The sequence below is a fragment of the Chiloscyllium plagiosum genome, unplaced genomic scaffold (assembly GCF_037043375.1).
Source record: "Chiloscyllium plagiosum isolate Xiang-an unplaced genomic scaffold, Cpla_swu_hap1 HiC_scaffold_3, whole genome shotgun sequence".
NCBI lineage: Eukaryota > Metazoa > Chordata > Chondrichthyes > Orectolobiformes > Hemiscylliidae > Chiloscyllium > Chiloscyllium plagiosum.
In genome coordinates this window covers 105,424,696-105,496,784 of record NW_028270141.1, presented here as the reverse complement: position 1 = coordinate 105,496,784, position 72,089 = coordinate 105,424,696, and the positions used below count along the sequence as shown (strand labels likewise).

General features: G+C 41.6%; 1 protein-coding gene across 1 annotated transcript; it reads left to right on the top strand.

Annotated features, from left to right (window-relative positions):
• The first annotated feature begins 16,668 nt into the window (after nt 1–16,668).
• On the top strand, nt 16,669–56,264 carry LOC148150633 (uncharacterized). The gene is made up of 4 exons (XM_087976230.1): nt 16,669–16,732; nt 20,039–20,209; nt 40,181–40,310; nt 55,308–56,264. Exons 1-4 carry the CDS (start codon nt 16,681–16,683, stop codon nt 56,047–56,049), a joined length of 1,095 nt encoding a protein of 364 aa, XP_087832356.1. The 5' UTR covers nt 16,669–16,680; the 3' UTR covers nt 56,050–56,264.
• The last annotated feature ends 15,825 nt before the right edge of the window (nt 56,265–72,089 follow it).

Here is a 72,089-nt window from a genome sequence, read left to right as displayed (position 1 = left end):
CGCCTTCTCGCAAAGCACTTCAGAGAACAGCTTCAGGACACCAACACCAATCAGCCCCACCACCCCGTGGCCAAGCATTTCAACTCCCCCTCCCACTCTGCCAAGGACATGCAGGTCCTGGGCCTCCTCCACCACTGCTCCCTCACCACCTGACACCTGGAGGAAGAACGCCTCATCTTCTGCCTTGGGACCCTTCAACCCCATAGTATCAATGTGGGCTTCACCAGTTTCCTCATTTCCCCATCCCCACGTTACTCCAGTTCCAACCTTCCAGCTCAGCACCATCCTCATGACCTGCCCTACCTGCCAATCTTCCTTCCCACCTATCCACTCCACCCTCCTCTCTGACCTATCACCTTCATCCCCACCTACATCCACCTATTGCACTCTCAGCTACCTTCTCCCCAGCCCCACACCCCCTCCCATTTATCTCTCCATCCCCGAGGGTCCCAGCCTCGTTCCTGAAGAGTTTTTTGCCCGAAACGCTGATTTTTCCTGCTCCTCGGATGCTGCCTGACCTGCTGTGCTTTTCCAGCACCACTCTAATCCTGATCTCTGGTAGAGACGCATTGGGAAAAATTCTGAGGGACAGAATTAATCTCTATTTGGAGAGAGAAGTATTAATCAAAGATAGTCGGCACATCTCTGTTGGGAGAGATCATGTCTAACAAATTTCAAAGGACAACAATGTGACTAGTTATGTTGATGTGGTCTATATTGACTTCAGTAAGGCTTTTAACAAGGTTTCCCATGGCAGACATGTTAAAATGTCAAGACCCCATGGGATCCAAGGCAATTTGGCAAATTGGATCCAAAATTAGCTTAGTGGTAGAAAACAGAAGGTAATGGTCAAAGGAAGTTTTTGTGATTGGAACTCCGTATCATGTGACACACCACAAGTTTTCCTGTTTTACTAAAATAAGTAGAAAATTTAGAGGGGATTTGAGGAAATTTATTTCACCCAGAGAGAGAGGGTTTGTGGCTATCTGAACACTTAAAATGCCATTGCATAGAAGGCTACAGGCCAAGTGATCGAAAATGGGATTAGAACAGATGGACATATATGACTGGTAGGGGTATGATAGGCTGAAGGGCCTCTTTTCCTGCTCTATAAAGCTCTATTACTCCAGAGTCAAATCAGGTGCAGAAAGAGAAATAAAATGAGAGACAGAGATATAAAGTAAGAAGAACATGTAAAATGTTCAAATTTGACATGGTTAATATCTCTAACAATAATTTACTATCAGCAGGAATAAAACTGAATGGTTTAAATTATCTGGGTCAGAGCAGTTGGTAGGCAATGCCTGAACATGATCTTGCACTTAAAGACTACTTGTCCTGTTAACTTTAAGCTTGAACATGCTGCAACAATATTAAAAGGATATTTGTTTACAAATCTAAACTTTTTAAAATCTGACTGTAAGATTGAAGGCAAGATTTTGCCTACAGAAACCAAATGGTGGAATGGCATAATCCTTCCAGCCAGCCTATTTTTTTGGTTTGTGGATATTTTCCCTTCCTAGCTCTTGTTCATTCTTCATCCTTTTCTAAGTTCTATAGAATAAGACTAAGCCTGTGACAAATCATGGCACCCAAACTCTAAACCCAAAAAAATTCATTGTACAACCTACCAGCACTATTCTTTAATGGTTTAAGTGGCAGCAACAATTAAGGTGGTGTTATTTAAACAAATTCAAAATCGTAATTAATTTTAATGAAGGTGTGGTGAAGTAGGATCTTGAATGGACTGGCTCAATAATATCCTGAAATGATAGTGTGGCATATAAATCAGTCACTCACCATAATTTTCTGCCTTTACAATGCACAGTTTCAGTATGCCCACTGGATGAGCCAATGCAAGTTTTCAGCAAACTCATTTTATTATTTTGCCTTTTGTTGTGTCCCTCATTATAAACTAGCCACGTTTAGTCAATTTTGATGCACTGTACCTAATCATTTACAGCAATTTATACTGTTCCCTTGCTTTTTACTTAATGTCCATTGGGGTTAATGACCATGAATCCTATAATGTTATCCTTTTCATGTCACTTTAATACTACTTAAATCAGAAATATCTATAACCAGCCACCTACCTTCAAGCCTTTTGTCTACACTTCTGAAAAAGTCAAGGCTGCACCCTAGAGAGAGCAATTAGTTAACATCCACACGTTGCATTGTGAAGTGAAAAAAAACTAAGTGTCTTAACATCACATTCCAACTCCCAAGGATAATGGCTTTCAAATTAATAAAACTCATGGGAAATAAAATATGTCTAAAATGCAGATTGAAGCCCTTGAACATGATTTCTGCTCCCTTTTTATTAATGATATTAGTCAAACATGGCAGAGGGGGATGGGTGGAGAATGCATAGATTTTTTAAAACTGTCATAAAAATAAATACACAAGCATTTTTGCAAGTCATGAACAACTGATTCTTTTCCTTAACCTTACATTGTAAACATCCTTTCTTCATTTTTTACTATTTTAGACACTAAGTGTTGTATCTTCATTTCATTTATGTTGATTCTCATCTGCTCTATGTTTATAATTCCTTGGACTTTTTATTATAGCATCAAAGGGTCATAATTGACAGACTTTATGCCTCATACTGCAACAATCTTTGATCAATCAATCTTGGGAGCTAACTGCATGGGGCTCATTTTAAGTGGCAATCTGAGAGACATGATGCCAGTGACTTTCATCCTCATTGTTTGTGCTTAAATCATATCTTACTATACATACAGTTTCAACTGTAGAGTAATATTCTGCTTCTTGTTTGGACCAAGCTGAAAAGCTGAATCTAAGTTTCTCTTTCCGAGCTTACCTGCTGGAAACTTTCTTTAAAGTACAAAGGTGAGTTTGCCATTGGTTTTTATTTTACCTTGAAGTTTGCATGTATGTTTACATTCGATGTGGCATGCATTGGTTGGTTGTATTGGGTGGTGCTTCATACTGACATTTTGTTTTGTTGGCAACTCTTTTCTTCATTACTCTGGGTTGTTGCTGGCTGTGAGATCACACTTCACACAGATTTCAGGATGTGTATTTTCTTGAGAGTATTGACTCAGCTACCACAATAGGGAGTCAGCAGCGCACTTATTATCAGGGAAGTGACAACTACTAGATTTGCAAGGATAACACCTTCATCACGTTTCCTGTGGAAGCAGCTGGACAGATTGCACAACTTTCACAGTGTGTGTGAGCTGCTTTGACTAGAGTCACAAACGGTACCTATGGTGTCATCCTCAGCTCAGTTGTAGCACTCTCACCTCTGAATCAGAAGGTTTAAGCTTCACTCCAGAGACTTCAACAGAAAATCTAGGCCAACATTTGAGGGCAGTACTGGTCAATCTTTGCAATCAGCTGTGAAACTGAGCTCCAGTTCTTCTGTTCAACTGGATGAACTATTGGTGCTAGTCAAAGGAGTCAAGGGAGCTCTCCACAGTGTTGTGATCAATATTTATCCCTCAACCTCAAAACAGCATAGAGTCATAGAGTCATAGAGATGTACAGCACAGAATCAGACCCTTCGGTCCAACTAGTCCATGCCAACTAGATATCCCAACCCAGTCTAGTCCCACCTGCCAGCACCTGGCCCATATCCCTCCAAACCCTTCCTATTCATACAACTATCCAAATGCCTCTTAAATGTTGCAATTGAACCAGCCTCCACCATTTCCTCTGGCAGCTCATTCCATACACGTACCACCCTCTGCCTTAGCGATGCTGACACAAAGAAAGGTGGGAAAGCAAGTGATAAAGGTGGCACAGGGAGTCTACAGAGAGGTATAGATGGGTTATCTGAGCAGGGAAAAACCTCTTGGCAGACGAAATATAAAGTGGGAAAACATGAGATTATGCACTTTGGCAGGAAGAATACAAGAGGTGAATATTATTTAAATGGGAAGTCGGCAGAAGGCTGCAACACGGGTGGATTTGGGAGTCCTACCACATGAATAACAAAAGGCTAGTGTACAAGTTTAGTGGGCAATATGGAAGGCAAATAGAAACTTGGCTTTTATTTCAAAGGGAAAGAAGAATAAAAATAGGGAGATCTTGCTAAAATTATACAAGGTACAGTCAGACCATGGCTGGAATACTCTGCACAATTTTGTTGCCCTTATCCAAGGAAAGATATATAGATGTTGGAGACAGTCCAGATACTGTTCACTGGATTGTTTCCAGGTATGGAGGCATTTTCTTATGAGTTTGAGTAGATTGGAATTGTTAATTGGAGTTGAGAAGAATGAGAGGAGCTGTTATTGAAGAATATAACAACCTAAGAAGGCTTGACAGTGCAGACACGGAGGGGTTGTTTCACCTTGTGGAACAGTTTAGGTCCAGTGGGTATAAACTCAGGATAAGGTATAGCAAATTCAATACAGAGATGAGGAGGAATTTTTTCATTCAGTATATGGTGAATCTGTGGAATTCTTTGCCAAAAAGGGCTGTCAAGACTAAGTCATTAAGCATATTCAAGAGAATCAAGCATTTTGAGGATAAAGATGGATAGTGAAGTTGAGGATTATCAAAATGGCCATGATCTCGTTGAACAGGAGAGTGGACTCTGTGGGCTGAATGACCTACTTCTGCTTCTATGTCTTCGCAGGACTTACACACTTAATGGTAAGGTCCTGGGGAGTGTTGGTGAACAAAGAGACCTTGGAGTGCAGGTTCATAGTTCCTTGAAAGTGGAGTCGCAGGTAGATAGGATAGTGAAGAAGGTATTTGATATGCTATCATTTATTGGTCAGAGTATTGAGTACAGGAAATGGGAGGTCATGTTGCGGCTGGACAGGACATTGGTTAGGCCACTGTTGGAATATTGCATGCAATTCTGGTCTCCTTCCTATCAGAAAGATGTTGTGAAATGTGAAAGGGTTCAGAAAAGATTTACAAGGATGTTGCCAGAGTTGGAGGATTTGAGCTATAAGGAGAGGTTGGAGCATTGGAGGCTGAGGGGTGACCTTATAGAGGTTTATAAAATCATGAGGGGCATGGATAGGATAAATAGACAAAGTCTTTTCCCTGGGGTGGGGGAGTCCAGAACTAGAGGGCATAGGTTTAGGGTGAGAGGGGAAAGATATAAAAGAGACCTAAGGGGCAACTTTTTCACGCAGAGTTGGTACATGTATGGAATGAGCTGCCAGAGGATGTGGTAGAGGCTGGTACAATTAAAATATTTTAAAGGCATCTGGATTTGTATATGAAGAGGAAGGGGTTGGAGGAATATGGGCCAGGTGGTGGCAGGTGGGACTAGACTGGGTTGGATATCTGGTTGGCATGGACTGGTTGGACTGAAGGGTCTGTTTCCATGCTGTACATCTCTATGACAATACAGCACCATCTTGAGGTACAAAAGAATATTAGTCAGGGTCCCAAATATGGCTCCAGGACTTCTGCAAGGTCCTTGCTCTGGGCCTACAGCAGCCAGCAGTCCATCACTACAGCTGATATCCTGACACCATTCTAGGAGTCTACACATTGGGCTTACGAGCCAGGAGTCCCTGCTCCACCATCACTGCGGCCATCCTGTGACACCAGGAAAATAAGGGAAAGAAGAAGAAAAAGACAATTTACGAAGAGGAGAGAGAGAGAGAAAAATAATGCAGCCGGCCTGGAGCAGTTGGGCTCAGCCCAATCCCTATCTACTTTGCCAGTGCCACCATTTCGAGGGGGCTCACTCAGCCTAATAAGTTGGTGAGTGATTGTTAGAAGGTGTGTTCACCTCTGCATCCTGATCTACTGACCCTGCTGGAAAGTTTCAGTAAAGCGGAAGGGTACTTTGTCTCAGTATCTGCTAAAAAAAAAGTTCTCAAGAAAATAGAGATGTGATATTATCTGAGAACCTTGCTGCAACCCTTGGCTTACTCTATATCCAATGCAAACTTCACAAGTCATTGTGCCTCAAAAGTGCTTTGAGCCCTTGAAATCTCTGAATTCATTATTTACTAGGCTCATTAAAGACTCAGTTCAAATACAAGGTATGAATGGGTCCTCATAACACAACGTGAACGTGTTGAAAAGCACCAAATAGGCCAAGGACCCAAATAAAACAACTATTCTTTTGGTCTATTAATTTGTCACATAAATTTGTGTTGTTAATGTTAAAGGCATATTTTATTTTGCTGAATCATCATAGATGCTTCATAATTAGTCCTGTTAGACAAAGTAATATGAAGAAAACATCTTGCTGTCTAGCTCCTCTCGTGCGGCCCTCTGTGCACAGCCGACGTTGCTACTGTACTGATTTTCCCTTCGAATGAAAATTGGAAGGGAAGAAGGAAATTCACATGAATTTTCAGTTAGCTTGTTCCACTAGAATCTATACATGCATCACTGTTTGTGTGCTGAAAGCCAAGGTCTTTCTGATTTTGATATGTCCAAAGATAGGTGCATGAAGAAAAGAACTTCAGGTCACTGTATAGCATGCTCCATCAATTACTTAGAGGAGAAAGTGAGGACTGCAGATGCTGGTGATCAGAGCTGAAAATGTGTTGCTGGAAAAGCGCAGCAGGTCAGGCAGCATCCAAGGAACAGGAGAATCGACGTTTCGGGCATAAGCCTGAAGAAGGGCTTATGCCCGAAACGTCGATTCTCCTGTTCCCTGGATGCTGCCTGACCTGCTGCGCTTTTCCAGCAACACATTTTCAGCTCCATCAATTACTTACTATTGTGGAGTAGACACCAGTGTTTTATGGGCAATTTGTAAAGAGAAACTCCAACAAATTGCAATGAAATGAATGTGTTTTTGATGGTTATCAGGTAATTATTGGCTGAGGCAGTTTTTTTTTAAGTAGTTCTTTATATTCACTGATAGTGCAGACAGGTCTTTAGTTAAATCTTCATCCAAAGCACAACACTGCAGTACTCCTGAACACTCATGTAGATTATATGCTTCAAATCCAGAAAGAAAACTTGAATCCATAACATGTGAAGTGTGAAAATTCCCAATCAGCCAAGGCAAAGATAAAATAGCAGTGGGGAAAGATGCCATTTTTTGACTTCCTGTTTATTTCTCTATTCAAGATATTTTTGGCGTCCATGTTTCAGATTACATACATGAGCCCTACCTCTCAACATCCTCAAAAACTGACTATTTTGTCTTGATGCCTTGACAGCCAGGTCAAAGATCAGTTTCTGAAGAAGAGTCATTTTGGACTCAAAGCATAATTTCTGGATGGAAACTTGGAGAGGGATCTGAGTGATGTGAGCTACGGTGCAATGTGTAGTGTCCATCAAGGACCATCCAGCCATTGGGAGCACTCATTTTAATTTTCGAAAATTTTCAGAAGTGGCATGATATGGTAAAAGAAAATCCTCCAATTTACTTGATACGACTCAGACTTAGCTAAGAATACTGAAATTCAGTCCTAAGATTTTCTTTCTATACAGATGCAGCCAGACATTTAGAATTTGTCCAGCACTTTCTGCATTGAATAAAGAACAATGTTCTTTTTCAAATGATCACACCAATAGCTCCCTCCCATACCTTCAATGGACCCATTGTTCTAAAAATATAGCAGAATAACACTCAGAGTCAACCTTATTTTCATCTTTACTTACCAAATATTTAATTAAATATTAAAAGAACATGTGAACAATAGCAGAAACATAACATATATTTGAGGCAATTATATTTATGGCAATTATATTTTACTGCCTTCTTGAACTGCCACAAAGCTTTGGTTGAGCCGAAAATAATAAATAGTCCACAAACCTGACTTGTTACATTTTATATGGATGTTTTGTTAATCCTTTGCAATTATGAATGTTGTCTGGCTTACCTAATTCCCCTCAGAGATCGCAGTTAGATAATTTGTCAGAGTTGAAAATGCTAATTTAAAGTCTGACTTGAAAAACATAGGCTAATAACCACCTTCAGAAACAGTAACCAGAACCAATCAGTTATGTGAATAGCTATTTATTAAAGCTGTGCTGCCTATCAGGGATGCTACTGAGGCAATCATACAGCATATTTTTAATTGGATTGTGTTGCTTATCATTGTCTCAAGCATATTGCTTAGTAACCAACTGAACAGTTGCTATTAGATTACACTGACTTAAACTGGTTTACAATTACTGTAAGTGAAGCTGGGTTTCAATCACTTACCACAGAATTAAAAAAGTGAACAGTCCTGGACAAAACAACTTCATTCCTGTCACACCCTTAGCCCCAGCCACTTTCCAACAGCGAGACAGGCTCACAAGTTCATGACAGGGGCAGCTGTGAAAACAACAGTGTAATGGGCATCACCAGCCGCATTCCCAATGTGCAAGACCTGATCTTACTCCTTCCTCCGAACATTTTTCCCAAATACTCAATAGTTGGAGTGTGGTCCATGCCTACAGCCCTTACAATGCCTGGTTTTGATGGACCAAATCATTGGTAAGATTAAACCACACCATACCACAGGCCCAGGATTTCTGAAGCAGAGGTCTTCTGCTCATTACAAGGCCACCTCAGCTTCTCCCATTCACTAACTTACACTGATGTTTTATTAACTCATTTATTTTAAAATCCTCATTCTCTTTTTCAATTTCTTCCATTAACCACTTCCCTCCTTAATTATACAACATTCTTCAGTCTCACAACTGTCTAAATTATTGCTCACTCATCAAATTCTGGCCTTTCAAACATCCCCAAATTTAATTGCTGCACTCTTTAGCTGCCATAAAGTTGTTAGATCCATAAGTCTGTCCATAAGTCTCTCTATTTCTGTTGCTCCCTCAAAGACAAGCCTTAAAACTTTGTCTCCTTATCAGGTTCATTCTCAAAGTTTGTTTTTAATATTTCAGTGCAGGGCCTTTGGACAGTTGATTAAATTAAAGGCATTTTTAAAGTACTGTAGCAAATCAGAAGGCCCTGGGTTTAAAGATCCATTCGGTCCTAGAACAAATATGCAAGGCTTTGGGCCTTTGTTAATCTAGTTGCTTACTTCTAACAATTAACTTCCCACCCCTCCTACTCTGGCCTGAGGGGAATTCAGAGCAGAAGGCCTTCTGCCAAATTCTTCCAAAGCAATAATATGAGAGTTCTTCAGGAAGGGGCATGATGTGCAATTATAATTGGAAGCCCTGTCTCACCTCTCTCTGATATTCTGGGACAATGGAAAAGAGATTAATATAAATTATTAAACCTCCACTTTCTTACATAGCACCCTGGAAATGATCAATGCCTAAGCAATAAGGGTAACAGTGTCACAACTGAAGAATCCAGACAAGACAAACTGCAGTATATTTGAGCTTGACATGTCTAGAATATGAAGTTCATGCTACATTTATCATGGAATTCATACCTAAACTTGTGACAGCTACCAATGTGAGGTCTACTGCAAGGGGTCCTGCACTTCTCTCATGGCAGTCTGCAGCTCAATCAAGTGACCATGTAGCACTGCACAGATACAGATTGCCAACCTTTCCATTGACTTCCTAAACTGTACAGGTAATTTGTCATTCTGACAAATGACTGCACAAAGTGCTGATGTTGAGTTACTAAATTAATATATTGACCCAGTGAGGTCTGAATCATTGGGATCAAAAACTAACAAAGCCCTCAAGCTGGTTCTCCAGCTAACAGATTACATCTCTTGTATTTTTGTTGAAACTTGCTTTTTTTGAGTAATCACTTCCTCACCCTTTTTCAAATACGTTCTCCTGTAGCTCAGTAACTGAAGCACGACCGTAGGTTGAATAAATTTGTGATGGTTCTGGCCAGTCAACATGAGTGAGAGGCAATAAAGAACTAAGAACAAAGAGAATTACAGCACGGAACTGGCCCTTTGGCCCTCTAAGCCTGCGCTGATCCAGATCCTCTATCTAAACCAGTCACCTATTTTCTAAGGATCTGTATCCCTCTGCTCCCTGCCCATTCATGTATCTATCTAGATAGATCTTAAATGACGCTATTGTGCCCACTGCTATACTCCACTGGAAACACTCCAAGCACCCACCACCCTCTGCGTAAAGAACTTTCCACGCATATTTCCCTTAAACCTTTCCACTCTCATCTTGAACTCATGACCCCTAGTAAGTGAGTCCCCCACTCTGGGAAAAAGCTTCTTGCTATCCATCCTGTCTATACCTCTCATGATTTTGAAGACCTCAATCAGGTCCCACCTCGACCTCCATCTTTCTAATGAAAACAATCCTAATCTACTCAACCTCTCTTCATAGCTAGCGCTTTCCATAACAGGCAACATTCCTGGTGAACCTCCTCTGCACCCTCTCCAAAGCACTCACATTTTTTTTTTGGTACTGTGGCGACCAGAACTGTACACAGTATTCCAAATGTGGCCAAACCAAAGTTTTATACAACTGTAACATGACCTACCAATTCTTGTACTCAATACCTGTCCGATGAAGGAAAGCATGCCGTATGCCTTCTTGGCCACTCTATTTTCCTGCATTGCCTTCTTCAGGGTACAATGGACCTGAACACCCAGATCTCTCTGGACATCAATTTTCCACAGGGCTTTTCCATTTACTGTATAGTTCACTCTTGAATTGGATCTTCCAAAATGCATTACCTCGTATTTGCCCCGATTGAACTCCACCTGTTATTTCCCTGCCCAACTCTCCAATCTATCTATATTCTGCTGCATTTTCTGACAGTCCCCTTCACTATTTGCTACTCCACCAATCTTAATATCATCTGCAAACTTGCTAATCAGACCACATATACCTTTCTCCAGATCATTTGTGTATGTCACAAACAACAGTGGTCCCAGCACGGATCCCTGTGGAACACCACTGGTCACAGTTCTTCATTTTGAGAAACTCCCTGACACGATTACTCTCTGTCTCCTGTTGCCCAGCCAGTTCTCTATCCATCTAGCTAGTACTCTCTAGACCTCATGCAACTTCACTTTCACCATTAGCCTACCATGGGGAACCTTATCAAATGTCTTACTGAAGTCCTTGTATATGACATCTACAGCCCTTCCCTCATCGATCAACTTTGTCACTTCCTCAAAGAATTCTATTAAGTTGGAAAGACATGACCTTCCCTGCACAAAATCATGCTGCCTATCACTGATAAGCCTATTTTCTTCCAAATGTAAATAGATCCTATCCTATCTTCTCTTGCAGCTTCCCTACCACTGGCGTCAGGCTCATCGGTTTATAACTACCTGGATTATCCCTGCTACCCTTCGTAAACAAGGGGACAACATTAACAATTCTCCAGTCCTCTAGGACCTCAGCCATGTTCAAGGATGCTGCGAAGATATCTGTTAAGGCCCCAGCTATCTCCTTTCTCGCTTCCCTCAGTAACCTGGGATCGATCCCATCCAGGCCTGGGAACTTGACCACCTAAATGCCTTTTAAAATACCCAACACTTCTTCCCTCCTTATATCAACTTGACCTAGAGTAGTCAACCTTCTATCCCTAACCTCAACATCCATCATGTCCTTCTCCTTGATGAATACCAATGCAAAGTAGTCATTAGGAATCTCACCCATTTTCTCTGACTCCACACATAACTTTCCTCCTTTGTCCTTGAGTGGGCAACCCTTTCTCTTGTTACTTATATGAATAAAAGGCTTAGGGATTTTCCTTAACCCTATTTGCTAAAGATATTTCATGATCCGTTGTAGTTCCCTTAATTCCTTGTTTCAGATTGGTCCTACATTCCTGATATTCTTCCAAAGACTGTCTGTCTTCAGTCGCCTAGATCTTATGTATGCTTCTTTTTTCCTCTTAGCTAGTCTCACAATTTCACCCGTCATCCATAGTTCCCTAATCTTGCCATTTCTATCCCTCATTTTCACAGGGACATGTCTGTCCTGTACTCCAATCAACCTCTCTTTAAAAGTCTCCCATATATCAAATGTGGATTTCCCCTCAAACAGCTGCTCCCGATCCACATACCCCAGCTCCTGCTGAATTTTGGTATCGTTGGCCTTTAGTACTCTTCCTCTAGGACCACTCCCATCTTTGTCCATGAGTATTCTAAAACTTATGGAATTGGTGTCACTATTCCCAAAGTAATCCCCCACTGAAACCTCAACCACCAGGCCAGGCTCATTCCCCAACACCAGGTCCAGTATGGCCCCTTCCCAAGTTGGACTCTTTACATACTGCTCTAGAAAGCCCTCCTGGATGCTCCTTACAAATTCTGCTCCATTTAGACCTCTAACGCTAAGTGAATCCCAGTGAATGTTGGGCACCACCCTGTTGCTCCTACATCTTTCCATAATCTTGTTTACATATTTGTACCTCTATCTCACTTTTGTTGTTGGATGTTCAGCTGTGGCTAAACATCTGACTTGGCCATCTTAATTTCTTCAGCACCTTGAGGAGTAGAATAAGGGCATGATTTGCGATGCTTGATGTAGGGCACCCCTTGAAATACTGTTTCATATGGCAATACCCTGCAGAGCATTAATTGCACTTACTGTAGTGTGAGATGGTGAATGAGAAGCAAAGGATACCAATCATGACTGAGGTGAAATCCTGTGATAGTAACTTTTCTCACTCTTTCTATTGCCAAAAAAGACCTAGTGTCTCCATGGCACCCAAGTTATGAGCCGAAAGTCACAGGTTTGGTGACCTCACTACCATCAACTCATGTGGTCTGCTATTATATGCAGCCTCTATCTGCCAGTAGAGATAAAAGTGATATACATTGGAAAGTGGAAGGTGAGAAAAGATATATACCACACAATTCCTGACATAGCAGAAGCCTCATATGAGCATATGACCTGATAGCATTTGGGAATCTTGAGCTGTGCATTGAACCTGGTGCATATTATTTTCTACATTTGACATTAGCAGGGTTTGTGGTTTTTGGCTCATTGTCTTCTTAGAAAGCTACATTTTTTGCTGTGTTAAAAGTATTGGGGCAGAAGCTGAAACATAACAGTTAACTGATCAGCATGTCGACTGATTTTACAAGCGGGTTTTTTTTTTTAGGTAGATGACTGCTACTTCGCTTGCTGATAGATTCCTGGGAATCGCCCACAGCCTAACATTGAGACCCTGAGAAAGAGTCTCTGGACCAGTAGTGGAATCTATAAAGGTCAGTGTGTTCTTGCTGCTGGAGGATATGGGGAAGAAAAAAGGGGCATTTGATAGGTTCAAGTATTTTGTTTGCCTTTTTAGACTCCCTTTTTTGTCTTCACACGTGGTCTTTATCTATTGGCCCTTGTTGTTTCAACTAAATCCTCCAGCGTCCAACTGAGATCAATGAAATGATTATTTCATAAGCCAAGAAATTTTGCTCACAGCTAGGTGACCTGCTGTTGCCTCTCTCTTCTTAAATTTGGTTCCTCTGGAGAGGAAGTTAGTCTCTATCGGAGGAGACGGCTATGTGGTGGTGAGGTGGCCCATTATTCCATCCCAGATGACATCTCATCAGCTCTTAGGCTGTGAATTATGATTCTGTTTGTTGTTCGCAAAAGAACTGCACCCATTTACAATGAGTCCTAAATGCTCTGCATTTTCATGTATTGTAATAATTTAGTGCTTATTCATTTTACTAACTGGCTGAAAGGTTCTCTTGGATCTTGAGTGGTCGGTCTCCACCAATATTTCCTTTAAAATTTAGTTGTTATACATGGCCAGTTTTCTAACTGTGTACTCCCAGGTTGCAGCATGGTTGTGCACCCACACAGCTTAGTGGTAATGTTGTTCTCCCTACTGTCTTGAATTTTCTACCTGAGAAGCATTGTTGTGCACTGGATATGGTCCAATTACTGAGAGTATCAGCTACCTCTTAAAACCTTCTAACCTCTCAAGGTCTTTCCTTCCTTCGTGAATTGAAGAATTCCTCTTGTGGCTGCTATTATGCGAACCATTGGATTAGCTCTAGCATTCTCTCACTTCTTGCAGATTCCCTTTCACACCGAAGCTTAAATTTAGTTAGTTTGCTTTTGTTTTTGACTCGTCGGGTTTGATTTCAGGGTTATGCTCACTTCGCCATATACACCAAGACTAGTTAACTTATTTTAGAGGATGATATTCTTTTGTGGTGTAAATTGTCTCCGAATAAATAAATGTTTATCTTTGAAGATGTTCTTGCTCAAGATGTTCTTGCTCATCTGCACCTGAGACTTCCATGGCACAGTTGACACTTTAGTCCTGTATAAATGCTTATTTCATGAACTTGCATTTGCTAAGACAATATGCAGCATTACTGGTGTAGTTCATGACATGCTGCAGTGTAAAAATACATTTGAAATTTGAGGTTACAATAACAGATTACAGTATTGTGTACAGCAGTAACGCAAATAGCAAAAACGTCTAGTCCGTAATCAAGTCACAGTATTTCATTAAAAGGCAGATAAAGCAGGCACATTGATTATCATTGGTGGAGCATTCACTGTTTCTTGATTTACCTTCCTTTGTCTGTCCATCTTTGCTGGTGCCCTGCTGTACGTGCCTTGGCTCTTCACCTTATACTTTCTCAACTTTGTCAACAGAACAACTTTGTCAGCAGAAAGAATGGTGATAAAAGCAGTTTATTCGAAAAGCAGTAAATACCGTCAGTTCTATGCCCTTTTCAAAGTCGACAATATTGAAACTGTTTCAATGTGTCGCGTCTACTTTCCTGGATTGAAGAAAGCTCAACATGGAAGTTCATGGACTTCTTCCCATACCTTCAGGAGCTTGGAAAGAAAAGTGTTTAATCAAGCTCTTTTTGCTTTGGAAAGCAGAAACTTAATTTTCATCATAACGTGAAAGGGCAATGAATTCCAACATTAGTTGAGTCCAGGAGAAAAATTTGATTAACATCTTTTTGGATGAAAATTGACATGAATTTATGTATTGCAGATACATTTGAATAGAATATGCTGAAACCATAATAAATCATTAGGGATTTGAATTGAAGTTTACTTCCTTTTCTCTCAAACACAAAGTTACTGTTTGTGATCAGGCAGGTGACATGGAATTTCCCAGTTCATTATTTTAAGATGTTAACAGATTCAAAATGAGTCAACTCGTCCCTTAAAATAATGATTAATATCTGTGTGGGTGTGCAGGGATATGGTACTGAGTAGTGATTCAGTTATGCTGATGTGGACTGAGTTGTAGACAGGGATGAATTATCTTAGCATTTTATTTTAGAAAAGGGCTTTGCACATAATATTTGAAGATAACATAAAACAAAACATTGCAGCTGCTGGATATCGGAAACAAACAAATAAAATTCTTGGAGAATTTCAGCAGGTCTGGCAGCATTTGTGAAGTTGGAGTGGCATGGTGGCTCAGTGGTTAGCACTACTGCCTCACAGCACCAGCGACTCGGGTTCAATTCCTGCCTCGGGCAACTGTCTGGGTGGAGTGTCTGCATGGGTTTCCTCCGGGTGCTCCAGTTTCCTCCCACAGTCCAAAGATGTGCAGGACAGGTGAATTGGCCATGCTAAGTTGCCCGTAATGTCAGGTGCATTAGTCAGGGTGAATGTAGGGGAATGGGTCTGGGTGGGTTGCTCTTCGGAGGGTCGGTGTGGACTTGTTGGGCCGAAGGGCCTGTTTCCACACTGTAGTGAACCTAATCTAATCAGAAAACAGAGTTAACGTTTCAACTTCAGTGACCAGTTCTGAAGAAGGGTCACTGGACTTGAAACATTAATTCTCTTTTCCCTTCTCAGATGTTGCCAGGCCTGCTGAGTTTCTCCTAATACGGTATTTGAGGAAGTTTTTAAGGGCTGCTCCATAAGATGTATGTTGAACTCTGTTCTATGCATAAACAACCTGCATTTTTAATATATAGAAAAACATGCTAAAGTACTTCATTGATGGGGAAAGTAGATGATAAGTCAAAGAAAAAGATAATCGAAGGCATGACTAACAACTTTATGTCGTCTCTGAATGTCCTCGCTCTCTGTGAGAGAACATCGATTACCACTCACAACCAAAATCTGGAATGTTAGGCGTGGGATGTTGTCAGCATGATTTTGCATTACAACCTCCCATGATGTGACGATACATTATACAACCAATTTTTCATTCTCTCATGGGGAGAAATGGTTACTGCTAGCATGGCCATCATTTGTTACCCATCCTTCAGAGCTTTGCCATGACATTTCAGTTAAGAGTCAACTACATTGCTGCAAGTCTGAAGTCACATGTAGGCCAGACCAGTTAAAGATAGCATACCTCCTTTCTGAAATGATATTATTGAACCAGATGAGGTTTTATAGCAATTAATGATGGTTTCACAGTCATTATTATAGAGACCAACTTCTAATTACAGATTTTATAGTTAAATTCAAATTATACCAGCTGCATTGTTGAGCCTCTAACCTGTGTCCCCAGAACATTAGACTGGATTTCTGGGTTACTAGTGCAGTGATACTGCCACTATTCTACTGTCTTCCCATAACCTGCTATCTTCTGCCAATAATTAGACAATTTGAATGAAAATCTGCTACGCCACTAATAGTTGAGGTATATATTACAATGTAAAATTCTAATATTCAAAAATGAACAATTAAAGCTTAGTATTTGCAATGTGGAATCAAACAAAAATGAAAGCTCCTTTATTACTCTGCCATTAACAGAGTGCACTTTCATATCAATATGTGAGCACTGGGGACAAGAGTGATGGGATGGGTAAGAGTCATTGTCACTTTAATAAACTTATAAACATGCTAAATATAAATGGCACAGAACTTGGCAGATGGCCCACTCTCCAACTCTTTGTCTGGCCCACTAGGGAGAAATGCTTTTCCTCGATGGCTCCATGTCAATTGCACAATTGCCACTTGAGGAGCAGTGGGCAGGAAGGTACGTTGTGTGGCACTTCCCATTTGTTTGTTTGATCTATGACACAAGTTTCAACAATCAGCGGTCATGAGATATTTGACCCAAGCTGTGAGACCACCGTTCACTTGGTACTCTCATCTTGAGGTCATATGCTTGTTGGTTCAAGTTCCCACTCTAGGACTTGAGCACAAAACCCAGGCTAACACTCAAGTGCAGCACTGAGGGAAAGCTGCACTGTCAGAGGTGTTATCCTTTGGTTCCTACATTCAACCAATGCCCATCTGCCCTCTCTGATGGATACAAAAAATCAAAAGAGTGGCAAATTGTTCCCCTGTACATTTCCTAAGTTACAACCACCTTTTAAAAGTACCTCATTGGCTGTAAAGCACTTAGGGACTCCTCTGGTCACAAAGACATTGTAAGTCTTTCTTGCTTCCTTCAACTTTGAGGAATGTTTCTCAACACTTTATTCTAAGCAGACTGAACAAGGTCAAGCAGGAGAAGTTTCACTGGGGTAATTTGATAGCTTTATTTCAGCACACCTTTAGTATTAAGAAAAATCAGAGTTATAGCTTATCAAACATGTGTTTGTCCAATCCTGAAGTTTCCAGGTTATGTTTTGCATCCTTATATGACAAGATTGAAGTGTGATACCCAGACATACTGTGCAATTCTGCATGAATTGGTCTTGGAGATATGTCTGTGTCACATACATCTTTGATCAAAGATTTGGAATGGGAAAAGTAAAAGGAAAGTAGAGAAAAATAACCTGACTGTGTTCTATGAAATATGGAATAGACAGGGGGAGTTTGATCGAAACACATACCTTGTATCCTCCAACAATGATAAAACATGAAGTTGTCATCCACAGACTATTTGTTTCCAAAATCTTTCAAACTTTCAAAAATCTTTCTTCCCAAGGACGATCCCCATAGTCAAACAAGCTGTCAATAGAAATAGGCAAAAGAAGGGCTTTTCCTGCTTCTCAGATGCTGCCTGACCTGCTGTGCTTTTCCAGCACCACTCGAATCTAGACCCTGTCAAAGGAAATAGTTACTGCCCTAGTGCTTGAAATCTTCAATTATTTATTTTTAACAGTTTCATTATCAGGATTATCATCAAACAGGTAATGCCTGATTTAGGTAGTGCCACTCAGAAAGATGTTAGCACAATACAGTTATTAGTCTGTAATGCCAATATAAAAAAAGCAGAAGAAACAAACCAGTAGCTAGCAGAGTGAAAGTTTGAATGCATCAACCTGATGTAGAAAGATGCCAGATAAATAAACCAAGAAACTAACAGCTAAATTTAAGGTATCAGACCACATACAGAAAACTTCACTAATTTCCAGCAATGGAACATATTCTTCACTCTACAATGATCAGCAATTGTTAATGATGGGAAGCTTACAAGTGATTTAATGAACTCAGTATTCTGGTTGATTGTGTGCTTTCTGGAGCTCTTATGTAAAGCTTGTAAAATATCCATTGTTGCATGTTGTACATCAACCTATGTTTCCCTATCATTTAGAAGTTTCAGGGGCATATGATTGGACAATTAGCACAGACTCAGTTGAAAACAAATTTTAGTTTGTGATAAAATAGCGTTATGGTTTTTTTTTTCAAAAGAGTATTTACTTCCCATTGTGATTCAGCCTTCCCATTGATCGTACCTCTTCAATTTTCTCCACATATGTTGTCCTTTGTGCAGATGCTTGGACACTCAGCTCAAGGACAGCTTTGCTAAGACTGCACTCCAATGAATAGTGGAGGCAGTTATATAATCTTTCTTAGGCAGAACAACTAAAACTGGCCCTGAGAATGAGGCCGTGAGGATACAATAACCTATTAGTACAGCTGTAGATTCTAAACCAGCATGCCCCATCCCCCATTTGCTCATTGGGAAACAGATCTGGATTATGTTTTGGGAAAATCAGAAATCTACTGCCTTATTAATCACTGCATAAAAAGCACATAGTTTCATCTTTACCTATCATTGTAAAGAAAAGATCAAGTTCAATTTGGACCTTTTTGATTAGATTTGATTCCCTACAGTGTGGAAACAGGCCCTTCAGCCCAACAAGTCCACACCGACCCACCAAAGAGTAACCCATCCAGACCCATTCCCCTACATTGACCCCTGACTAATGCACCTAACAGTACAAACAATTTAGCAGAGCCAATTCACCTAATCTGCACATCTTTGGATTGTGGGAGGAAACCAGAGTACCCGGAGAAAATCCACACAGACATGGGGAGAATGTGCAAACTCCACACAGACAGTTGCCCGAGGCAGGAATCAAACCTGGGTCCCTGGCGCTGTGAGGCAACAGTGCTAACCACTGTGCCACTGTGCTGCCCAATTTTTGCCACTAATAGCCTTCTGAACGAAAGGAACATGTGGGAATGGGTTAACACGATTGCTGATTCGCCTCATTTCTTCAGCTATACCATAAAGATCTTTTAGGGGAGGCAGTGGTGTAATGATGATGTCACTGTACTAGTCATCCAGTAGCCCCAGGCTAATGATCTGTGGACATGGGTTTGAATCCCACAATGACAGGTAGTGAAATTTAAACTCACTAAAAATCTGAAAATGAAAGAAAGTAGCTACTTTAGTAGTGACAGTGGGATTGTTGTAAAAAAACATTTGGTTCATTCACATTCTTTAGGGAAGAAATCTGCCATCTTTACCTAGTCTGGCCTGTATGTGACCCCAGACCCACAGGTGATTCTTAACTGCCCTCTGGACAATTGGGGTGGGCAACAAATACTGGCCTAGCCAGTGATGCCCACATCCCATGAATGAATAAAAGAAAACATGAAAGTCTGGTGAGAACAGGAGAATTTGAGAATGTGACATTGCTCCTGATAGCAATGTAAATTGCAACCCCCTCCACCGCCTTCTCTGTTGCAACAAACATAATGTTTGAATGTAGATTATTTTTAGAATTGTTTACTGTCTTATTTGAAGATTAGTGTTGTCCTTTTTTGGCCTTGCAGGAACTGTTTATCGCATTCAGCTTCCTCTGGGCATCAAGCAGGGATTCTGACCCAATGTCCATCAGTGAGGTATTATAATTGGCCCAAATATTAATATTGGAAACCACCTAGATTTGTTTTTCACTGTGGGCTGCGATGGAATGTTTGACCATGGTATGACAGCCCATCTGACCACCAGTTGCAAATGTGCAACAGTCACTGCTTATGGTGACTATAGAATCTGATTGACAGAAAGTCCTGGGGCTGACATACAAAGCCATCTGGGTAGAAGGTAGGTGCCAGTGTGAGACATGTGTATTTTTATATCTTTGATTGTCTGTACCAGCTCTGTTTAAAGCTGACGGTTTCACCTCTGGCCAGGAGCCGATTATTCTCAAAGAAGATCAACCCACCATCCATGTTGAAAAAGAAGACCAACCAGTAGCTTACCAGTGTGACACACTACTTGAAGGTGATGTTGTGGCATCCATAAAGTACTCAGTATATACTAATACTGGTATGTATTAAGGAAAAACTACATTGGTCATACTGTTTAGCACATAGAGTACATTCTAGTGATTTACTGCCATACTGTAACTTGTTATACTACTTAGATGTCATATTTAGATATGTTGAGGGCAATTTTGACCCCATTTGACTTAGTGAGAATGGGAAAGGAAGAGTTAAAATTGGCCAAACTCAACTATGGGCCTGAGGCCACAACGTTCCCAATCTGCAGTATCTTGTCTCCAGCAACTTTGAAGTCAATTGCTGCAGGCAACTGAGGGGAATATTTCTTAACTACAGAATTCATGGATCAATAATCTCAAAATGTTGTGAGGTGACTTGACAAAGACTGGGAGGAAGACAACCGAGTGGAATGTAGCAGAGTGGCCAGCATCTACATCGACCTACCCCAGCTCTTGGTTTAAGCCTTAGTTAATTCCTTCATTTCTCACAAGCTGCCTATGACCCTATTTCCTGCTCCTGTCTGCTGGCCATGACAGAATGCCATCTTGATTATTCAAATGTGACCCTTACGTTTAAACCACTTCCTTCAGAATTGCTAAGTACACTGCCCCCAGTAGGTCTCTGACATAATATACTTGGCTTTCTGTACCCTGACACTTTCAAATTAGGGTGACCTTTTGCATGTTCTTGTGATGCATATTTGTTCCGTGTCAACAAGAGTGCTTCAATGTTTCAAATCATAAAACAAGCAATAAATTTTGAGTATTGCTGAAAGAAAGATATGTGTTGTCAAGTGTTTCACCTTGCACATATCAGGAGAGGTCCAAGAATCTCAAATTTCAAAGTGAGCCACAACAAAGTGAGCAGTTGAGTAATTTGCCAACGGATTGTCAAGTCAACTTAAAAGGCTCCTTTTTCAGCAGTGCTCAAGTAAAAAGATGACAGATTTGCAAAATAAGTATATACAGCAAATTTCTAGTAAGATCTTGAAAAGACTGAAACCTAATTTTAACTGTCTAAGTGAATGGTACAGAATGAGTTACAATCTTATCCTTTAGCCTCGTGGTTCTGGAATCATCACAGCTGCTTAAATGAATTCCTGTCTCATTACTCAGTTCCAAATGTCCTGTTATCTAACATCAAATTCTAAATGATTTCCAGGAAGAAGCAATTTTTTTTTTGTTTTGGTTTGTAACTACATTTTTACCATGATTTTTTTCCTCTTGGAGTAAGATTAATTCTTGTATTTACAGTAAACCAATGCACAGAGAAGCTGTTCTGCCTTTCTATTTTATTGTTTAAAATGTCATACTTAGTGTGTATTCTATTCAAGTTCACTGCGTATCATTGCTGCAGCAGTTGGTTAGTATTTAAAGGGGGAGTCCAGCTGTGAAAATTACCCTTTATAAACTTTGCTATGTTCAATGTTACTGTTTTCTTTTTTTTTAGATTCCCTTGCACTTTATAAAACAGTAATTCTCAGGATGTAGGAGTGGCTGGTAGGGTCAGCATTTAGAACTGAGTGACTTGCTAGATCACTTCAAGTGGCTGTTAGAGTCAACCTATTTTCCATTGGTGTGGAGTCACTTTTAGGTCAGCCTGAGTAAGGACAGCAGATTTCCTTCCCTAAAGGACAGCAGGAAATTGCTGTTTTTTTAAGCAGCAATCTAAAAGCTTCATCATCATTTATTTTGTTCATCCAATTTGGGGTTTGAACTCTAGACTCGTAGTCCGATCTTTAGAATTATAAATCTAAAAATATAACTACCATGTTACCGTAATCCAAGCCATAGTATTCACTGGACAAAAAGGAAGATATCGACATCAAGGAGCTCTACCAAAACTGGAGTCAATGGTAACCAGGAGAAGAACTTTCCACTGGCAGCAGTTCCTTAGGATAGTGTCCTAGCCCAATCATCTTAGAATCATAGAGTCATAGAGATGTACAGCACGGAAACAGACCACTCAGTCCAACTTGCCCATGCCGAACAGATACCCAAACCCAATTTAGTCCCACCTGCCAGCACCTGGCCCACATCCCTCCAAAACCTTCCTATTCATATACCCATCCAGATGCCTTTTGAATGTTGCAATCATACTAGTCTGCACCACTCCCTCTGGCAGCTCATTCCATACACATACCACCCTCTGCGTGAAAAAGTTGCCCCTTAGGTCTCTTTTATATCTTTCCCCTCTCACCCTAAATCTATGCCCTTTAGTTCTGGACTCCCCATCCCAGGAAAAAGACTTTGTCTACTTATCATTTCCATGCCCTTCATGATTTTATAAATCTCTGTAAGGTCACCCCTCAGCCTTCAACACTCCAAGGAAAACAGCCCTAGACTATTCAACATCTCCCTGTAGCTCAAATCCCCCAACCCTGGCAACATCCCTGTAAATCTTTTCTGAAGCCTTTCAAGTTTCACAATCTTCAGCTGCTTCATTAATGACCTTCACTCCATCATAAAATTAGAAGTGAGGATATTCTCCAGTGATTACACAATGTTCAGTCAGTCCTCAGATACTGATGCAGTACAATCTGTACAATATTCAGACTTCTGCTGACATGTAACAAGTAATATTTGCCCCACACAAACACCAGGAAATGACCATCTTCAATAAGAGAGAGTCTAACCATCATTCCTTGATATTTAATGACATTACTACTATTGACCAAAAACTGAACTAGACTTCCCATACAAATACAATGGTTACAAGAGCAAGTTAGAGTCTAGGAGCACTACAACAAGTAGCTCACCTCCTGATTCCTACAAAACACAAGTAAGAAGTGTGATGGAATACATCCCACTTGCCTGGATAAGTGCAGTTCCAACATTACTCAAGAAGGTTGACACCATCCAGGGAACAGGAGCCTGGAGAGTGGCACCATATCCACAAGCATCCACTCCCCTACCACCAACACTCAGCAGTGTGTACTATCTACAAGGTGCACTATAGAAATTCATCAAAGATGCTTAGACAGTACCTTCCATACCCATGACCACTTCTACTTAGAAGGACAAGTGCAGCAGATTCATGGGAACACCAACACCTGCAGGTTGGTGTTTGGGAATATAAACATTTCTTCAACCATCAACTGAAAGAAATTTTGGAAGAAAAAAATTGCTTCCAGTTGCATATCAAAAAATATTCTAGCATCAAAACTGACCTGGCCTTACTGTAGCTGCCAGGATCACATAATACAGGTGACATTTACTGTTGATATCGTTATTTGTAAGTGTAATTAAGGTACTTCAATGAAAATATTTTACTTTTCAAAATACATAGCTATGGAGGAGGAAATTTAATTGGGGAAAAGGATACTATGATGCTATCAGACATGAGTTGGGAAGCATGGACTGGGAGCAATTGTTCCATGGAAAGGGCACTATAGACATTTGGAGACTGTTTAAGGAACAGTTATTGCGAGTGATGAATAAATATGTCCCTCTGAGACAGGCAAGAAGGGGTAAGATAAAGGAACCTTAGATGACGAGAGCGGAGGAGCTTTTCTTCAAAAGAAAGAAGGCAGCTTACGTAAGGTGGAGGAAGCAAGGGTCTTGCTCAGCTCTAGAGGATTACAGGCAGGCGAGGAAGGAGCTCAAAAATGGTCTGAGGAGAGCCAAGAGGGGGCACGAAAAAGGCTTGGCAGGGAGGATTAGGGAGAATCCAAAGGCATTTTACACGTATGTGAGGAATAAAAGAATGATCAAAGAAAGAGTAGGGCCGATCAGGAATAGCATAGGGAACTTGTGTATAGAGTCTGAGGAGGTAGGGGAAGACCTAAATGAGTTTTTTGCTTCTGTCTTTACGAAAGAAAAGGACCTTGTAGTGAATGAAACCATTGAGGAGCAGGTGTGCATGCTGGAATGGATAGAGATTAAGGAAGCTGATGTGCTGAAAATTTTGACAAACATTAAGATTGACAAGTCGCCAGGGCCAGACCAGATTTGTCCTCGGCTGCTTTGGGAAGCGAGAAATGCAATTGCTTCGCTGCTTGCGAAGATCTTTGCATCCTCGCTCTCCACCGGAGTCATACCTGAGGACTGGAGGGAGGCAAATGTAATTCCTCTCTTCAAGAAAGGAAATAGGGAAATCCCAAGCAATTACAGACCAGTAAGTCTCACGTCTGTCGTCTGCAAGGTGTTAGAAAGGATTCTGAGGGATAGGATTTATGACCATCTGGAAGAGCATGGCTTGATTAAATGCAGTCAGCACGGCTTTGTGAGGGGCAGGTCATGCCTCACAAATCTTATTGAGTTCTTTGAGGATGTTACTAGACAAGTTGATGAGGGTCGAGTTGTGGATGTGGTGTATATGGACTTCAGCAAGGCTCCCCATGGTAGGCTCATTCAGAAGGTCAGGAGGAATGGGATACAGGGAAATTTACCTGTCTGGATACAGAATTGGCTAGTCGACAGAAGACAGCGAGTGATAGTAGAAGGAAAGTATCCTGCCTGGAAGTCAGTGGTGAGTGGTGTTCTACAGGACTCTGTTCTTGGGCCTCTACTCTTTGTAATTTTTATTAATTACTTGGATGAGGAGATTGAAGGATGGGTTAGCAAGTTTGCAGATGACACAAAGGTTGGAGGTGTCATTGACAGTATAGAGGACTGTTGTAGGCTGCAGCAGGATGTTGACAGGATGCAGAGATGGGCTGAGAGGTGGCAGATAGAGTTCAACCTGGATAAATGCAAGGTGATGCATTTTGGAAGGTCGAACTTGAAAGTTGAGTACAGGATTAAGGATAGGATTCTTGGCAGTGTGGAGGAACAGAGGGATCTTGGTGTGCAGGTACATAGATCCCTTAAAATGGCCACCCAAATGGACAGGGCTGTTAAGAAAGCATATGTGTTTTGGCTTTCATTAACAGGGAGATTGAGTTTAAGAGTCGTGAGATCTTGTTGCAGTTCTATAGAACTTTGGTTAGACCGCACTTGGAATACCGCGTCCAGTTCTGGTCGCCCTATTATAGGAAAGATGTGGATGCTTTGAAGAGGGTTCAGAGGAGGTTTACCAGGATGCTGCCTGGACTGGAGGGCTTATTTTATGAAGAGAGGTTGACTAAGCATGGACTTTTTTCATTGGAAAAATGAAGGAAGAGAGGGGACCTAATTGAGGTGTATATGGGCTGAAGGGCCTGTTCTGTGCTGTACTATTCTATGTTCTATTAACATGATACTTAGTATGTGAAAGGTAAATTCACTTATCAATGTCTACATTTTTTTCTGACCAAGGCCTTTAGCCAGGTTAATTCACAGCATTATAAAATGGTTACAGTTTAGGAGGAGGCCGTTCAACCCATCCAGCTTGGACCAGCTCTCTGCAACTGCATAGTAAGGCCCATTGTCCTGTTCCATTTCTGTAGTCCCTCATTTTTCTTTCCCTTACTGTAATTACTCAGGAAACCCGGTTGGAAAAGAACATCATTGATTTTTTAACAATAAAATAGAGCCACTACTTGTGGCGTAAATAGGCAAAAGTGAGGACTGCAGATGCTGGAAACCAGAGTTTAGATTAGAGTGGTGCTGGAAAAGCACAGCAGGTCAGGCAGCATCCGAGGAGCAGGAAAATCGACATTTCGGGCAAAAGCCCTTCTAGTCCCAACCCAGGCCACTCAGTACTGCAGACCCATTCCTGCATCTGCTTTATAAAGGGGTAGATGATGAGTTCCTGCTGGGCAGGCCTTTTCCTGTAACTGAGGAAACTTATCCTCAATGAGCTCCATGTGGAGATGAATTAGTGATTCGCCATGAGCCTTGTAGGGGTAAACAGACTACTATAAATTCATTGCAGTCCTGAACTCTGGATTCTTAGTAGCAAAAAACAGGAATGTGGATTATGATCTGAATGGCAAGAGGTTGGGATAGGAGGGGGTGGAGGAGACATAGGTCCTCACACACCAGTCACTGGAGGTAAATGTGCAGGTGCAGCAGGCATAAGAGAAGGCAAATGGTATTTTGGTCTTCACAGTAAGAGGATTTGAGTACAAGAGCAGGGGTACCTTTGGTGCCAATGGACAGGGCCTTGGTGAGACCACAACTGGTCTATTGTGTGCAGTTTTGGTCTCCTTATCTGAGGAAGGATAGTGTGGCTACAGAGAGAGAGTGTAGCAAAGGTTTACCAGGCTAATTCTTGGAATGGCAGGACCGGCATATGAGGAGAGACTTATTCAGTTGGGACTATAGTCACTGGAGTTTAGAATGACAAGGGATCTCATAGAAACATACAAGATTCTAACAAAACTACACAGAGTAAATACAGGAAGGATGTTCTCGATAACCAAAAAGTCCAGAACCAGGAGTCACAGTCTAAGGATTAGAGGTAGGCCATTTCGGACAGAGGCAAAGAATATTTGTTTGTTTGTTTATTTTCATTATGTTTATTGATGTTGGCTGGAGTCATCTTTCCAGGGCAGTGAAACTGATTCCAAAAAATTCTTAGTCTGATCTTGCATTATAGAACTGCAGTACAGAGAGCTGGTGGGTTATGAATTGTCACCAGTTTTGATTTATTATGCATATATGTGTGTGTATGTTATTTTATATATATCTTGTGGCATATTAACTATGGTGGAAATATGTGGAACACAGAGGCCTTGGTGGCATTTATTGTCAGCTTCCTTTTGACATTCTTAATGAGAAATGTTTTTTTATGGGGAAAGGAAATAATTATATTACATGAGATCTCATGGTACCCAGGAAATACTAGAAAATTCAACTTTAAAAGGACCCAAATTTCCAATGCTTCTGAGGTGAGGAGGTTCTTGTGGCATATTAACTATGGTGGAAATAATGTAATAATGCAAGTACAGTAGGCAAATGATATATTGGTCTTCATAGTGAAATGATTGGAGTACAGGAGCAGGGATGTCTCCCTGCAATTGTACATGGTCTTGGTGAGCCCACATTTGAAGTATTGTGTGTGGTTTTAGTCTCATTATCTGAGGAAGGATGTTGTGGCAATGGAGGGAACGCAACAAATGTTTACCAAACTGACTCTTGTGATGGCAGGACTGACTTATTGAAGAATGATTGAATCAGTTAGCATTATATTTACTGGAGTTTAGAAGAATGAGGGATGATCTCATAGAAACCTATAAAATTACAACAGGACTAGACAGGGTGGGTAAATGCAGAAAGATTGTTTCCCTGACCAGGGAGTCCAGAACCAGGGGTCATGGTAAGGATATGGGGTAAGCCATTTTGGACTGTGATGATGAGCAATCTCTTCACCCAGTGAGTGGTGAGCCCAGGGAATTCTCTACCACAGAAAGGAGTGGAGGCCAAAAACATTGAATGTCCTTAAAAATGGAGTCAGATATAGTTCTCAGGGCTAAGGGGATCAAAGGAGAAAGGAGGCACAGAGCACTGAGTTGAATGATGAAACATGATCACATTGAGAGAAGGAGCAGGCTTGAAGGCTTACTCCTGCCCCTATTTTCTACATTTCCCTCACTTTAGAACCTCTAATCATGACCTCTCAGTATTTTTAACCCCTATCAAGCTCTAGCTCGGAGATCAGCACCATATTGCTGTGATGGTAACTTCCAAAAAGAATTTGAATTCCCAGTTATTATTTGAAAAGACCAGGCAGTGGGATTACGTAGTTTAGAGGAAAAAATATAAGAAAATGAACAAACACTATTAATTTAATACTAAACCTCGTAAGCACTTATACTTCAAAACCAAAATTTCAAAAAGAACTCTCTCGATTGTATATTTACTTTGAGCCAAGAATTCTTGTGTTTTTAGCTTCATGGTTTCTTGAGATTATTCAAATCTTCTGGAACCAAATAATCAATGCCACAACTTCTAGAAATTCCCTCTCAGTCTCCTTATTTTCCCAGTTAACTTCTGTTACGTTTTGGAGGTTTGTGGCCAGTTATCGAACATAAATATTTAGCCATTCATAAGGAATTTTCAGAGAGTTTACTAAATTAGTGAAGAATCAGCAGTTTGGATAAATGCATTAGTGACTTAGACAAGTAAAGTTTATGGCCCATGACAATGGAGGAGGGTTCACTGATACAGAGGATGAACAGGCTGTGGGCATGGAGTGTGTCAATCTCATTGTAGTTTTGAGGACAGCATTACGGTCTCTAGTCATAGTGTTGGAGAACTCTTCCTCAACCTCCTCTGGTCCACCTTCCATCTGAAGATTCAATTTCAATCATGTTGGGAACTGTTTTTTTTCTTTGCCTAAACCTTCTTTTGATAATAGGATACATATGATGCCAGATAATTATTTGTTGTCAGCCTGTGGAACACAGAGGCCTTGGTGGCATTTATTGTCAGCTTCCTTTTGACATTCTTAATGAGAAATGTTTTTTTATGGGGAAAGGAAATAATTATATTACATGAGATCTCATGGTACCCAGGAAATACTAGAAAATTCAACTTTAAAAGGACCCAAATTTCCAATGCTTCTGAGGTGAGGAGGTTCTTAGGCATTCTCCCACTAACATTTGGTTAGTTGAATCCTCCAGCCCCACTACAACACATCATGAAAATGGATTTCCCCAGCCTGAGCATGGGCCCCATTCAGATTCTTGCATAATGGTTTGAATAAAGGGCAGCACGGTGGCACAGTGGTTAGCACTGGTGCCTCACAGCGCCTGAGACCCGGGTTCAATTCCCGCCTCAGGCGACTGACTGTGTGGAGTTTGCACGTTCTCCCCGTGTCTGCGTGGGTTTCCTCCGGGTGCTCCGGTTTCCTCCCACAGTCCAAAGATGTGCAGGTCAGGTGAATTGGCCATGCTAAATTGCCCGTAGTGTTAGGTAAGGGGTAAATGTAGGGGTATGGGGGGGTTGCGCTTCGGCGGGTCGGTGTGGACTTGTTGGGCCGAAGGGCCTGTTTGCACACTGTAATGTAATGTAATCTAATCTAATCTAAAGCTGGTATGGAGGACTGTAAGTTGAGTGCTAACAGGGGATTGGACATAGGCCTCTGTATGAACCAGCTAGACATTGAGGGAACAACTTGTCATGGATATCACTTATTGTAACCTGAAGAAAACTGTGGGATAATGGTTAAGTGCCATGTTGACTGACTGTCAAAAAATATTCAATTCCTTGCTGCAATGCTGAGATTGTAATTGTAGGAGGGCACGTGCTCAGTAACCACCTCCTTGCTGAAGTGAAGGAGTCTCATACATTACAACTTCAAAAGGTCTGTGTAGAAGAAAGCTCCCTGGATACCAACTGTGGATGAAGCCGTCTACACAATGCTTTCCCTGACATGTGCCTGCTCGTGCATTATTCCTTTTACTGGTCATTCCTTTAGTATGTCCTGTGATCAGTATTTACCATGAGCCAGTTGATTTGTTGAAGATTAAAGTGGATGTTGGGTGTCTCGCCTACTAGTTAGAGGATGGTGGGAGACCCACAGCTATTCTATGAGGAAGGCTGCACAAGCTAAGCATCTTTCAAGAACTTAACTGGCCAGCTTTGGACACTCTTCAGGATTTATCCCAGGATGTAGAAATCCTATGGTCCTGAGAACCATCAGTCAATCAGAGGTTGGTAGCTCTCCATTGCCATTTCCACTGGGAATGGTGGCTTTTGCTGGTAGCACTTCATCAGGAATTGTTATTGGACTCCTACTTCCAAGCACATGCAAATGAAGGACGGATGAGAGCTAAGTGGAAAGGGAGCAGGGAATTAGAGACAATGGCAGGGACAGCTTTGAGTGACCATCTTATCATTGCCAGGTTCTTCGGTTCCATGACCATGTTCCCGATGTTGGGTTCCTCATGCTTGGTTTGAATGCGAGAGGTTGACACAGAGCCCCTTCCCAACTCCGGCTTAATGGTGTTTAAAACCAAATCACTTATCCTCCAATAGTTTTGCTTTGAATGGGAGAGGAAAGAATTACATCAGCATGAAGTGTAGGCAAGCCTCCCCTTTTCCCTGGAGATCATCCTCATCTCCTGATGAAGATGAGCATCAATGGAAGGATGCACTGCATTGGAGGGAGTTCAGGAGAGATTCACAAGAATGATCCTTGCCTCGAAGGTCCTGAGGATTCTGGATCTGTACTGGATGGAGTTTAGAAGGATGGGAGGGGATCTCATTGAAAATTACAGAATACTGAGAGACCTGGATAGCGTGGAGGTGGAGAAGATGTTTGGATTAGTAGGATAAACTGGGACCCAAGAGCATAGCCTTGGAGTGAAGGGATGACCCTTTAGAACAGACATGAGGAGCAAGATCTTCAATCTGTGGAACACATTGCCGTAGAGGGCTATGGTGACCAAGTTATTGAGTGTATTTAAGACAAGGATAGTGAGGTTCTTGATTAATAAGGGGATCAAGAGTTATGGGGAGAAGGTGGGAGAATGGGGTTGAGAAGTATATTAGCATGGTCAAATGGCAAAGCAGGTTCATGAGCAAAATGGTCTAATTTGCTCCAATATTTAATGGGCTTATGGTCTAAGACTAGAGTCCACTGTCAGACTCTTTTCATCAATTTCAGAAGAGGCATGCACTTTCCATTTAAAGCCTCCCCACAATTACACTTTGGTCCTTTCTGCTCTCGGCATCTGATTTCACACGGTAGCACTCTCCCTTGTATGAGATATTCACTAAGTTTCACCTTTTCTGAAAATTACACCCAAAGAAAATGAGGTGAGGGTTGTTGGGGGATATCTGCTGATATCGTAAATTTCACTGGGTCAGGGCAGCCTAATCTGAAAATTAGTGGCCTCTCCAAAAAAGCCAATTAGGACATTTCAAGACTAGGAGCCTCTCTAAAAATGATCTTTGATTATCACTTGTACCCGTGCACTTTATCAGGCGGCTTGTATACATCAAGTTACATCATGATGTCTGTCATTTGCTATCGCCCAATCTCTCTCTGCCTTTCTAACTCTTGTGCCTCTCTACTTCCTCTCGGACCTTAACAATATCTGTAACACATAGAAGAGGACACCTCAGGGGAGGAGAATCTACCTGATTGGGCATCTTTACATATTGCATCATTCCCAATCACAAACATTTGGTCATGGTTTAAAGAGAGTCACTTAGACTGCACGTGGTGATATATATTGCACTCGTGAGAAGCATCAGGCACTGCTGGCAGAGAAATTCAAAGTAACAGCTCACAGGAGTCAAGATCCTCCCCAAGGTTCACTTAAGAGGATAGCTTTGCAGTCTTGAGGGATCCAGAAATGAGCAAAAACAATCATCTTGCCTTTAACAGTTGTAAAATCCATTGGAAGACCTGTCAAAGAATTTCAACACAATGGTTGAAAGTTTGGGGGAATCCCCTTCTAGCCTGTATCGTGTCATATTGCATGATAACAGTATTCTGCTGTCTATCGAAAGAATATGGCCAGGTACAGGAGGTCTGTAGTTAGGTCCCCAGAGCAGTAATCGGCTCACAGTCTTTTCAGCTTTGGTAGGAGTTCAAATGTCTACTTTGTCAATTCTGGGCTCAGAACTGTTCTTAGCTTTGGAGAGACAGATGTCCCATCTTGGAGAGACTGGTGAAAGTAATAAACAGGGGTTTAAAGGTGCCATTTGTCTTCTGAAGGCTGATCTCTTGCAGAAATGAAAATGATAGTGGCATGGAGGGCGCTACTCTGTCTTTCAGAAGATGTACACATTGCTATTCTCTTGGCTGGTCCCACAAGGTACCAGAAAGTCACCTGCACCAAGCTGTCATAGTGGCAGCTATACTGTGCAATCAAGCCTTCCGAGGATGCAGAGCTCAGGAGTTGTTGGACGTGAGCATTTGAATGGTCCCCACATGAGGGATAGCAGCCCGGCAAAAGGAGCAAAATTAAGGATCGTAACAACCATGGCAGCAGATGACAGCTGCATGGATCAGCTGTTGAAGAACAATCTCTTGATACAGTACTCTTCATGATACAGTCAAGGAATTATTTGTTTCAGACGTTGTTGTGCATGAACTTTTATTCATGGTATATTGTGTTTTCAAAGCGTTTCATTTTTGTACATAGATCTCAGAAAACAATTGATAGTGGCCTTCTCTTCATGGTGTTATAGTTTTGTCTGCATCTAGGCCAAGATCAGTATGACTATAAAGACTGCACTTCTTCCACCACCTCGTCCAGTACAGACGCTTGTTAAGGATAGCAGATAATACTCTTCCATACCAAATATACCAAACCACCTTAACTTCACCTTTTGTAACATGGGATACAATATTATTATATAATATTATCCAAATGGATACAAAATTAGCTTTATGATAGGAGACAGAGACTGGTGTTGGAGGGTTGTTTTTCGGGACTGGAGGTCTGACCAACAATGTTCCACAGGGTTTGGTGCTGGGTCTACTTTTGTTTGTCATTCGTATAAATGACTTGAATGAGAATATAGGAGGCATAGTTGGTAAGTTTGTGAATGACACCAAAATTGGTGGTATGTTGGCAATGAAGAAGGTTGTCTAAGATTACAAAGAGATCTTACTCAATTGTGTCAATGGGCCGAGGAGTCACTGATAGAGTTTGATTTGGATAAATGTGAGGTATTGCATTTTGGTAAAATAAACAAGGGCAGGACTTATACAGTGAATGGTAGGGTCCTGGTAGTGTTGTAGAACAGAGAGACATAGGGGTTCAAGTATATAATTCTTAAAATTTTCTTCATATATAGACAAGGTGGTTAAGAAGGCATTTAGCACACTTGCCTTCATTGCTGAGACCTTTGAATTGATGTAATGTTGAGGTTGTAGAGGAAGTTGTACAGTACTGTGTACTGTTCTAATTGCACTGCTATAAGAAGGGTACTATTAAATTGGAGAGGCTTCAGAAAAGATTTACCAGGACATTATCAGGAACGGAGGGTTTGTGCTTTAAGAATAGGCTGGGACATTTTTCACTGGAGGTTAGGAGGTAGAAGGCTGATCTTATAGAAGCTTATAAAATCATGAAGGGCATAGATAAGGTGAATGGTAAAGGTATTTTCCCTGAGGTGAGGGAGTTCAAAACGAGGGGTATTTTTGAGGTGAGAAGAATGAGATTTAAAAAGGACATGAAAGGCAGCATTTTTACACAGAGGGTGGTTCATGTGTGGAATGAACTGCCAGAGGAAGTGTTGGATGCAAGTACAGTTACAACATTTCAAAACTGGATAAGAACACAAATAGGCAACATTTGGAGGGATATGGGCCAAACATAGGTAGGTTGGATTAGTTTAGTTTGCGAACATAGTCAGCATGGGCTGGTTTGACCAAAGGGTCACTTTCCATGCTGTATGACTCTGTGATTCTATGATTCTAATATTAACTCAATGGCTTTTTAGGTAAAGGGAGCACCATCACATGCAAGTTTCGCTCCGAATCACACACCTTCCTGACTTGGAACTTTATCACTATTAATTCATTGTCATTGAGTAAAAATCTTGTAACTCCCTTGTTAGTAGCACTTTGGATATGCCTACAGCACACAGAGTGCAGTGATTCAAGAGATGGATCACCAGCTCCACTCCCTTAAGAGCAAATATGAATGGGTATCAAATGTTGATCTTGCCAGCGACCATCACATGCCATGATCAAATAAGTAGGGAGCAACCTAAGGCCATTGCTCCAGCCTTAGGCATTTCTAATGCCTGTATTTCCAAATGCAGCATTTGGAAGATACAGGAAGTACAGAGGTCCCTTTGAAGTTGTGCTACTCTTTTTCTGCTACTGCCCTTAGTCTTCCTATTCCCCAGTACACTATGAGAGTTCTGTGTTCTTATTTACACTAGGAAAGCTTGGCTTATACAAAGAGGTTCCCCACATTTATGGTTCATTGTGCTCATACTTTAAAGGCATTTACCTGTCACTTATAGTCAAAGATATTCTTGAATTTGAAATGTAATAAATTCAATTCAAGCTAAGGTTCTGGGGACATGGCATAACAATTGTATAAAATCTGGAACTAAGGACAACAATGTAACAATATAATTATTGCCATAATGATGACCGGTTCACTAATGCCGTTTAGGGAGGGAAATCCGTCATCCTTACCTGGGCTGACCTGCATGTGACTCCAGACCCACAGTAATGCGGCTGACTCAACTGCAATCTAGGCAATTCGGGATGGGCAATAAACTCCTGGTAACATCACATCTCATGAACAAATGAAAACGAATTTGAAAATTGGTTTGTGTAGCAGTAGAAAATAAATTAGCCACAAATAAATTCACGCTTATTTGCACTTCAATTACTTCAATTTTAAACTCTAAACTTTCCAGATTCTGTGTAACAACATTCATGCTGATCCATTAATGAAATCCTAGAGACTTGGTGCAAATGTGAATAGAGTTATTTTACAAACACTTAACAAATATTTATTTACACCACCTGATACATTAGGAGGATCATTGCCTCAATAAGAATTCTTTCAGTTCTGTGGATACCACAGCTATACTCTGCACAGAATTCTGATGGCAAATTCCTGCACTTCTGCTTTCTGTAGAATATTAAACTGACTGAAAAATCATTGTGATTACATTGATTCCAGTTAGTTACCTTTTAAAAAAGCCTATAATTTTACTTTTACATATTATCTGTAGCATTGTGATGTGAGATGACAAAATAACACAAGTCACCCGTATTTTTAAAAAAACTAATGGTATATTGCAAGTCAAGATGGCTCGGAACAGGGGAACTGTTACAAAATTTCCAAATCCTACAATTTCAAAATGAATTGATGTTAAGCCCAATGACAACTTACGCATTGCATATAACTGTTGGACAGTGACACCATTGACAGATAGTGAATCCCAAATTTTTCCACAACCATGATGGCTCTGAAGTTGATGGGATGAGATTGGGTTATCTCAGGAGGTGCTGTTAGACGTATACTGAATTGCATCCCCCATCAAAACTACAAGTCACATTTTACATTCAGTTACTTCTTTTTTAGTGGATTTACCAATGAAATTCATATATAGAACAACAATGTAGGTTTGCATTTTACTTTTGCCTGACATCACAGCATTTTAAATATTCACTCATTATACTTGCAGATTTTTAGCCAAGTTCCTTGGCAACCTAACCTGTGTCTCTCAAAAGTAGCCATGAGAAAGTGATTGAGCGAATTCGCTCCACTCCTCCCTACATAAAATCCTGGGTATGAATGCATCAGTGTCAAGTCTCAGGTTCCCCAATGTGCTGCAACTCCTCCTGTTGCTCTGCCAGTATCATTTTGCTAGCTGAAAATCTGCATCTGTGGACAGGGATGGGATTGAAACTGAATATCTTTCAAAGGGATGTAAAGTATGTAAGTAAGTTAGCTCACTGAGCTGGAAGATTTGTTTTCAGATGTTTCACCACCATACCAGGTCACTCTCATCAGAGTGAGAGTCTCCGGTAAAGCGCTGGTGGTATGTCCCACCTCTGTGTTTGTAAGTCTTGGTTTCTTAAGGTAGGTGATGTCCTTTCCAATTTTTTTTAAGAGAAGGTAGATGGGATCTAAATCAATGTGTTTGTATGTGAAGTACATGTGAACAAAATTACTATAAACAGCAAACAGAACAAATTTACAATGGAAAACATAAATTATTTTGTTACTTCAATTACACCTTTTACTCACTAACAATTCGGTGAAAGGATGGCTGTGTTAATTGCCAATTACAATGAATTGATGCATATTAATAAACTTGACACACTATACCCCCCGCCCCCCCATCTCATACCTCATGCTACATCTCAATGGAGAACTGATTGGGTTTGTTAAGCTTGTGAAAGCTTGACAATAGTAATCTTCAGTGTTACTTTCAAAGCAGGTCTTCCAAACCAGTGATAAGCAACAAAATTTTGTAAAGTATTTTGCATTGCGCATACTAAACACACAGCCTAATATTCACTCTGACACACCAGATGTTTCTAAAACATCTTTAGGAAGTTTTACACCAGAGTAGACTCGGAGTGTTTGTTTAGACTAGACCAACCTGAATGGAAATGGTGTGATAAGAGGTCTTTAAATTGGACAACTTACTCAGCTTCCTGCTCAATTCCTGACTACTCACTTCCTTTTTGAATAGATTAGATTAGATTCCCTACAGTGTGGAAACAGGCCCTTCGGCCCAATAAGTCCACACTGACCCTCCGAAGAGTAACCTACCCAGACCCATTTTCCCTCTGACTAATGCACCTATCACTATGGGCAATTTAACATGGCCAATTCACCTGACCTGCACATCTTTGGACCTTATAGTATTTGGCACCTTCCCTCTCCTTTTCAAAATTGTGTTATTTCCTTCAAATCCTTTAATAAAAAGTTGAATTATTAGAATTCTTTAAATTGAAACTACATTTAAAGAGACACGGCTTCTGTTATGTTGTTTAAATTGTATTTAACTGATTCATTCAATTTTATTTTGAGCAAATTCCTTCTCATCCTTCTCAATTTTTTTCATTGTGTTCAACATATAATTGACTGCGCCATCCTTCATTAACACTTCTCCTCCATCGTACCACCCTTACTGGGTTCCTCTTGAAAGGTGAAAGTGGGTACTGCAGATGCTGGAGGTTAGAGTCAAGATTAGAGAGATGCTGGAAAAGCACAGCAGGTCAGGCAGCATCCGAGGAGCAGGAAAATCGATGTTTCGGACAAAGGTTCCATTCCTGCTTAAATGAACACAACCAGAAATCCTACAGCAAAGTGTTCTCCTTCCTCCTTTCTCCCACACTATCACCTCCAGGATCATTAAAAATGTGCCTTTCTTATCATCCTTTCTTCTCGATAAACATTTTCTTCTTTGTGATATCATCCCTACTATTGGATATGAGTGACTATTGGGTACAGTCATAGAGTCATAGAGATGTGCAGCACAGAAACAGACCCTTCGGTCCAACATATCCATGCCAACCAGATATCCCAATCCAATCTAGCCCCAGCTGGGCCAGCATCCGGCCCATATCCCTCCAAAACCTATTCATATACCTACCCCTCTAGATGCCTTTTAACTGTTACAATTGCACCAGTCTCCACCACTTCCTCTGGCAGCCCGTTCCTACACATACGACCCTCTGCGTGAAAATGTTGCCCCTTAGGTCTCTTTTATACCTTTCCCCTCTCACCCTAAACCTATATTGTCTAGTTCTCGACACCCCCATCTCAGGGAAAAGACCTTGTCTATTTACCCTATCTATGCCCCTCATGATTTAGTAAATCTCTATAAGGGCACTCCTCAACCTTCAATGCTCCAGGGAAAAGAATGGGGAATCTTCTGACCAGGAGTTCTCTTCACCCACCACATTCCTTCTTAAACTTCTCCCTTTTTGGAATATGTACAGAATCCAGCACAAACTGGTGAGGAAGCTCAGGACTCAGCACATCTCCTGTTAGGGAGAAAGGAAAGGCTGGTAGGTATAAGGAATTCGGAATGACTAGAGAAACTGAGGTTTCGATTAAGAAAAAGAAGAAAGCATATGTCAGGAGAGATCAAATGAATCCTTAGAAGAGTTTGAATCCTTAGAAGAGTATAAAGGCAGTTGGAATATATTTAAGAGGAAAATCACGCAGGCATAAAGGAGACATGAGATAGCTTTGCCAAATAGCGTTAAGGAGAATCCAAAGGGTTATTATAAATATATTAAGGATAAAAGGGAGCGAATAGGGCCCCTCAAAGATCAGCAAGGCAGCCTATATGTGGAGCCACAGGAGATGGGGAAGATATTGAACAAGTATTTTGCATCAGTGTTTACTGTGGTGGAGGAGATGGAAGATAGAGAATGTGGGGAAATAGATGGTGACACCTTGAAAAATGTTCATATTTCAGAGGAGGAAGTGCTGGATGTCTTGAAACACATAAAAGTGGATAAATCCCCAGGACCTGATCAGGTGTACCCCAGAATAATGAAGCTAGGGAAGTGATTACTGGGCCCCTTGCTGAGATATTTGTATCATTGATAGTCACAGGTGAGGTGTCAGAAGACTGAAAGTTGGCTAATGTGGTGCCACAATTGAAGAAAGGGGGTAAGGACAAGTTAGGGTACTATAGACCAGTGAGCCTGACCTCGGTGGTGGGCAAGTTGTTGGAGGAAATCCTGAAGAATAGGATTTACATTTATTTGGAAAGACAAGGACTGATTACGGATAGTCAGCATGGCTCTGTGCGTGGGAAATCATGTCTCATGAACTTTTTCGAGTTTTTTGAAGAAGTAACAAAGAGGATTGATGAGGGCAGAGCATTAGACATGAGCCCTATGGACTTCAGTAAGCGTTTGACAAGGTTCCCCGTGGAAGACTGGTTAGCAAGGTTAGATCTCACAGAATACAGGGAGAACTAGCCATTTGGATACAGAACTGGCTCGAAGGTAGAAGACAAAGGGTGGTGGTGGAGGGATGTTTTTCAGACTGGAGGCCTGTGACCATAGGTGTGCCACAAGGAATGGTGCTGGGTCCGCTGCCTTTTGTTATTTATATAAATGATTTGGATGTGAACATAGGAGGTATAGTTAGTAAGTTTGTAGATGACACCAAAATGGGAGGTGTAGTAGACATCAAAGAACGTTACCTCAGAGTACAATGGGATCTTGATCAGATGGGCCAATGGACTGAGGAGGGCAGATGGAGGTTAATTTAGGTAAATGTGAGGTGCTGCATTTTGTAAAGCAAATCAGAACAGGACTTATACACTTAATGGTAAGGTCCTGTGGAGTGTTGCTGAACTAAGAGACCTTGGAGTGCAGGTTCATAGCTCCTTGAAAGTGGAGTCGCAGGTAGATAGGATAGTGAAGGCGGCATTTAGTATGCTTTCCTTTATTGGTCAGAGTATTGAGTACAGGAGTTGGGAGGTCATGTTGCGGCTGTACAGGACATTTGTTAGGCTACTTTTGGAAGATTGTGAGCAATTATGGTCTCCTTCCTATTGGAAGGATGTTGTGAAACTTGAAAAGGTTCAGAAAAGATTTACAAGGATGTTTTCAGGGTCAGGGAGTTGAACTTTAGGGAGAGACTAAACAAACTGGGGCTGCTTTCCCTGGAGTGTCGGAGACTGAGGGGTGACCTTATAGAGTTTTATAAAATCATGAGGAACATGAATAGGATAAATAGACAATGTGTTTTCCCTGGGGTGGGGAAGTCCAGAACTAGGAGGCATAGGTTTAGGGTGAGAGGGGAAAGATATAAAAGAGACTTAAGGGGCAACTTTTTCACACAGAGGGTGGTGTGTGTGTATGGAATGAGCTGCCAGAGTCAGTAGTGGAAGTTGGTACAATAGCAGTATTTAAAAGGCATCTGTTTGGGTATATGAATGAGAAGGGTTTAGAGGGATATGGGCCATGTGCTGACAAATGGGACTAGATTAGGTTAGGATATCTGGTTGGCATGGACAAGTTGGACCGAAGGGTCTGTTTCTGTGCTGTACATCTCTATGACTCTGTGACTCTAACTTGAATCTTTAGTTGGATTCCTGTCTGATGTATCATGTGGTGAAACAGAAAGACATTTCTGGCCCCACTTACATCACCATCAAGTATTCAGACATTCCTTTTCTTGAACAGCTTCGCTCCACTTCCAACTAGTCCAAAACTCTCCTGCACCAATCTTGTCTTGTATGAAAGCTCACAGGACTATCACTCCTCACTTCCTGACTACATTGACTTGCTAAACTCTGGTGCATTCCAACTAAGTTCCTTGCTGTCAGCCACGGGTCCCTATATGGCCTCACAAACCCTCCTCACCCCACTCCTGACAAGTTTACTTGATTGGTGAGAAAGGCTTCACTCACTTTAGTTCTGTTCTTTACACTTCACCTTCCTCTACTTTTAAAATGTCACTTTAATATCTAGCTCTTCAATCTAGCTCCTGTTCTCTCTTACTACTTTTTCTCACCCATTGGTTTTACTTACATTTTTAGTCATTTGTGCTGTGGGACCCTTTGATGTTAAAGAGTCTATATGAGTGCAAGTCATGGTTAGACATTTAAGCATTTAGATATGTCTAATAAAATTGGGGTTGTCAAACTATATTGGAGACATTATGCATTTTTTTGCTTTCTGTTCACCATTTTCGGGTCAGACAGTCCTACTACCTAGATTTTACTTTCTTCAGAGACTTTAACAAGATCTGGAAATCCTAGTTTGGGAGTCAAGTCGCAGATAGTTTTGATGGCTGTTGCCGGTGGTGCAGTTATGGTTGTTGTGAGCATAATCTGTGGAATTGTCTTCTTCTGCCTTAGAAGGTAAGTGACTGACCTGTTTTGTCAATAGAGTAACAAGCTTAAGAATTTGTCTGTGTAAGTGCTGATGTGACAATTACTTTGCAAGTACACCACAGCGTTGGGAACTGGTAATTAAAATAACAAAGTGGCATACATTAATAGGTTTAGATTTGTTGATAATCTAGCCCAACTTCAGCAAAATTTACCTTTGGGACCAGTATATGAAATATGGCTTTGTTTCAGAGTACAATTCTTCTCATCTAACAATATTATATCATCCCAAACTTAGAGGAATATTTTTGCCACGAAGATTTGACTATCGCACCAACGGTACTCAAGCAGATGTTGCAGTCTCTGATGGAGTGCGCCATTGAGAGTTTCAGTAGTCAATAGAGAAAATAGAGCTTTGCATTGCACAGCCAAAATAGTGGAATATAAATAAGGGGAAGATATGTTTAAATTGCTTCATGCTCTGACGAGTCAGATCATGAGTGCTGGACTAAATTCAAATCATAAGAATGTAGATTTCATGAAGTGATAATAACATGCAAATCCAAATTATAAAGGATCACGGCAGGACAATTGTATCAAAGGTTCATACTGTTTCAATGGAAATTTAGGACTAAAATCAAGAAACTCTGCTTCACATAAAGTGTGATCAACATATCGGTAGCATAAAGCTTTCTGAGAGACAGCTGAGCATTCTCAAGACAGACAAGGGAACAAGCAGGCACCAGATCCCAAGTTGACATCCATTTCCATTTCTTTGGAACTTAGTGGTTACACTGATTTCCAGAAACAAGGCCCCACCAGAGCATGACTCTGCACCTGCAGGGAGTTGGCCTAGGCCATTGACTTGGAGGTGCAAATGTACATAAGTCGAGTTCAAAGTAAATGATAAATACACTGTTTCCAGGGACACAGTCTGCCCTGGATTCACTCAGGCCCTCAGCAATTTCATTGTTGCCTAGTAATTTTCTAAGGCAAGAGAATGCCCAGCATTAAATGACAAAGCTTGGCATGAATAAAGGAAATGCCTATTTCGGCAATATCAGACCAGTATTACCTGGCTACCCCACTCAAATAACTTTCCATATGACTGTATGTATGTCCAGAAAAGCACCCCAGAAATATCCTTGGCATCTCTATAAGTCAGGGTAATTGACCCAACCAAAGAAAGCCACTTTCATCCCCAGAGGAAGCTGATAACACATCCTCTTCCTGTTGGAGAAGAAATTACCAGCTCCTTAGTATTGAATATTGAGGTGGAGACCTGCTGTTCACTCAATCAGCATGATTCATCTGTCAAGAAGTGCCTTTCACACTGGGACTTGCTTCAGTTTGAATCAATTCTTTTATAAGTTGTACTTTATAAGTTAACCCATAGACATAAATTATCATGAGGTGTTCTCTTTTTTAAGATTTATAGAAGTTACACTTATGGGGAAGACTATAACAATGGACCATAAATATAAGGCAGGCCATAAATATAAAATAGTAAATCCAGTTATGAATATTGGAGAGACTTTCTTCTACAGAGTTGTTAAATATGGAAGTCCTACCCCATGGAGTAGCTGCATCACATAGCATAGGTGCATTTTAAGAGAAACTGGACAAACACATGAGAGTGAAAAGAATTGGAGTGTGTTGATGCAGAGAAGAGGAAAGAGTGTGGAGCATAAACACAGGCATAGACCAGTTGGAATGAATGGCCAGCTACTATGCTGTAAATTTTAGGCAATTTTATGCAAAATAACCAACCTGCAGTTCTGTGTGTTCGTGATATATGCACCATGTGAATTTATCTGTTTAGAAAGCTTCTGATATTGGAAAACTTAAAGGAGGCCGCACGCCAATGATTTTTATTGAGTGTTACAACTGTCCAGGGTGGGAGTGGGGTTGGGGGTGTTGTGTACTGTTAATGTCACTCAGACATATTCCAGAGCTCCAAGTTAATATTCTGGGGCATGGGTTCAAATCCCACCATGGCAGGTGGTGAAATTTGAACTCAATAAAAAAAAGGAATAAAACGCTAGCCAAATGGCAACCTTGTAACCACAGCTGTAAAAACCCATTTGCTTCACTAGTGTCTTTTAGGGAAGGAAATCTGTTGTCCTCAATTTGTTTGGCCTAAATGTGACTCCAGATCCACAGCAATGTGGTTGCCTCTTAACAGCCCTTTGGGCAATTAGGGATGGGTAATAAATGCTGGTCTAGCCAGGGATGCCCTCAACCCATGAATGAACTTTTTAAAAACTTGAATGTTTGCTTGTCTGGGATACCAGTATACATGGAGGCAAGGGGAGAGCTCTAAGATAGTTTCAGGACTTCCTGTAGGCCCGGAATCAATGTAAAGTGTATTGACAAGAGACCATTTATGGTTAAATCTACCTGGTACATGATGTGGAGGTGCCAGTGTTAGACTGCAGTGGACAAAGGTAAAAATCACAAAACACCAAGTTATAGTCCAACAGGTTTATTTGGAAGTACAAGCTTTAGGAGAGCAGCTCGTTTGTCAGATAGTGGGGCAGGATCATATGTATCCTATAACCTAGTGTTGTGTGATTTTTAACTTTACCTGATATATGTCACTTGTTCACTGTTGAATCACTTCACTGCACAGTATTCTTATGGCTTGACATCTTGTCTATAGCTACCTTGTACACTGTGCTGGATCTCACTGCTAATCTTCCTGGCTGTGTTGCACCACTCTCCTTTAAAGGATGCTCAGCATGACTTAGAGTCATAGAGTTATACAGCACAGAAATAAACCCTCGGTCCAACTAATTTAGGTATCTTAATTTAATCTAATCCCATTTGCCAGAATTTGGCTCATATCCCTCTAAACCCTTCTGATTCATGTACGCATCCAGATGCCTTTCAAATGTTGTAATTATACCAGCCTCCATCACTTCCTCTGGCAGCTCATTCCATATACACACCACCATCTGTGTGAAAAAGTTGTCCTTTATGTCCGTTTTAAATCTTTCCCCTCTCACCCTAAACCTTTGCCCTCTAGTTTTGGACTCCCTTACCTTGGGAAAAAGACCTTGGCCTAACCATGTCCCTTCGAACTTCACTGTCTAATATATGGTAAATAGACAAGGTCTTGTCCCTGGGTTGGGGGAGTCCAGAATGAGAGGAGGTAGGTTTAGGAGGAGACGTGAAAGATTTAAAAGGCACCTAAGGAGTAACTTTTTCACGCAGAAGTTGGGTGTATGGAATGAACTGCCAGAGGAAGTGGTGGAGGCTGGTACAATTACAACATTTAAAAAGCATCCGGATGGGTATATGAATAAGAATGGTTTAGAGGGATATGGGCCAAAAGCTGGCAAATGGGACTAAATTTATTTAGGATATCTTGTCAGCATGGACAAGTTGAACCAAAGGGTCTGTTTCTGTATTGTACATGTCTATGACTCTACATGGGGAAGGAGGGCAGGTCAAAGGGTTCCCCATCTTCAACAAGTGATGAAGAGGCTTCTTGTCATTTGTTTGCTACTTTCACTGCCCCCTCTTCTTACTATCATTCAGATATTGACCACTTCTGTTTACATTCCTGCAGTGTTATGCTATTTATGTTCTGTTGCATCCACATTACATGTGCAGCAGCATTCATTTATGTAATAAGGAAATCCACAGGCAATTCTTCCTCCCTTTCCCTTACTTATTCCCCACCTCAGTGCAAGCTTACAGCAGCAGGTGCCGACCAGAGCATGTGTCTCAAATATGGAATTATTAAATCTGATCCTCAAAGTTCCTGCAGGCAAGGTGGATACTGAATGGTGCAATGCCAAACAGGCTGCATCAATCTCACTGCTGCATCAAAGCAAAACTCCTCCTGTGATTTGAGAGGAAGCAGACTCCAGTATGTAGGGCTGAACAAAAAAAAACTGAAAGGTAAGTGCAGGTGGATGAAGCCTTTGCATCCCATTGATTGCTCTCTTATAATTGATTGCAAATGCTTAAAACCAATTTTTACATGATTGTAAATGCTTGATTTATCATTGTCTTTTAATTATTGAACTCAAGCCTACGTCCTAGTTGTGTATCACCATCTGCTACTTCTGCTGGAAGCAATCAAATTGACAACACAAGGGTGTTGATGCACATAAATAACAGCGGTCAATTTTACATGTTCTCTTCAAGGGAAAAAACATTGGAGATGAACTATGGACAGACGTTTTAAGCCATGGATAAAACCCTTTTGTTCAATTATGGATTTCAGTATTGTGTGCTTCTTTGCTTTCAGCAAAGAATGAAAAGATTTGAAGTTATAATGTTTGCCTTACAGAAGAAATTTGAATCATCTTTTTCATAAGGGAATGTATTGAACCCTGTTTTACCATGGGAACGAGGCAGCAGATATTCATTCCTATTGATTTGAAGTACTCAAAGCAACCTCTTTATATTTAAATTACCCTTTTTTCTACCCTACCACTCCTGCTACCACCACCACCCATCCCCCATACCCGCATTCCCTAAGTTTGTAGCTAACCTGTTCACTAAGCACATGCTGTTCTTTGTGTCCACTGTTGCTAAGGAGAAAATAATGAGACATACATTGGATGAAGTATTCTAGTCAATTGCATCTAATTAAAACAAGTCTTCCAATATTTGGACAAACATTTTGCAACCCAAATTCCTTCTGGCAGAAAACCCCAGGAAGTGGTGTGGGTGGTAATGATATCCAGCCCAATTTTATTTTCATGTCCACCCTTGCAACTGAAGTTAAATTGTGGCAATCTGTTTTTCTGTAAACAGAGCATTTGGGGCTAGAAAGGCGTTCATCCAAATTTTCTGATGATATACAGATCAAAAGCATTAAATACAATGGAGGTTGAAGTGTAATAGTGTAAGGAGTTGTTAAGAAATTAACTGAATGGAAAATATTATTATTACCAATGGATTTTAACACCAGCAAATGAGAGACCATGATCTCGGAACTTAAAATAAAAATATGATATTTTGTAAATGGTGAAAATCCAGCAAATAAGGACCACTCATAGATCATTAAAATGTCATGAACAAGTGCAGAAAATAAAAAATGCTAATGTAATGCTGATGTTAATATGTTGAGGACCTAAGGCTTGTTTTCAATAATGAAAAGACAATGATGTAAGAGCCATGCTTCAGCTATAGAGAAATCCTGATTGTGGAGTACTGTCAACAGTTCTGAATAGCTCAAATTATGAAAGAAATATTGACCATGAACGAAATGTAACATAGATTTATCAGAAAGCTACATGAGCTCCAAACATTAAATTCTGAGGGGTGATTATTATAAACAAGATTGTGCTCCCTACAATTTAAAAGGCTAAAGCATTATTCAACCAAAGTTTTCAGGGTAGTAAAGTAAAAAGATAGGGTTGGTAGAGATAAAGCTATTTCTGCCGGATGGGGAGTCTAGGATTAGGAGAAAGAAACAGAGTTAACATTTCACGTCCGATATAATACTTCTTCAAAACAGACTCTGCTAAAGAAGAGCCATACTGGCCGAGGAATTCACTGCTCTCTGCCATACCCTTCTCATGCTCCAAGTCATCCAAGTAGTGCGCCAGAGAAGTCCTGGATTTTAAAGCCCTCTGTTTCCACCAATACCACAAAAATCTAAAACCACTTCAATAGCAGTTAAACCTGTATTTCCATAATTTCCCTAATCTCCAGTACCATTTCTAACCTATTCCCTTTTCCTAACAACTTATTGACCTCAAAATAGCTATCCCCCTCCCAAATATCACTAAAAACGTTTAAAGCTTTCACCCCCTTGCAGATTCTGTCTCGTAGCATTCCTTTAACACTCCACTCAGCTATTCACTATGGTCCTACAAAGAAGATTGCATCACTGGAACAGAAGGTCATAAAGAAACATGGACAGGCTAACTGAGAAAGCAAAGCAATGCATTAGTAGGTTTATTTTAGGATTGTTATGTTCTTTCATGTGATGTGGGCATCACTGACCAGACCACCATCTAAGTACCCTCTAGTTGCCCTTGAGAACAGTTAAGGTCAACCATACTGTTATGGATCTGGGGTCTTATGTCATCCAAACAAAGGAACAGGGCAGATTTCCTTCTTTAAAAACACCTTCTGCCCCAAATGGGTTTTTGCAACAATTGAGAATAGTCACTGTTCATGTTTGATTTCAAATTTAATTAAATAAATTTAAGTTATCTCTACTGCTATAGTGAGATTTGAACCTACATCTCTAGACTAGTAGCCAGGGTATTGAAATAACAAGCTTAAAAATGTGTTGCTGGAAAAGCGCAGCAGGTCAGGCAGCATCAAAGGAAAAGGAGAATCGAAGTTTCGGGCATAAGCCCTTCTTCAGTCCTCACTTTCTCCTATTGAAATAACAAGTTCAGTGACATTGCCCTGAGAACTTCAAAATGAAAAAGTGATTCATCAAATTGCACATATGAGAATGTTTATAAATAGATAACCTTGCATCCCGTTCACATCTACGTCAATCATTTGTGAGGTGACATACTTCAGACGTCACATTCAAGTATCACTCATGATGTGTAATATACTCACCACTTTGATTTGTTTGACTCATATATTTGTGCAATCATTTAAAATAAAATCACAGCAAGAGTGGTCAGCCTCATAAACCAGCAAAAACAGATAAATAATGGGGCAGCATGGTGGCTTAGTGGTTAGCATTGCTGCCTCACAGCACCAGTGTCCTAGGTTCAATTCCAGCCTCGGGTGGAGTTTGCACATTCTCCCAGTGTCTGTGTGGGTTTCCTCCGGGTGCTCCGGTTTCCTCCCACAGTCCAAATATGTGCAGGTCAGGTGAATTGGCCATGCTAAATTGCCCAAAATGTTAGGTGCATTAGTCAGAGGGAAATGGGACTGGGTGGGTTACTCTTCAGAGGATCAGTGTGGACTTGTTGGGCCAACGGGCCTGTTTCCACACAGTAGGGAATCTAATCTAATCTAAATTTCCATCTAAAAGTAGAGAAAAAAAGAGTGCACTACCATTCATAAACCCAATACTTCTTAATTTATAGGTTACAAGTTAAAATAGTTTTACCAGTTATAACATGGTCAATTAAATATCTTGGGTGGAATCTTGTAGAAGCCTGAGCAACATGGGCAATAGCTGACCATAACATCAGGAGCATCTTGCTGCATTTGCTGAGTGGTGAGGTGAATTTCTTACTAGGCAATGGTGAGTTGCCTTTTAATGGGCTGTAATGATTGTAACGAGGTCAGCTGGGTGGACCTCATTGAATATGAGTTCCCTGAAACCATGGCTGACTGTTAAGAACAGAAGTATCAGACATTCTGTTCCCTCTGAGAGTTGGCTCTGAGGGAGCTGGATCAGTGTCAAGGACTCTCCACATGTCATTAATGGATGACTGGTGACAAGATACCAGCCTCTGCAGAGTTATCTTAGGGGGATTATTACTTTTTAAATGCCTTTAACATCCCACCTCGCCTCACTAATATTCAGCTTCCTATGTTACCAAAATTGTCGAATAAGCTGGATGTTGAGAATTCTCAACATGGAGGTCACCGCAACTTCAGCTCACCACTGCTGCATGGAGCACCCATGTTGCATTGCTCCACACAGAAACTCAGGGCACAATTCACAGACATCATTCATTCTCCCTCCTCATCTGCAGACATTGGTATCCAACATTTACCAATACCTCATGATCATCATGGTACCTCTCTAATCCACTTACAGGATGCTGAAGAAGCACAAACGTGCTTTGCAGGTTGCAATGGCAACCAGCTTTGAAAAGCTGCAGCAAGGACACTTTATGTGCAAGCACAGGTACTCAGCTAATGGATTGGAGCAGGCTGCACCCCAGGGCTACTTTCTTGCTCTGTTAGCACCTACCTGCATGATCACAGCATCCATACCCTGGTTTGCCATACCCTGTTAACATTTTGGTCCTTCAGTCAGAGCCAAAGGCTGTCAGCATTGCTGTATTGACATGTTCTTTTGTGTAGTTACACAGAGAGGCTGCTTGACATTGCTCATCAGTAGGGACCTATCTGCAGGGGAGTGGCAGAGGCAACTTTATGTAAGGCACAATGAAATGTGAATAAAAAGCAGTAAGAAAACAGAAACTTTCTAAACCTGGCACTGTCCAAAGAAGCCCTCTTGTTGGTAAAATATTACCACACTCAGATCAATAGTGGGTCAAAAACAGATAAAAGCTTTTGGGAAAAGTCAAGTTCTCAAATGGGTGCCCAGACTTCTCATTGAATACAGCTTGGGCTGGTTAATTTATACAATTTTATGAATCTACAAGTTATGCGTACATTTCACAAGAAACTGCCTTTGTTCCTGATCGCTGTTATCAGCAGATGTTCCAGCTCGATGGGCTTTGTCCTCCTTGATTTGATTTGTACCCAGGTATTAATCACTGTATTCATAAGCTCTTCCGCAAGTGCCTCCTTGCCTTTGTCCTCCTTGATTCGATTTCAGTTCCAAGTCTGATACTCATTTTGTGACTCACTAACATTATTACAGATAACTATGGAATCTTCCTGAGGTATTACCATGTGTTAATTACATTGTTACAAGATCTTAAATATCAACTCTTTCCTCTCCGCCTTCAAGCCCCAACCGGGGTCCACAGCAAGGCAAGTAGTTGTGACCAGTGTTGTGAATTCTCAGTAAGCTTTTTAAAATCAAAATCTCCCAATGTTGACAATGACCTATCAGTAACTTAATTCACAGAAACCACTCTGGGTATTTTCACAAAACTTGAAATAAACCTATTTTTGCACTATCCTTCAAAGTCTCCAAGAAATAAACATAGAAGGTTTCCATAATCATGTTTGTAACAAAATAAATCAAACTTATCTTCACTTGTCTCTTGTGAGCTTGAAACATCATCTTAATGTTTTCACTATGGCATCTTCTTTGAGAAGCCTGACCACTGAGTTTTGAAGCTCCCCAGAGCAATCAATCTATTTACATAAAAGAAGTGCAAACAATTCACAAACTACACTTCCCAATATATCTCAGTGTGATTGTAAGAAAGATTACAATGAGATTAAAATTCCATGTATTCACTGATGTCACATATCTTCTGAAGCTGGTGAGCTTCCCAATATTTCTGAGTCAAGGAGGAGCTTTTACAGTTGACAGAAAGACCAGCCATTCACAGAACATGCTGGGACTTGCTACTTGTTAATCTGTCATTCAGGTGCTTGGGCAGGAGCTAATGAGATTTAGAAGATAGATAGCATCTATCTATCTGAGATTACCTTCCCTGCTCTCCACTACATCTCTAATTTTGGTGTCATCAGCAAACCTACTAACTACACCTCCTGTGTTCACATCCAAATCATTTATATAAATGATGAAAAGTAGTGGACTCAGCACCGATCCTTGTGGCACTCCACTGGTCACCAGTCTCCAGTCTGAAAAACAACCCTCTACTACCACGCTCTGTCTTCTATCTTTGAGCCAGTTCTGTATCCAAATGGCTAGTTCTCCCTGTATTCCATGAGATCTAACCTTGTTCACCAGTCTCCCATAGGGAACCTTGTCGAATGCCTTACTATATAGATCACATCTACCGCTCTGCCCTCATCAATCCTCTTGGTTACTTCTTCAAAAAACTCAATCAAGTTTGTGAGACATGATTTCCCACACTTAAAGTCATGTTGACTATCCCTAATCAGTCCTTGCCTTTCCAAATATATGTACATCCTGTCCCTCAGGATTCCCTCCAACAACTTGCCCATCACCGACGGTTAGCCTAACATCTGTCATAGAGAAATGCTGAAAGCCAAAATTAAGAAGTTTTTTTAATTTTTTCTGGTACATGGGCTCTTTAATCATGCTCGAAGAAGTGATGGTAAGCTGCTTCTTGATCTGCTGCAATGCATTTATAGCAGGAAACTTCAAAAATCATAATGTAGTCAGGCGGAGTCAACATGGTTTGGTGAAAGTGAAATTGTGTTTGAATATTTAATTTGATTATTTACTTATATCACAAAGCTGATACTTTTTTCTAAAAGCTGTTCCTTTTCTCAAGGATACTGTGTCCTTGGTTTTTTTTAGAGGGGTCGTAAATAGGCCAGGCTCCGAAACGGCTAGGTTTGGTACAGAGATGAAAGGCCTTTTTGTTTATATGTAAACAGATGAGTCTTTAGGCCAAAGCTTTTATGCTTTTAGAAGTAACCTGTATAAGTCAAGGGGGCGGGCCAGCTCTCTAGCTGAGCAATTCAGTCCTAGAAACTGAAGTTAGGTTGGGGTTTCAGCTATGGGCTATGTGGAAGCAGGCTGCTCGACTCTCCCCTTCTGCCCTTCTAACTTCGATCTGTAAGCCTTTGTTTCATTTTACTGTGGTTAAGCGGGTTTGTTTATTGGGATTGTTGTGTATATTTGGAACAGCATAAATAAGTCTAGTCTGAGTTCTGTAGGCCAAAGTGAGGACGGCAGATGCTGGAGATTAGAGTCAAGATTGGAATGGTGCTGGAAAAGCACATCAGGTCAGGCAGCATCCAAGGACCAGGAAAATCGATGTTTCGGGCAGGAGCTCTTTATCAGGAATGAGGCTGGAAGCCTTGGGGGTGGAGAGATAAATGGGAGGGGGTAGGACTGGGGAGAAGATAGTTGAGATTGAAATAGGTGGATGGGGTAAAGGTGATAGGTCAGAGAGGAGAGTGTGGCAGATAGGTGGGAAGGAAGATTGACAGGTGGGATAGATCATGAGGATGGTGCTAAGCCGGAAGTTTGGAACTAGGGTAAGGTGGGGGAAGGGGAAGTGAGGAAACTGGTGAAGTCCACATTGATTGCCTGGGGTTGAAGTATTCCGAGGCGGAAGATGAGGCGTTCTTCCTCCAGACATTGGGTGGTGAGGGAGTGGCGGTGGAGGAGGCCCAGGACCTGCATGTCCTCAGCAGAGTGGGAGTGGGAGTTGAAATGTTCAGCTGGAGATGTTGCCTGAAGCACTCTGCAAGAAGGCATCCAGTCTCCCCAATGTAAAGGAGACCGCATCAGGAGCAACGGATAATAAATGACATGTGTGAAAGTGCAGGTGAAACCTTGATAGATGTGGAAGGCTCTTTTGGGGCCTTGGATGGAGGTAAGAAGGGAGGTATGGGCGCAGGTTTTGCAGTTCCTGCGGTGGCAGGGGAAGATGTCAGGAGGAGAGGGTGGGTTGTTGGTGGGCATGGATCTGATCAGGTAGTCACGGAGTGAACGATTTTTGTGGAAAGTGGATAGGGGTGGGGAGGGAAATATATCTCTGGTGGTGCAGTCCGTTTGTAGGTGGCAGAAATTTCGGCGGATGATGCGGTTTATGTGGAGGTTGGTGGGGTGGAAGGTGAGGACCGGGGTGGGGGAGGGGGGGGCGGGGTGGGTTCTGTCCTTGTGGTGGTTGGAAGGTTGGGGTTTGAGGACAGAGATGCAGGACATGGATGAGATGCATTGGAGGGCATCTTCAACCACATGGGAGGGGCAATTATGGTCTTTAAAGAAGGAGGCCATCTGGTGTGTTCTGTGGTGGAACTGGAACTCCTGGGAGCAGATACAGCGAAGGTGGAGGAATTGGGAATACGGGATAGCATTTTTGCAGGAGGTAGGGTGGAAGGAGATATAATTCTGGTAGCTGTGTGAGTCGGTGAGTTTGTAAAAAATGTCAGTGTTGAGTCGGTCATCATTGATGGTGATGAAGAGGTCCAGGAAGGTGAGGAAGGTGTCAGAGATGGTCCAGGTGAATTTAAGGTGGGGGTGGTATGTGTTGGTGAAATTGATGAACTGCTCAACCTCCTCGTGGGAGCACGAGGTGGCGCAGATGCAGTCATCAATGTAACGGAGGAAAAGGTTGGGAGTTGGTGCCGGTGTAACTCCGGAAGATGGACTGTTCTACATAGCCGACAAAGAGACAGGCATAGCTGGGGCCCATACGGGTCTCCATGGCTACCCCTTTGGTCTGGAGGAAGTGGGAGGATTCAAAAGAGAAATTGTTGAGGGTGAGGACTAGTTCAGCCAAACGAATGAGAGTGTCAGAGTAAGGGTACTGTTGGGGACGTCGGGAGAGGAAGAAACGGAGGGTTGGAGGCCCTGGTCATGGCGGATGCAGGTGTAGAGGGACTGGATGTCCATGGTGAAGATGAGGTGTTCGGGGCAGGGGAACGAATGTCTTGGAGGAGGTGGAGGGCGTGGATGGTGTTCCGAGCATATGTGGGGAGTTCCTGGACTGGGGAGATAGGATGGTATCAAGGTGGGTAGAGATGAGTTTGGTGGGGCAGGAGCAGGCTGAGACAATGGGTCGGCTGGGGTAATTAGGTTTGTGGATCTTGGGAAGGAGGTAGAATCGGGCGGTGCGGGGTTCCCGAACTATGAGGTTGGAAGCTGTGGGTGGGAGATCGCCTGAGGTGAAGAGGTTGTGTATAGTCTGGGAGATGATGGTTTGGTGATGGGGGGTGAGGTCATGGTTGAGGGGGCGGTAGGAGGAGGTGTCTTCAAGTTGGCGCCTGGCTTCAGCAGTGTAGAGGTCAGTGTGCCAAACTACCACTGCATGTGGTAGTTTGTAGATCTCTGTAGAACACTGTAGGTGTTCTTTATTCTGTTCTTTGTGTTTCATTCCATAATTTTGTGAATAAATTTTTGTCTGTTTTAAAACCTGGTAGTCAACCTAGCTAACTTAACCAGGTAATTTTCACTGTACACTTACGAAAACAAATTGGGCTGTCTGCTTAAGAATGTTTTAAGTGGTCTGGCATAGTCCATAACACGTAAATTATTTAGGTAATTTATTGTTTGGGGAAAGTTCCAGGCAATGTAGATAAAGAAGTAGTGGATATACTGTACATAGATTTTCTGAAGACATTTGACAAAGTGCCATTTCAAGGATTACCATGCAGAGCAAAAGTCATGGTGTAGTGGTAACACATTAGTGTGGATAGAGAATTGGCTGGCTACTGGGAAACAGATGTTAGCATATTGAGTCACCATAAATGGGTAAAAGGGTGTATTTTGTTCACCTTTGCAGGAAGAATTAAAACTCAGTGTATTATTTAAAAAGAGAGTGCAGAACTTAGACGTACATCAGGACATAGGTTTCCTGGATTCTTGACTAATGAAAGAGTTAACCGTTATTAGGGATAAACGGAATTGCGGAATTGAGTCTTCAATCAGATCAACCATGATCTTACTGAATGATGGAGCAGGATAGAGGGGTTGAATGGCATATTCCTTCTCATAATTCATGTTGGTATGACAGGCACAGGTCAGGTGGGTAATGCTGCCTACCCCCCCACTATCTTGCTACCTTTCTGGACCTAGCCCAACTTGATGCACCAGCCTGACTGGGAAATCTCAGTAGGTGTGAGAGTAGGGCCTTAATAGTCATCATAATTATGTTCAATTATCTATCCAGTGCCTGTCTCCAATGATTTGGAGATGCTGGTTTTGGAGTGGGGTGCACAAAGTTAAAAATCACACAACACCAGGTTATAGTCCAATAGGTTTAATTGGAAGCACTAGCTCTTGTTGCCTAAACTGTTATACTTTGTAACTGAACTTTATTGGAAATTTGAGAAGGAAAAGTTTTTGTACATTTGGGCTGCAATTTTATGTTTTGGTCCAAAGCAGTTCCACCCCATAATATTCAAGGGATGGTTTATGCATTGACAGCTGTTAGATGCACACATGTATTTGCTCCTATAAATGTGATCTGCTTCTTTATTTTGTTATCCAAATGATAATTATTCAGTAGGTAATGAACACATGATTTATTCTCCAGCATGTTTAACAAAACATTTCATTGTTTTCCACAATTTCTCTATAAATTCTTCCTATGGCAATGCACTGTTCCACTCCCGCAACAGCGCAAGTTCCAACTCTCTGTCTGCAACAACTCGGATATCTGCTTAGTACATAAAAAAAGCATTGAGTAGTACTTCAAAAATACACATCAAGCAGTTGTTTGGGTGTGCAGTAGGTTATAGCATCTGTTGCCGCTTGAACCTTCCCAGTTGTCAATCTATGACAATTCAAACTTTGAAAAGTCGGCTGAGAGGGAGCTGAATAATTTCCACCAATTCTCTAAAAGGAGATCATGGAATTAAATAGTTCGGCTTTCAGCCTGACTAGCCTGTGCTGATCTTAATGTTCCACGTGATCCTCACCCCATTCATTTAAGTCTATCCACATGTCCCTTTCTCCCCTGTGTCTTTAACTAGTTCCCCTTTAGTTCATGTCTGTTATTTGTCTCAATCACATTTTGGAGGAATGTGTTTCACATTCTCACCACTTCCTGTGTAAATAGGTGACTTGTCAGTTTGTGGTTTGTATTTCTGGGCTCCCTACATTTTTCCGATATTTGGCCTATGAAACCCTTGGGTTTAAAGACTTAAAGATGTGTTCGCTGTTCTTTAATCATTAGTTGCATGAGAAAACAATAACCACCCTCCCCATCAAACAGTGATGTAAAATAACTGAAAGAAACTATATGAGTCCAATCTCACCAAACACTGAAGTGAAGTACATGATGCAGGACCCAGTGCTGTACGGGCTGCTCCCCAGGACTCAGACCAAGACAAACATTGAGTACACCTGGAAGACCATCAACTTGACGAAAGACGCTCTTTAGCCTGCCCAAAACTTGTTGGTCTTCCAGTGCAAAGAGCTGACCTTGACCGAATGTTGCAGACTGGCACATTCCAAGCTCCAGGACCACGTGCTGAGAGATGCACCAAAGGCTCAGTGGGGAAAGCCCACCATCTAAGGTCTCTCTGCCAAAGCACAATGGGGGTCCATTCCCTGTGCGTCAAATGCATGTAAATAGCACTTTGCATAATTAAGAAATGCCTTTGAGTTTGTTATAACTATAAAGTCAAACCCCAATGTTTGTTTGTTATCAAGATGCAAAGAATATACAGAAATGAAGTGCTTTAGAGACTGTGTATGTACATTGACATTTTTTAATGAATAAAATATATCTTTGCAAAAAAAAACTAAAATGAGTCATTTGGGTGACTATAACTGTACAGCTTTTTCAGCTTTTTAAAAATCCTCTTCTTCTGTTGCAGGAGATCTAAGCAGAGTGTGAAGAAAAAGGTGCCCCCTCCGCGACCTCCACTACCCGCCCAATACAGCAGCAGAAAACTCGTGAAGAAACGTGTGAAGAAGCAGGAATCACATCTGGCAGCATCTCCGTCCAGTCGCCAAAACCTCCCACCCCAGCCACCGTCTCCCTCGCCATCCCGACCTCTCTCGCCACGGAGGAGACCAACACGGCCTCTCGGTCCACCACCACCTCGTCCAAAAGCGGCTTCTCAAATATTGCGCTCGAAATCAATTCCACACCCTACAACAGCTCCGCCACCCTGTCCCATTCGGTCTGCACCCACACTGCGTACACTTACTCCTAGGCCTACACTTACACCTGGGCCTACATTCACTCCTGGGCCTACATTCACTCATGGGCCTACATTCACTCGTGGGCCTACATTCAGTCCTGGGCCTACATTCAGTCCTGGGCCTACATTCACTCCTGGGCCTACATTTACTCCTGGGCCTAAATTCACTCCTGGGCCTACATTCACTCCTGGGCCTACACTTACCCCTAGGCCTACACTTACTCCTAGGCCTACACTTACTCCTGCACCTACACTTACTCCTGGGCCTACATTTACTCCTCGGCCTACATTTACTCCTGGGCCTGTGATGGCATCGGCAAGAGAGTTGCCCCACATGAATAAATCTGGTGCAGAAGAGGCATGCAGCCAAGGCTGCAATATGGGGAAGGCTGACAATATGGGGAAGAGCTAACTTCAGCCATTGACAGCTCCATGTGTATGCAACGGTTGTAAGTTTAAGCAAAGCAAAGAATCTGACCGACTCAAACCAGTTTCTTTCCATGTATAAGATAATCCTATTGAACTGTAATCAAAGAACATTGACTGAATAAAACAGCATTGTTGTAAAATAATTCACAACACAATCTACAATCAATATAAAACATTTGAAATAAAACCTGTAAGTGTTGATAGGTATTTCTAGTCTGTGTTTGATGTTTTAGTGCCCTGTTACTGCTCACAGGACATAACTAGCCCGGATTTTCTGATGGCTAGATTTCTGTAGCGTAAATGGGATTTGTGCAGAGGGACCCTGTGGAATTCCCAATGTAGCAGACTGAGGGGATTACCCAGGAAATTGAACATTGCGCTGGGAAATTCCCTTACTCCTGGAATCCTCCAAAGGTATGCAGTAAAATCGGTGGTTTCTGTTACAGCTACGTAAATAGCTACTCAGGAAAAGTTAGACTATTACAGATCTAATCTAACTGCTGCTGAATTATTAAACTGAACAATACACCCTCTACAGACCCCTAACACCCCCAGATCCTTATCTGCTGGGACCTGCGAGCACTGCCCCTCCACCCTGCCCCAACTGTAAACCTGGTATCCCTCTCATCCTGAGAGTTGAGACCCTTGCCATCCCGCTGTTAGACCCAAACCACCCATCCACCTTCCCTGCCACCTCTACACCCAGAACCACCACCACAGACCCTATCCTCCTTCATCAACTGGACCTCACACCTCCCTTTGCTGCAAGGACCCAAAGATCCCTCTCTCCTAGGACCTGATACTCCACCATTGAACCCAACACCCACTTGCCCCTGAGGAGCCTGACAACTCCTACCTGCCTTCTGGTACCCTTTTACCCCTAGGATCTGAAATCCTTAGGCCCTCCCAGGACTTGATACTATTCCTAACACCACTAGAAATGACCCAGCCCCCGAAGCACCCTCTCAGAATCTGACTGACTCCTACCCCAACCCTGTAACCCAGCAACTCCTTGCCCCTGAACCCCACACCTACTGGACCTAACTCCACTTCCGAACCCTCCCATCTCCTACCAGACATGAGACCTTCAAGTCAACCCAAACTGACTCAAAAGACTCATCAATTAAGGCCACATTTGGAATACAATTCTGGTTGCCCTGCAATAGGAAGGGTGTAATTAAACTGGAAAAGGTGCATAAAAGATTTACAAGGATGTTACTGAATCTAGAGGGTTTGAGTTGTAAAGAGAGGTTGGATAGGCTGGCACTTTTCACTGGTAGGTGACTGAGGGGTGATGCTATAAAGGTTTATAACATCGCAAGGGGCATAGGTAAGGTGAATAGCTAAGGTCTTTTTCCCAGGGTAGGGGAGTCCAAAACTAGAGAGCATAGGTTTAAGGTGAGTGGAGAAAGACTTAAAAGGGACCCACTGGGAAACTTTTTCATGCAGGAGTAGGTGTGTATATGGATTGAGCTATCAGAGTTAGTGGTAGAGGCAAGTACAATCACAACATTTAAAAGACATTGCAAAATTACATGGATAGAGAAGCTTTAGAAGGGTATAAGCCAAATGCAGACACATGGGACCTAGTTCAGTTTGGGAAACCTGGTTGGCATGATGAGTAGTTGCTGAAGGGCCTGTTCCTGTGCTGTATGACTCTGACTGTATGACTCTATGACTATAAGATATAAGCATTGATGTAGGCCATTTGGGTCATTGAGTCTGGTTCACCATTCAATGAGATTATGTCTGATCTGACAATTCTTGATGACATTTTCCTACATTTTCTTAATCTACGATTCCCTTACTGATTTGAAGCCTGGCCCCTTTCCACTTTGTACCCTGGCACCCTAATCCCCATTTACTTGACACCTTGCCTACTTATCCACTTGGCAGTCTATCCACCTGACACCCTACACCTGACCCTACCATCCCAGAACCCTAATCACAAACGTACCTTACGTACTCATATTCACAGACAGCCACTTTGACTCCTCCTGTGAATCAAAGTGGCTGTTTGTGAATATGGGCATTAATGTAAAAAAGATGTGAAGCGGTAATTGTTTGTCTTTGCCACTCCTTGGAAAATCCAACCCCATGTCACATATGTTTAATTGATTGAGCAAACCAGTTAGCACAGATATTTAACCATCCTTCTGTAATGTACCAAATGATGAGACCGAGCTTCAGATATTGCCAACAGGTTAGTACATCCAACTGGAGCCAATGCTTATTGAACAACAAGTCAAAGCAAGAAAACTTCTGTTCTTGATGCTTCAAACTATCTGCAATTAAACTCATTTTGCTTTGGATCCGGAATGAAGCTGTGCAAATACTTTCTGCAGAAGGTGGTGGTCCTTTAGGTAGTCGTTATTTCAGTCTGGGAGTGTGTGCCAAAAGTATGTAGAGTAGGAAAATTCTAACATGAACCAACCTTTTACATTTGCCAGCTCAACGCACCAGTTAATACATTTCTTTGACCTTGCATTGATGAACATGTGCTCAGCAGCAGGAGGAGTCCTGCAGTGTTATTTAAAGGTTTATCAGCAACTTATATTTATATCGCACATTTAAAGTAATAAACAGTCCCAAGATACTGCATAGGAGCATTATAACACTGCATAAGATACCATGCCACAGAAGGGAGTGTTAGGTTAGATGATTTTATTTGGAGTCATCTGCTCCAACAACTGATGCTGTTTGCACCAAACTATCTCCACATTTTGAATAACGTATGCAAATAAATTCATCTGAGTATTTATAGCAGATTCCCATGCTGGTAGGATTGACACCAGATTTTAAATACTGCCAGTGTTTCTCTGAAACCCAGCTGTGATACTTTCAGGGATAATCAGACACATGCCAGTTTTTCCTTTCCCTGAATTACAGACTATAATTTATATCTGTATCCCAAAACTGGACAAGCAGGATGATTTGGCAGATGCACACGAGATCTCCTCAACTGAAGTCTTAGCATTTGTCATTTTGTAGAAAGCATGATTTAATGAGGAAAAGTGAGCCTGAGAGACAATGGGCGACAAGGACAGGATTGATAAGGACTATGGGACAAGGATTGAGGCAACAACTGGGAAATAGGGGAGAAGGGGTGAATGGTGAGCAGTAGCAACTTCCTACAAAAGTCAGGATAAGCAGAGGTGCTCATACCAGCCTTCATTTCAGGGAAATGTTTTAAGAATTTACTTGATACCAAAACTTTGATGTTGGCCTATACTGACCTGTTTAATGAAGTGATTAGGCGACACATTGACCCATTTTTTTCTGTATCAGCCACAACTACGATGACTCAACATTGTACAGAGAGCCATAAACCAGTGAGAGAAATCCTTCAATGGTATATAAAAGGAAACTAGACCTGTCTCAGCTGTGCAACCTGGACACCTTTCTCACTTGCCTGCACCAATATGGTGTGGAGCAATATGGCATAAGCCCTTCCTGAAGAAGGGCTTATGCCCGAAACGTTGATTCTCCTGTTCCCTGGATGCTGCCTGACCTGCTGCACTTTTCCAGCAACACATTTCCAGCTCTGATCTCCAGCATCTGCAGACCTCACTTTCTCCCCAATATGGTGTGGAGCACAGTTACAATTTATAATGAGTGCAGGTAGTCAGCCTGCCTCCCACATTGGTGGTTTTGACACACATTTAATGTACAGAAAGCAGGAGCGCTGCCAGAAAATTTCTAGGCTATTGGCTATTCATCTAATTTTTCAGCTCATTATTTGCGAATTAATTTTCCTGCGTCATGTGATGGAAATTGTGAGATTTACATATATTTTAATTTAATTTGTTTTAGAGTTGGATTTAAGCTAGTACTTTGCAGGTGTATTTGAAGGGATTTAATGATTAATGAGTATGTATTTATGTAGCCGTGATGATTTCATTTAAAACAGTATTAGAAAGACCTCTTTGACGGGTTTGGGGTTTTGTTTACATTTTGAGAGTTTACCAGTGAATGAAATAAACATATTAGTACACTAGACTTTCAGGTAGACAATTCTGGAATGGGTTTTTTTGGGCTTCAGGGAAACATGCATAGCTTCAAGAAAAGCTGTTTAGTTTCAGTTAGGGCACTGTTCAAAAGTCTTGACTGAAACCAGATGTGTAGAACAGTTGCTCTATAAAACCATCAGACTCTAAGATATAGGAGCAGAATTAGACCATTCATCCCATCCAATCTGTCTGTCATTTGATCATGGCTGACATGTTTCTCAACCCCATTCTCCTGTCTTATTCCTGTAACCTTTGATTCCCTAAATAGTCAAGAACCTATCATTTCTGTCTTAAATGCATTCCATGATGTGGCCTTCATGACAATGAGTTCCACAGATTCTCCACCATCTGAAGAATTTGCTGCTCACTCTATTCTGATGTGTCTTCCCTTAACTCTAAGATGTTCCCTCTTTCATTGATGGAAACATTGCCTCTACATCATCCTATCCGGGCCTCTCAGTATCCTGTAAGTTTCAATCAAATCTCCCTCATTCTTCTAAACTCCATTGAGTACAGACCCAGAGTCGGTAACTGCTCCCCACATGAGAAGATCTTCAACCCAGGATCATTCTTGTAAAAGTCCTCTGGACCCTCTCCAGTGCCAAAATCCTTCCTTAGATACAGGGCCAAAATTCCAAGTGCAGTCTGACCAGAGCCTTATAGAGCCTTAGCAGTATATCTCTGCTCTATATTTCTTGTTCTCTTGAAATGAATGCGAATATTACACTTGCCTTCCTTACTACCAATTGAACCTACGCTAATCATAAGAGAATCCTGAACTAGGACACAATTCCCTTTGTGCTTCAGACTTCTGACACCTTTCACCATTTAGAAAATAGTCTGTGCCTCTATTCTTCCTACGAAAGTACATAACCTCACATTTTCCCATAGTGTATTCCATCTGCCACTTTTTTGCCCATTTTCCAAGCCTGTTCAAATCCTTCTACAGCCTCCCACTTCCTCAATATTACCTGTCCCTCCACCTATCTTTGTGTTACCTGCAAACTTAACAAAAATGTTCTCAGTTCCTTTGACATGGTTGTTACTGTATAACGTAAATAGTTGTGGTCCCAATATTGACCCACGTGGAACACCACTAATCACTGGCTGCCATCCTGCAAATGATCCCTTTGTCTCTATCTTCTGCCAGTCAGCCAATCCTCTATCCATGTTAAAATCTTTTCCTAACAACATGGGCTCTTATTTATTTAGCAGCCTCCTGTGCGGCACCTTGTCAAACCATTCTGGAAATTGAAATAACTGAAGTCTACTGGCTTTCCTTTGTCCAACTTGCTCATTACTTGCTCCCAAGAAAGGGAAGTAGTATTAGGTCTGTTAAGAAAGAGGTTTCCTCAGTGTAAAAGTTCCAGGTCAGAAGTCAGGAGGGATGAACCCAGGAGGGATCATTTAAAGCCAAGAAAATTTAAGTTCAATTTATAAAGGCTGCAGGAAGAAATTGCTAGACTTGTAAGACTGGCATTGAAGCAACAGTTAAATTAAAGCCAACTGAAGTGATAGAGGAGGGAATTCTCTCTGGTGTGAGTTCTATAAAGCTTTGTTCTTGGGGAATTTTATAACAGTCTGCTTTAATTTTTTTCAGTGTATATTATCCATAAATTGTTTGGTTTATTCCATTTTATCTTTTTTTTAAATGAAGTAAGTTTTTTTCATTATTTTTAAAACACAACATTGCTTGCTTATGATTCAGTAAGAAACTGCCTTGGTAACATCAAATGACAAAAACAAAGTATGATCTATCAAGTCAGGTTTCAGTCTGGCATTTGAACTCTCATGTATTAATCACAGCCAGGATCATAACAATTGAAGCAGGATTTTTGAATTCACTGGATTTAAGAAGGATCTATGTCTTTCTTTTTAGAGAAATTGTCTATGTGATGCTGCCATATATAATGCAGCTATGCTGTAGTGAAGTTTATTGCACAGAGGTAGAAGATGGTTTTGAGCATTGCCAGAGTTTTCTGGAAATGGAATATATAACTGTGGATTATTTGTGATCTTCGACATAAGAGAGACTGAGAGAATTGGCAGGGGTGGAAGTAAAAGCAAGATCTTGTGAGAATATGATACTTCATATGACTATCGAATATCTAAAAATGGAAGAAAAGAAACTTGAATTTGGGGTTTCACAGCTCAAATTGGTTAAAATACAGTGACAAGCATAAAGACTTAATTAGAAGATAAACAGAAAATAACAGATGCAGAGTTAAGAAAACTTGAAATGGTAGGTGAGGAAAAAACAAACAAATGAAGATGGAAATGGAAATATATACTTATCATTGGGGAAGTGCAATCAAAGTTCAGGAAACTGATTTCAGGGATAGAGAAATCGTCTTTTATGTATCAGGTAATTATATCCTGATATATTTATATTAGTTTTGTTAGAGATAAAGATTTCATGAACAACAGACCAATGTCTGGAATTCTTCTCATCATCTTAGTAACAATGACTAATGAATTAATATAACTTGTACTTAATTGCCATTATGCAATAATATGTATCTTGTTAAGGTAAGAGTGTCTTGTTAAGGTTCAATATAATGGCTTTTAGACTCAGTCACAGACAAAGGAATTGGAAGTGGTTTGACCATAAATAACCATATGCCGATCAAAGTTGGATGTTGTTAATTAATACCATAAGGTATAATAGTGAAAAAAATTGATTGGACTCAGGTAAAATGCAAAGGACAAATGCCTACTCATTCAAAGATGTTAATGTGATAGAACCAGCAGCATTGGAAAGATCCTCAGTGCAATTCAAGAATTCACAGTCAAATATCTCTGTGACGTTTTGGAAAAGTATCCCACTGGCCTGCCTATGTTTGAGATATGTGAGAAGTGGAGCTGCACCTGTGTTCAGGTCGCTAGCATCAACCACCTTCTTGAAGGACATATTGAAACTTATCATTCTTGATTTTTTTTTACTCCTTTAGCATAATTTGTAAATCTGTGTGGAGAGCCCTCCATTCTCTATCAAAATTATTCCTTCAACAAAAGATAGCTGACGCACTAGTAAATGACCCAGGGAAACACTGCTGTATTCTAATTGATGATCAGACATTGTTCTCTCTATCCTTACTCATAGTGTGGAAACTTAGAGGGACCTGAATGGCAAGATTTGTGACAGAATGATGTGAGAATTCCAGTGAGGTTGATCTCTCTGTCAGGAACAATACTCCCCGTCTCTTATGTCACTGCCAGGTGCCAAGGTGAGATTCTTGCTAGGTATCAATCAGTTGCCAAATAAAGGGGATTATTACTTGTTGAATGTCTTATTAGCTGCTCATCTCATTAATATGCAACTTCCTGTTTTACCAAATATTCCGAACACACTGATTGCAAGAATTCTCGAAATAAGGTAGGAGACAGAAGGTAATTGTTTTTTGGACTGGAGGCCTGTGACCAGTGGAGTGCCACAAGGATCGGTGCTGGGTCCACTGCATTTTGTCATTTATATAAATGGTTTGGATGTGAATATAGAAGGAATAGTTAGTAGATTTCCAGATATCACCAAAATTGGTGATATCTGCACAGTGAAGAAGGATATCTCAATGTACAATGGGACCTAGGTCAGATGGGCCAAGGAGCAGCAGATGAAATTTAAATTAGATAAATGTGAGGTGTTTCATTCTGGTAAGGCAAATCAGGGCAGAACTTATGCACTTAACAATAGGATCCTGAGGAGTGTTGCTGGTGAATGGGACCTTGGGGTGCAGATTCATAGTTTCTTGAAGGTGGAGTCACAGGTAGACAGGATAGTGAAGAAGGTGTTTGGTACACCTGTCTTTATTGGTCAGTGCATTGAGGAGAGGAGTTAGGATGTTATGTTGCAGCTAAACAGGACATTGGTTAAGCCATTTTAGAATATTGCATTCAGTTCTGGTCTCCTTACTACAGGGAAGATGTTGTTAAACTTAAAAATCACAGAACATAAGGTTATAGTCCAACAGCTTTATTTGGAAGTACTAGCTTTCAGAATGCTGCTCCTTCATCAGATAGTGTGGAGCAGGATCATAAGACACAGAATTTATAGCAAAAGTTCAGTGTTATGCAACTGAAACAATATATTGAACAAACCTGGATAGTTGTTAAGTCTTTAATCTCTTAGAATGGATTGCAGCTTTTGGTTCATTAATATGCAAATCCCAGAACTTCTTTCAAATCACATTCTTGAGATAATTTAAGGTTTAATAAAAAAAGTGACATCTCAGCTCAGACAATGCATTAAAGGTGTGAGGTTAGAGTCTGTCTGTATCCCAATCTTGAGTCAGACTGGTTCTATTTCGAAAGTACGAATTTATAAAATGTTACATGGACTGACTGCCTACAGATTGTGTGCTTTTTGAACAAAATAGAATGTATCTGCAATTACAATTCTGCAAACACAAATTCACCTCAGACATGTGTGTGTGTGTGTGAGAGAGAGAGAGGGAGAGAGAGAGAGAGTGTGTGTAAGAGAAAGTGTGAATGTGTGTGAATCCGTGTAAGAGTGTGTGTTTGCGGGGGGTGCGCCTATCATGTGTGTATGTGTGTGTGTCTGAGAGCGTGTGTGTATGAGAGAGGGTCTGCATGAGTATGTGAGTCTGTAAGAGTGTGTGTGTGTTTAGTGTAGTAGGGTAACCTGTAGTGCGACATGAACCCAAGGTCCCAGTTGAGGCCATCCCCATGGGTACCAAACGTGGCTATCAGCCTCTGCTCGGCCATTCTGCCTTGTTGAGTATCCTGAAGTCCACCTTGGAGGATGGTCACCTGAAAATCCGAGGTCGAATGTCCCTGACCACTGAAGTGTTCCCCAACCGCGAGGGAACATCCCAGTCTGGCGATTGTTGTGCAGTATCCACTCACCTGTCATAGCATCTGTTTAGTCTCGCCAATGTACCATGTCTCAGAGCAACCTTGCCTGCAGCATATGGGATAGACAACGTTGGCCAAGTCACATGAGTACCTGCCATGTTCATGGTGGGCGGTGTCTCACGTACAATGGTAGTATCCAGGTCGACACTCTGACATGCAGCAGTTGCCATGACAGGGTTGTACGGTGTTGTGGTTGATGTTGTCCTGAAGGCTGGGCAGGTTGCTGTGAACAATGATCTGTTTGAGATTTGGTGGTTGTTTAAAGGTGAGAAGTCGAGGTGTGGGGAAGGTCTTGGCGAGGTGCTCATTCTCATCGATAATGTGTTGCAGGCCGCGAAAAATATAGCATCATTTTTCCACTCCCGGGAAGTACTGGACTATACAGGGTACCCCATTGGCCGCATCCCGTGTCTGTCTCCTGAGGGTTCTTGCTGTGGCACATTGGAACTGGCAATTGAAGAGTTGAGCATCGTACCCTGTTCTTATGAGGCCGCATTCAGCACCTTCAGGTGTCTGTCACATTCCTCGTCATCTGAACAGATCCTGTCTATGTGTAGGCCTTGTCAATAGGGATGGCTGTTTTAATATATTTAAGGTGGAAGCTGGAGAAGTGTACCATCGTGAGGTTATCCGTGGGTTTGCGGTAGAGTGAGGTGCTGAGGTGCCCATCCCTGAAGGAGATGCTTGTGCCCAAGGTTGAGACAGATACTAAAGAGTAGCTCATGGTAGGTCTGATGATGGGATGAAACCCGTTGATATCATAGTGTAGTTATTTCAGTGACTCCTCGCCATAAGTCCAGAGGAAGAAAATGTTGTCACTATACCTGGTTGGAGGTCCCGCGTAGAAAAGAAGTCTTGTTCAAACCTGTGCATGAAAATGTTGGCATATAGGTGTACAAATCTGATCCCCATGGCTGTTCCATGTGTCTGGATGAAGAACTGGTTGTCAAAGATGAAAACATTGTGGTCAAGGATGAAGCAGATGAGTTGTAGGATGATGCTCAGAGATTGGTAGTTGAGTACTGAGGCTGTCACAGCGATGCTGTCATTGTGGGGTTTGCTGGTGTAGGGTGCTGAAACATCCATGTGACAAGGAATATTCCTGGTTTGACTAGTCTGTAGGTGCTGAGTTTCTGTAAGAAATCTGTAGTGTCGCAACAGAAGCTGGGGGTCCCCTGTACAATGGGTTTCAAGATGTCCTCAACATAGCCAGAGAGGTTCTCACACAGGGTCCCATTTCCTGATACGATGGGATGTCCCAGTGTGTTAGCTTTGTGTATCTTCGGGAGGCAATAGAAGTCACCTTCACGAGAAGGACGTAGATGAGAATGCGTAGTGATCGCTGTAGGACCGGATCAAAAGTCTTGATCAATCTGTTTAATTTACAGGTGTGTTCTTTGGTCAGATCGGCCAGTAGGGGACTTCTACTGCCTTCTGAAGATATACAAAGCTAACACACCTGGTCATCACATTGTGTCAGACAACAGAACCCTGTGTGAGAACCTGAAGGATAGACTACTTCCCTGACATTCATTCCTGATGAAGGGCTTTTGCCCAAAACATCAATTTTCCTGCTCCTTGGATGCTGCCTGACCTGCTGTGCTTTTCCAGCACCACTCTAATCTAGACTCTGATTTCCAGCATCTGCAGTACCCACTTCTGCCTACCTTCCTGGCATGCAGTCTAATCTATAAGTTATAAATATGGTCCAATTTATTTGGGATAGTTAGTAGGATTCACAATTTTCTGTTGTACTCTGGACTATTTTATTTTGTATAGAATCAAATGTTTACTCTTCCTTTTACTTTTTTTTTGGTTTGGTATGATACTAGAACCTTCATTAACCACTTTCCTGAAATTTTCACCTCTCTAAACACCTTTTGGATTCCTCCAGTCTTTTTCCCTCTGACTAACATTAATTCAACTAATAAATTCTTGACAGTTTTGCTACTATTAGGAGGTTGATAAGATTGTTATGTTTTGTATGACTTTAGCTTCAAGTGAATTGAAGGGGATAATGTGGCTTACAATGAAGTTTGTCTGACAGCAAGTGAGAGGCAGTGGTAAAGTGGCATTGTCACTGGACTAGTAATCCAGAGATCTATGCAAATACTTTGGGGACATGGGTTTGAATCTCAGTCTAGCTGTCATTGATATTTGACAATGATATGATGGCTCAGTGGTCAGCGCAAGGAACCTGGGTTTGATTCCATACTTGGATGACTGCCTGTGTGGAGTTTGTACATACTCCCCACGTCCTCATGGGTTTCCTCCAGATGCTCCAGTTTCCTCCCACAGTCCAAAAATGTGCAGGTTAGGTGGATTGGCTATGCTAAATTGACCATAGTGTCCAGGGATGTGCAGACTAGTTGGACAAGCCATGGGATTTGCAGGGTTACAGAGTTGGATCGGGGGCTGGGTCTGGGTGGGACGTTCTTTGGAAGCCTACATGCATAGTGTAGGGATTCTATAATTTTAATCCAGTTGGTAAACCTGGATTAACGATTACCATGAAGCCTTTGAAGATTGTAGTAAAAATCCATCTGATTCACTCATGCCCTTGAAGAAGGAAAATCAGCCATCCTCACACGATTAGTCTTACATGTGACTTCAGATTCACAACAATGTGAATGATTATGAAATGGCCTAGAGAGCCAGCCAATTGTATCTAATCAATACCACACTAAAAGGAATGAAACTAGATAGAGCAACTGGCATCAAAGAAGGCATCAGAAATTACAGTGGCCCAATATCAAATTACAATGGCTCAGGCCTTATGTCACATCAGTCAAACAAGAGCCCGACATAAGGTGGGCAGAATATTTCTTGAGTAGGAAGTGTAAATGTGCAAAGGGGCAAGGGTGCTCTTATCATTAAGTCACTGAGGGCTATCATGCAGGTACAGCAATCCATTGTGAAGTCTTTTAGTATGTTAATCACAAGAGGATTTTAGTACAGGAATCATGATGTCTTGCTTCTGTTGTCTAGGAGCTTGGTTAGCCCATATCTGGAGCACTGTGTGTAATAATAATCTCCTTACCTCAGGAAGGACATTATTGCCACAGAGAGAACACAGTAAGGGTTCACCAGATTTTCTTCAGAGATTATCCTGTGAACAGAGATTGGGCAAACTGAGCCTGCCTAATCTTTCTGGCACTTTCCTTAGGACAATTGTTAAACTAACTGGACTAACTTTTTGTCTCCCTCCAACTTTGAATAAAGGAATTATATTTGCTATCCTAATGAGCCCTTTCCAAAAGCAAGGTAGTTTTAGAAAATTAAGGCCAACGGAATAATAATCTCGTCAGCCATTTCATTTAACATCCTAGGATTCTGTCCAACTGGACTTGGGGACTTTTCAGCCCCAATAATTTATTTCTCTTGTGATTATAATTCTCTTGAGTTCCTCCCTGACTTCCACTGTCTGCTTTATTGATACATCTGGGGTGTTTCTCACACCCTCTATTGTGAAGACTGATCCAAAGTAGCTGTTCGAATAATCTCTTATCTCTTTATTTTTTATTATTAATTCCCCACAATCATCTTCTTTAGGACAGATGCTCACTTTGTTGACTCTTTTTTTTCTTAAAAAATATGAATTGAGCCTCTGGATCTTGGGGGGGGGAGGGGGGGGGGGGGGAGAGCCTGAGAGCTTTGGTATGTGACGGCTCCAGGGTCATGTTCTTCTCAGTGGCAGTGGTCCGGAAAAGGAAGTCCCAAGATGGCGTCAAGAGGAGATTGAGAGAGCTTGGGGTCCAGTATTCTCTAAGATATCCAGCGGTGCTTTGGATCAATCATAATGGATCCATACATTTGTTCAACTCGCCAGAGAAAGTGAGGAACTTTGTGGACACATTGTCTTAAGTCGAACGGTCTAATAGGCATAAGAGACAGAGCTGTTTGGGTTTGCTTTTCTTTAAAAAGGACTTGGTGGAGTCTCCTTTTTGGTAATAAGTTGCGTGAAATGATGTCCAGGATTGATAGAGTCTTTAATCTCTAGGTTATGTTAAGGGATGGGTGGCATATTTATTTTTAGTTTACCTGTCTATAGTACAAACCTTGCTCTTGGGTGTTTTTTCTCTACTGGGTTATCGGTTTATGTAGCACGACTCTAGCTGGTAGGAGTTGAGAGGGTGGTTGGATGGTTAGTAGGGTTGTAGGATGTGTAGGAACCCCGTTGAATGGGAGGGGGTGGTGGTAAATTCCTCCAATCAGTGCATTTGGCAATTTTTTGTTTTTCTGTTTTTGCTGTATATAGTTTTTGTAAACTTTGTAGATTTCTTGGCTGTAGTTACTTTCATCTCTAGGTTTTAGGTTTTGTGGATTCTTTTGCATTAAAGCTCAGTGATCTGTAGTTCGGGTTCTTCCTCTCTGGCGTCTAAATGGTGCTATGGAAGGTTTTGGCTCAGGATGTGTTTAAGTGATGCACCTGAAATATTAAGGGAAATCATTCGCCTGTCAAGAGGAAGAAGGTACTTTCCAGCCTAATAAGGTGGATGTTGCCTTATTACAAGAAACATAATTGAATGACGTAGAGCTTTTGAAGCTGCAATGGAATGGGTTGATTTTTCATCTTTCAATATGAGGAGTAGAGGGATGGCCATTTTAATTAGAAAGAATCTCCCATTTAAGTTGTTACAGTGCATTAAAGACACACACGGCAGATTTGTAATCGTTAAAGCTTTGATATATGGGGAAGAATACGGGATCTTAAATGTTTATTGTCCCACCCCCTTTAATTCTTAACAGACGCACATTCTAGACTAATTAACCTTGTATTTCAACATATCATCGTAGGAGAGGATTTCAATTGTCTCATAGACCCTACGGTAGACAGATTGCACAAAGGCCCACCGATATCTTCTTTGTGATCTAAACAATTAAGGGATTTGGGTGCTCATAATGTCAGGAGATTGCTTAACATGATCCAAGTATGTCGGTACAGGGATTGGTGATCTCCTTCGATGCGGAAAAGGCATTTGAGAGGGTCGAGTGGCCATATCTTTTTCATACATTGAAGCAGTCTGTCCTGGGAGAGACCTTCATCAGGTAGGTGGAGGCTTTCTATAGTGATCCTCTTGCCACGGTCCTCACCAATGGTGTGTGGTCAAGCAAATTTAATATTTGTCAGGACAGTCGACAGGGCTGTCCCTTGTCACCATTGCTTTTCACGTTGGTGATCAATCTGCTGGTGGAGGCACTACACAGGGATCCCAATATAACCGCTCCAGAAGTGGGGAAGAAGTCACATAAGATCGCACTGTATGTAGATGACGTTGTTGTCTTTTAGTCAAACCCAGCAGTCTCAGTGCCACACCTGATACGGCACGGTGGCACAGTGGTTAGCACTGCTGCCTCACAGCGCCAGAGACCCGGGTTCAATTCCCGCCTCAGGCGACTGACTGTGTGGAGTTTGCACGTTCTCCCCGTGTCTGCGTGGGTTTCCTCCGGGTGCTCCGGTTTCCTCCCACCATCCAAAGATGTGCAGGGTTAGGTGAATTGGCCATACTAAATTGCCCATAGTGTTAGGTAAGGGGTAAATGTAGGGGTATGGGTGGGTTTCGCTTCGGCGGGTCGGTGTGGACTTGTTGGGCCGAAGGGCCTGTTTCCACACTGTAATCTAATCTAAAAAAAAAATCTAATACAATGCATCAATTTATTTGGTGGCTTCTCGGGTTATAAGATCAATTTTGTGAAGTCAGAGGCCATGCCCATGGGTGGTCTCCCGAGAGTGCCTGATCCTGAGGGTGGAACTCGGTTCCTCTTTAGATGGTCACAGGACAGCTCTCTCTACCTAGGTATATTTATTACTCCTGTTTTTGATCGCTTATTTAAAGCCAATTTTGCCCATCTATCGGACAGAATCAAGCAGGACCTTTGTAAATGGGAGGTGCTTCCCATCTCTTGGTTAGGTTGGATAGCCCTCGTTAAAATAAACATTCTGCCCCGCCTGTTGTATCCTATGCGAATGCTTCCTCTGCTTTTTACTAAGCAAATATTTAGAAGACTGAACAGCTGGTTTAGTTCTTTTATCTGGTATCACAAGCGGCCCCTAATTAAATTGACTAAATTGCAGTTACCTTACAGACTGGGAGGAGTGGGCCTCCCTGACATCAACAACTAACAGCTCAGCTCATTGCTATCTTACGGGAATGATTGGGCCTGGGGGCGACCCCCACTCACTTTGGTTGGACATTGAAGCACCTCAGGCAAGATGCCCCCTTATTGGCCTGCTGTTCTTAGACAAAATGTGAACAGTCAAGGAATATTGTCGTAGCCCAATAATCATCAATACTATCAAGGCGTAGAGGGCAATGGGTAAGGGTGAGAGCAATATTGTTAAAACATCATTTTTGTCAACCACAGTTGGTAATACAGGCTTTCAGCCAGGGATGATGGACTCTGGGTTTAAACTGGGCAGCTAGGGGCGTGTCTTGCTTGGAAGATTTATTCGAAGGGGGCATATTGATGTCCTTCGATTAGTTGGCTTGGAAATATGAATTTCCCAGTAGGGACTTGTTTTGTTTCTTTCAAATTAGAAACTTCATACAAAAAGAGATCACACTTATAACTGATCCTTATAAGTCTGACATGGACAAGAGGGTGTTGAGTGTAGAGGGTACATTATCCATTAGCAACGCTTATCATCAATTGGGAGAGGGTCCCTCTAACGAGACCAAATGGCTTTGTAAGGTATGGGAGAGGGAGATGGAAGTTGAGATCTCTTCTGAAATGTGGGAGAATATCTGGGAAAATACAATAAGGATCTCGATTTGCAATTGATGATTCTCCACAGGGTCCATCTGGCCCCAGACCCTCTCACTAAATTTAAAGTGGGAACATCTCCAACGTGTCCTAAATGTAAAGTGAGCGTGGGCACACTTACTCATTGTCTCTGGTCCTGCCACAGACTGTGGGCATACTGGAGTGCTGTGGTGGGTGGAATAGAGAAGGCCTTGGGGTCGGAGGTGAAGATAGAGCTGGTATCACTTCTTCTTGGCTTTGTTAATTCTCTTCCACTAGATGCACACAAAGAAAAGGCTTTTCAGTATCCTCACTTTTTGTGCCAGAAAGAACATTCTATTAGGGTGGGTGTCGGGGCTGGCGTAAGCTAGTCATGGAGCACACCCCCTTTGGATTT

Bases quoted from the DNA above. Each gene is read 5' to 3' on its own strand.
- LOC148150633 (XM_087976230.1), top strand. From the start codon at position 16,681: ATGGCTCCATGTCAATTGCACAATTGCCACTTGAGGAGCAGTGGGCAG. The intron at 16,733-20,038 runs GTACGTTGTGTG...TGTCTGTACCAG, and splicing joins GAGGAGCAGTGGGCAGGAAG to CTCTGTTTAAAGCTGACGGT. The intron at 40,311-55,307 runs GTAAGTGACTGA...CTTCTGTTGCAG, and splicing joins GTCTTCTTCTGCCTTAGAAG to GAGATCTAAGCAGAGTGTGA.